Here is a 51805-nt window from a genome sequence, read left to right as displayed (position 1 = left end):
TCCCCGTCTCTGTGGAACTAAACGTTTAAGTGATTAAGAATCTATGCAGCTGTTTCATTGCTAGAACCTTCCATGTTAGTTTGCCTAAACGATCCCCGTTCCCTCTGCCATACTGTACATACACCAGGCCGTTTGGCTGAAGGCATTTTGTCAAGGTGACAATGGAAGGGTCGAACCTTTAACTGAACATTTACGGTGTGTGATGTATATTATTTTTTAAGAATCCCCCCACTCCTCCCCACACCAGTCCCTTTTTATGGAGTGTTTATCGAGCGTTCGCCACCCTCGCTGGTAGGCCGTAACCTTTTTTTTGTACAGCGTTTGTATATTTTGATCCGAAGGAATAGTAGCTCTAAATATTTGCTTCTGATCACCACAGTGGCCTAAATACAGTAGTAACGAGAAAAGAACCGTGCTGTTGCAATGTCTTGTTCAACTTGTCTGTATCCTAATTTCTTTGAAAAGTATTGTTCTTGTTAACACCCCTTCTGCGTTGCCCCCCCCCCCCCCCCCCCCCCTTTCTTTTTTTGGCCATTTACCTGATATGTTTTCCGCATCATTTAAAATTGTATCACTGTATCATCTTTTTCTCCATAATTCTTTTCCTTCATTGTTTATTAAGAACAATTAAAACACGTGGTCATTAAGACAGTGCTGGGTTATTTTTCTGTAATGTGTAGGGAACTGGGGACCGCTGTTACTGGAAGATAATCGATGATAATATTCGTACCACAGAGACTTATTTGTCGTATACCAAAGCAATTTGCAAACACCAGCCATTTTTTTATTTATTATTATTCGTTAACGAACAGCTTGTATTTTTAGCCACTTACTGTAGTGGAATGTCTGAATAACAAATTAGTTCCTGTCATCATTTCTATAATAGCAGCTATAACCAGTCTTTGCCTCATCGGCCTCTTTTTATCTCGCGTTTCTGTGTCGGAAAACTTACTTTAACTTAGTTACAGCTTTACGTTTCAGTGTTAAAGTGTGGACACTGGAGACACCTTCCAAAAATGTCTCCAAATAATAAGAATTTCTTAATTGCAAGCTTTTATTTATTGATTGATTTTTATTTTAATCCTTTTATGTGCAGCACCGGTCACGTGTCCCTGTATATGTTGTTTCTGTAGAAGTTTGACCAAACATTCAACAGTGCTTTGGTCAATGAAAAACTATATTTGTTTCTGTATACGACAATGAGGACAATGAAAGTGCTGATGTCAATAATTTAATAATTCTTTCTCACACACACAGCTAAAATAACTTCACAAGTCTGTAAAATAAATAATGTCATTCCTGAAATATAAAGTGCTTCTTTGTGCAAACCTCCAACATGAGGCACAAAGTGGTACTGTGGTTAATATTGTCCGTAGAGCTAAACATAACCTTACGGAGAAAACAAAACAAAACAAGAAGAAGCAAATAAACACAAAACGCTGTCCACTCGGGTCAGGTCTTAAAGAATATTGAAATGGCACGTACAATAGGGGAAAATGTAGCTGACTAGCCTTAATTCTGTATTAGCAACATTAGCATAACTAGTTTGTGTGGTGCAGAATTCTGATCATTTTCTTTACAAAAATTTACATTTTTAGTTGTGACACCGTTTATATGTAAACGGAAAAAAGTGTGTGGAATGCTAGTTAGCACTCGGGTACAAAAAGACTCCTGGTAACATAAAATGATCTCAAAGTGTGGAATTTTGCCAAATTCCATGAGAATACCCAAAATTTTGAACTTTGAATTTAAAAATAAAAACACCTAAAGGGAAAATTCAGGTAAACACTGCTGAATCGCTAACTATTAAAATGTTTAGTATGTGTTGGCATAAATGTTTGCTAGTCATTATAACCAAAAACCCACCTCAATTATCAATAAATACTTGTAGAAAAAACTGATTTTAACCCATTTTTATGCATTCCCAATCTAATGGACCACTATGATGATAAAAATGGTAAAAAAAAATTAGCTGACAAAATGCAATGGAATAGCTTGGATGTAACACACGCAATGAGTTCTACATTCTGACCAATGGTATCTAAAATATAATATATATATATATATATATATATTTATATTTTAGATACAGGCAGGCTGAAGGTAAAGTACTTGATTTGATTTCCTCCCGAGAACGGGGAAAGTCTCAAAATACAAAAGGTATTTATAAATCATTTATCTACATTAGAAAGAAATAATTAACCTATATGGAAATTCAGAGTATTGTCAAAAATGATGCACTATTTGACTGTCTCAAGCACCAAATGATGAACTTGTTAAGTGGCAGCATGATACATGCTCAGAATGGTGTTTTAAATGACAGCATGGACTGCACCTTTGCTAACATCTTGACTTGCCTGGTTGGAGCTCCATCTTTAATGAGCCAGTTTCATTAAAGCACTGCAATAATGGTGACTATCGAGCAGAATAAGAGTCCAAAAGTGACCAAAACGGTCGTTATAACAGGACTATTCTCTGACTCACTAATATCACTTCAGTTATGCACCGTTATAGTCTGTTTACAGTTAGAACAAGCCTGATTGCTTGCATCAGGCAAACCCACTGCATGTTCAGTGGTAGCTATGAGCAGCGTGTCCAGTGTGATCTCTGTACACTTGGCAATAAAACGAATGAACGGCCGAACGTCACCCTCGTTAGCGGTGTCCAAGGCGGCGTAATACTCCGCCCTCTGCTCTTTCCGGATGGTGATTGGTGGGTAATTTGCCTGCATCAGCACTAGGTTCATCAGAAGCCTTGACGTCCTTCCGTTCCCGTCCACGAATGGGTGTACATAGACGAGTTTGTAGTGCGCCAGAGCAGCGAATTCCACAGGATGAAGGTGCAGAGCTTCATCTGAATTAAGCCAATGTACTAGCTCCTGCATGTGCCGCTCCACATCGTTCGGATGCGGTGGAATGTGGTGGCCTACAAACACTTGGCTAGCTCTGAATCGCCCCCCTTCCACAGGATCAGTGTATCCCAGCACTCGCCGATGGATCTCCAGGATATCGTTGACTTTGACGGCTCCAGGGCGCGACAGTAGCGTGGTGTTGATGTACTTCATGGCAGCGTCAACACCAATAGCTTCGTTCTGCTCGTGCAGGCTCTTCCCCGGCACGGCGTAGCGCGTTTCAATGATGTGCCGGATCTCAGACAGGGTCAGCGTGTTGCCCTCGATGGCCACTGTATGGTAAATGTGGTGGTAATAAGTCTCCTCCAGGATCCGACGAAGAGCAGAATTGCCTTTTGGGATGGCCATAAGACGTTGCACTTTGGCGTCTATGATGCCAAAGTGACGCTGGTCAATTTCCTCCACTAGGGGGAGTGTGCGATCACGGCTCACCAGCGCTCTCTGGTGGCAGGGTGAAATGGCGAGCGCTTTGCTGTACAGGTGGTCGGCCTGGACCACGTCCTTCTCCTCCTCTAGGATGGTGCCTAGCTCAGTGAGGGCGTCCACAAAGTCTGGGTTCATGTTCAGCGCGTGGACGAGAAGTTTGTGCGCCTTCTCCTTTTTCCCCTGTTTCTTCATCTCCAGGGCCTGCTGAAGAGCTGCCTTTGCCTCCGACTGTGATTCTGTGAACAGAAATCCGTGAGATTAATTTAAAGATGATACAAAGCCAAGCGCTTGTGCGTTTTCCACCACGGCTGGTCCGAGTCCAAGAACTGCTGATGTAAAATGGCAGTAGTGTCATTTTGTCATAATGACAACAACTGAAGCGACTTGAGCAGGTTATTCCTTCAGCAACATTAAAATAAGATATAAAGATTACTGTTGAATAATTTTGCAAAATTAAAAATACCACAACTAACAAATGCAAAAACCTACAGTTCAAACATGTGCCTCCTTTAAAATGTAAAGAATATGCTCTTGTATATAATTGTCTATCTGATTGATCAAATTAATTAACCAGAAACATTGCGTCGAGTATTGGAATACCGTAATTTTTGCCTTTTTTCATCTCGCATACACAGGATTCATTTCACACAGGACTTTCTCCACCCTACCTTTGCTGGGCTTGAGCTTCTGAGGTAGTAGCTGAAGCGCAGTGTAGGGTACGGTGAGGCTGGTCGAGTGCCCCACAGCACGATGGGTGTTGCCCCAAAGATGGCAGCGCAAGAGGGAGATGCCTTTCAGTTTGGCGCAACAATTCTCCTCCACACCCACCAGAGGCAGCAGCAGGACCAACACCGAGCTCAACAGGATGAAGAGAACAGGCCCCCAGCCCCATAGCAGAGGACTAGCGCTGACGTGACGCAACACCGTTATCGCTGCCATCAGTCTAGATGTCCTGCTTTACCGAGCCTCATGTTCAGCATTCTGTGAAGGAAAGCAGGATCTGGGGTTAGTGTTTCTGAACACCTGACTCAAATCACCTGAGTCTGATTGTTCCTGATTTGACGGTTATGGATTGGGATCCGATGTTAGAATTGTATCAGAAACAAAAACATACCATAAATGATTGTTACCCTGAAACAGAGATTGTTAGATTTGGAAGAAAATTCCATGCAAATCAAATACCAGCGTAACCAATATCACTCACGAGACATATTGCGTCATCAACTGGGTGACTGTGGACCAAATACAGATCCAGCAAAGTATTTGAGCAGATTGAAGCAAAGATTTATTAAAACATACTGTAGTAAAACCGATCAACATACACTATGGCCAAAAGTTTCTGGACACCTGACCATGAAACAAATTTGTGCTTTTAGAAGATCCTATTTCAGATTTTGTCCACCTTTACTGTTATAATAACCTCCATTCTTCTGGGAAGGCTTTCCACTATATTTTGGAGCGTGGCTGTGGGGATTTGTGTTCATTCAGCCACAAGACTGACATTAGTGAGGTCAGACCCTGATCTCTGGTGAGGAGGCTCCAGTGCTCCCAAAGGTGTTCAGTGGAGTTGAAGTCAGGGTTCTATGCAGAACACCTCGATTTCTTCCACTCCAATCTTGGACAAACCAGGTCTTCATGGAGCATGCTGGAACAGATTTGGGTCTCTTACTTCCAGTGAAGGGAAACTATACTGCTACAGAGTACAAAGACCTAACCCAAACAATTGTGTGCTTCCACGACGGTGGCAACAGTTTGGGGAAGAACCACGATATGGATGTGAAGGTCAAGTGTTCGCAAACTTGTGGCGATAACGTAAACGATTTCGCCGAAGCCAGCTGTTCAGGAAAGGGAAGCGTTTTCAGACTTTCACACACCAGTATCAGTAAAGGAAACAGAATGTTTCAGGATGACTGAACAAGACAGGAACATGTACAGATGTCTCATCTGTTCAGACTCTTAACTATGAAGATATGATGTAATCGTTATATAAACGTGTCAGTAGTGTTTCTCTAAAGTCCTGTGGTGTACACAATTCTCCTGAGTGAAAAGAAAAAAGAAACACAACCAGAAACCACAGTATGAAACCACTGCCGGGGTTATAATGGTTACAGACAGTGTATTTATGTGAATCAGCTGAAGAGACATATGTCTGATGCAACACATTCAGCTACAGTCTAACAGTAGCAGGAGGAGATGTATAATTATAACCGCTATATAATTTTAACACCTTAAATTAAGTAATAAGCTATTTGACAATGTATATGTAACCCAGTTATAGTTCAAACCCGCACTAACAGTACACACTAATCTCATCCCCACCTGTGGAAGCAGACTACTCACAAATACTACTGAATACAACAGTACACACGGCCTGACCTTACTTATCCGTTAATTCCTAACAGATCGATATTGTAATCAGGAAATAAGAGTTCATTTCCGCGTAGCGTCACCTGCTTACCTTTCCATCAAGGAAACAACAAGGCTTTTCTGCAAAATGTGAATAAAGTCTGTGAGTTTCTACTCGTTTAATCCTCAGCTACGTCTGTAACACTGCTGGTCCACTTCCGGGAATGTGACGTAGCTTTGAACTCCAACGCGGTTCTGAATGATGCGTTGGAACGTGGAACGTGCTCGATGATTGGCTGATTCCAGGTTTTGCGCGCGCCTAAACAGCAACACGTTGACCCGATCGTAGGGTTTTCTGATTGGATAAAAACGATTCTGCTGTTCTATTGGATACGGAATGCTCAAATACACGCCTTTTATGAATAATAGATTAAATTATTGAATATATATATATATATATATATATATATATATATATATATATATATATATATATATATATATATATATATTAAATGCTTGAAATGACCTAGATATTTATAGTACACACACACACACACACACACACACACACACATATATATATATATATATATATATATATATATATATATATATATATATATATATATATATATATATATATATAATTTTTTTTTTTAAAGTATTTATTAAAAAAAGAAAATAAAAAAGTCGGTTGTGCTTAATGCAGTCAATAACATGACCACTACAGGGCGCCATAATTCAGTGTTTTTTAAAAGCAGTTGACTTTTTAAAAAAACATTCACCCACCTTATTATTACACATATACAACCATATTTTACTCTATAGACACTATACAGGTGCATCTCTAATACATAAAGTGAATTATTTCAAGCCTTTTTTTTGTTTTGTTTTAATGTTGATGATTACTGCTTACAGCTCATGGAAATCAAAAATCCAGTATCTCAAAATATTAGAATAAAGAATGTATAATACAGAAATGTTGACGTTATGAAAGACGTAGTAAAGTTCCCCCTTTTTTTTAATTAGGGGAAAAAATAAACTTTTCCATGATATTCTTTTTTTTTTTTTTTTTTTTTTTAATGCACCTGCAGTAACACTGTTTGTGGTGCTTGTATGAGGTATTTTAGAATTTCATGACTGAACATGTTCATCTGGCATTATTTTTACTCTGATAAAGGGGTGGTGTTGGGGATATCCTGTGCTCTTAGGCCTGGCTCCATTTAAAACATTTCTTGGACTATCTCCCAGGGTTTTGTACATGACCTTTCATTTCAACGCTTGTGATGGTTATAACAGACCCACAGAGTCCCATGCAATGTGAACCGGATGTTCAAGAGACTATTACTCCTACCACATACTGCTGTTCAAAGATATCAGAACATTTTAGATAACCACAGTATTTGACTTGGGAAGACTTAATAGCTAGATTTTATAGTCTAACATGCAACAATACATAGTATACAGTGGTGGCTCAACAGTTTAGGCTCTGGGTTACTGATCAGAAGGATCTTGGGTTCAAGCTAGATCAGAAGGATCGAGAGTTATTATTAATTTAGATAGATTAATTTATTGATCATTTATTCATAATTTACATAATTATATAATTTACAATTATTAATTTATTGAAGAACAACACATCATACTTTTTATCCATTTATACTTACTTTTTGTGGAACAGTTATTTAGTTTATGCATCTTCATTAACTGCAATGTGCTTCCGGGGTTCTCTTTGTTTTTTAAGGATGTACTGTTTGGGTTCACTAATGTACAAAAAGCTCAATTTAACGAATACTTTATTATTAATCTATTATTGCTCCTTGCAGAAATTTCACATTCACAGCAGTAAATTCACTCGTCGAAATCCCTTATTCATTGTTTTTTTTGTTTTTTTTTTTAGAAGAGAGGTCCAACAGTACATCCAAAAAATATTTCATCATTTAAGAATCTTAACGCTCTTAAGACAATAAACTTCTTTCACCTTTTTAATTTATTTGAGTAAAGTTTTCTGGGTTTTTTTTTCCTTATGTCTATGCATATGTGTATAAATGATGCTTCGCTTTCATTATCATTTCACTGTATGTAATTTTTACATTTTGCTATGTAATTGTATTTTTGATACATTGTCATTTATAATAATAATAATAATAGTAATAGTAATAATAATAATAATAATAATAATAATATAAATAAATTTTAAATCTCGCGAGGCACACTCACTTCACGTTTGATCTCGGTTCTGGGGGAAGGAGCTGTGTTCATGTATCTGGCTGTTGTGAGTTTAAAACGTGAGTAATCTGATCAGTTCTTTATGGGAACTTCCCTGGTACATCACAGGTTGTGTAATGTTGTATACTATGCTTCAGGGGTGCACAGGTGAAGATTACATTTCCTGTTTGAGAGTGTCGCTGATCTGTGTTAGACAGGTAATTGTTTGGTTGTTTTATCCCGACGTGTAATCTAAAATGTAGGTTTTATAGACATTGTTAGTTGAATTGTAGGGTAATCAGTGGGGTGTTCTGGCAATGCGCATGCGCAAAACGTTTCCACACTGGATTTATGGCATATCTGAAGACTTGCCCATAATTCTGTGGTACCTTGCCTTTATACGAATTCGGATGTGAAATGTAAGTAAAAATCAATATATCTTGAATTAAATAATTTTCTTAAATTAAAATGGTGACAAAAAATAGTATTTTATAGTAAAAAAAAAAAAAAAAAAAAAAAAGAGTCTTTACCGATATAATACTTTTGTGATTGTGATGTAAGCACCACCACAGACATCTGAAGCTGACAAGATGTGCTACCCCTCTTTCTACATCCTTAATTCAGGTGGTGGTTCCTTCTGATAGGTGTTTAGAGCTGACAAGACATGCTACCCTGTTTGTGATTTGTATCGTTTCATTGGTATGAGTGTTGTATTTTAATTCAATATTGTATTTTTATGGGCTCATGTGATTATTAAGGAAATTTAATAATTGAACTAGCAACAATAGGAGGTTAGCAACAATATTCCTTGTTGGATTATTGGTGGGTTAAATTGTGTGTCTTACTATGCTGTCAAATAAAAAAATAATTTTTGTGTACTCTGGCTTTAAGTTCATTTGAGATGCCCTAGGTGGGGAAAAGTTTAGGTTTGGCCTCTCCTACCAATAAAAATAGGAGTGGCATAGTCATACACGTGCAGTGTGTTAGTTTTGTGGTACATTTATTTATATTTACATTTATTCATTCAGCAGACGCTTTTATCCAAAGAGACTTACAAATGAAGAAATACAAGCAACGCAATATATCAAGTGGAGAGCAATACAAGTAGTGCTACCATACAAGATATAATTTATAATTTATAATTTATAATTGAGTTCTAGAAAACCAAAGTAGGGATGCACCGATACCGATACCAGTACTCGGGTGTTCTCCCGATACTGGGCTCATGTACTCGTACTTGTAAAACTACCCCGATACAACCGCACCGATACCACTTTATGACAATGTGACATAGCCTAACCTCTCGGAGCAATGTCAGCAATTTGGAGATATTTTAAGATAAGTGATGATGATAAAAGCAGAGCAGACTGCAAACTATGCTCTGCTAAATTGTCAAGAGGAGGGGTAAAAAATAGTTCATTAAACACAAGCAATTTGATTAAACATCTAAAGAACAAAAATAACGCCGAATGCAAAGAGTTTGCTAATGCTAGCAGTGGGAAACAGCAACAACCAACTTTGCAGCAAACGCTGGAGAAGCGAGAGACAATGTCCAGAGCCAACGCACGGGCAGTAAAAATAACAGAAGCTCCTACACAGTTCATTGCTCTTGATGACCAACTGTTGTCAGTTGTAGATAATACAGGATTTCATCGTCTTCTTTGTGTACTTGAGCCGAAGTATGAGATTCCCAGCCATCACAACATTACAGATTACCAAAGCTGCATGACTTGGTGAAAAAGCACATCAGGAACCTGTTACAGGACATTTCGGCCTTCAGCTTCACCACTGATATTTGGACTAGCAGTGTCAGCCCAATGTCTCTTATAAGTTTGACAGCACAGTGGATTGATGAGGATTTTACTCCCCAGAGAGTCGTTTTACAAGTAATGCAGTTTAGGGTTTCGCACACTGGCCACGCCATAGCAGGTGCATTTGATGACGTGCTTGATGACGTGGGGAATTCCGAAAAGTTGTGTTCACGTTGTGTTGCGGGATGATGCCAACAACATGATCAAGGCTATGAGTGATGCTGGACTACCTAGCTTGCCATGTGCCATTCACACCCTCCAGCTGGCTGTTAACAAGGGTGTTTTGGCTCAGAAAAGTGTTGCTGATGCGGTGGCAGTCGGACATTTCAAACATTCCACCTTAGCCTACTCCCAGCTGGAAGACATTCAGATGCATCTCAACATGCCTATAAGGAGACTCCAGAAAGACGTTCAGACCCGCTGGAATAGCACGTACTACATGGTACATTCTCTCATCGAGCAGAAGCGGGCTCTGGGAATATTTGGGTCTGAATATTAGCTCCCCAACAATCTCACCGGTCACCAGGGCACACTTCTAGAAAAGACTCTATCTATTCTTGCTCCATTTGAGGAGTTAACCCGAAAAATTAGCTCCTCTGATGCTTTGGCATCAGATGTGATTCCTGCTGTGACCGTGCTTCAGAGACTTTTGACCAAAGAAACAGACGAGGACCATGGCATCAAAACAATGAAGGGAACCCTAGCTACAGCCGTCACGAGACTCTTCACTGACACGGAAAAAAACCCACTCTACTGCACTGCAACTGTACTCGAACCGAGGTAAAGTGTGTGTGGGTGTGTGTGTGTGTGTTTACTGAGCATGTGAGAAAGAGAATGATGAAAACAAAACTGCCATTATGACTGACCTAAAACATTTTACTATTTAACTTTTACATAATCAAATTACTTTAGTGATTTAAAGGCAGTATACTGACATTCATTCTGACAAAGCTTGTCTGTTACAAGCTAAATTATAATTTTCTCTGATTTAGGTTAAAGATTATTTTTTTCCTCAAACATCAACACTGCTACAGAGTCTAAAGAGATGGTGATGCAGGAGCTGCAGAAGGTGTCTGGAGGAGTGGCAGACAAGCATGATTATCTGGGGGAACCACCTGCCAGAAAGCTATGCAAGGCCCAGGCCAGCAGCACTCCGGACAGTGTGTTTGATGAGATAGCACCTGCACAAGCATCAACATCTCTGAGCAGTGCACCAATGGGTGCTGCCATTCAGTATGAATCAAGACATACCTTGGAGAGACCACAACTTCTCGGGAAGACAATCCACTGCAGTACTTGGGGGTTAACAAAGTGCGGTTTCCCACTCTTTCCCAGATGTCATGCAGATACCTCTCAGCACCATGCAGTAGTGTGGAAAGTGAAAGGCTGTTTAGCTCAGTATCACGTATTGTAGATGAAAACAGAAACAGGCTCAAAGCTGATAATGCAGAGAAGCTCCTTTTTATCAAAAGTAACCTGCCTCTCACTTTTCCAAAAAAGCCTTAGTCCTCACAGACAGCACTAACATATCATGGCATATCACTGCAGTTGTTCTATTATGTTGGGTGGTACTGAAATCCACTGAATGTGTTACAGGTTACATTTATGTGAAATGGGCAGCAATGCCATGTTTGTTCAGAAAAACAAGTTGAATGTTAAAATGTCAGCAACAGCAAGTTGTATACTTAATTTGTTACAGTCAGAAAGTGAAAAACATCTGATGAAAATAAAACAATGTAAGAACTGTAGTGGTATAATTTTGAAGTACTCATATCGGTACTTGGTATCAGCAAGTACCCAAATGTAAGGTCTGAAAAAAAGGGGTATCGGTGCATCCCTAAACCAAATTGTGCAGAGTAGAGGTGTAAGAGACAGAGTTAATTTGTTTTCTTTTTCTTTTTTTTAAAGATAATGTGGAGGTTGGCACAATACACAATAGGTTAGTTACGTGCTCACGGAAGAGGTGGGTCTTTAGCTGGTTTCTGAAAATAGTGACAGATTCTGTGGTCCGGATTGAGGTTGGAATTTCATTCCACCACTGAGGGACAGATAGTGTGAAGGTTCTGGAAAGGAACCTTGAGCCACGCTGAGTAGGTTTGAGATCAAAAGATGAATATGAGACGATAGATCAGAATTTCCGCTTTCATTTCCTCATATTTACATCTAGAATACAGGACAATGAGAATCACAAATGAAGGCCAGAAGCCAAAAGTCAAACCAGTTGTAGCAGTTGTAACAGAGAAAACAATGCTTAGAAATGTGCATGGGAAAATGGCAAAACTTAGGAAAGGTTAACAGGTGAATGAACTGGTTATAATGAATGAAATCAGGAAAAACAGGTAACAGGTACATTCATTAACCAGGTGTGTGGGAGTAAAGCTTGTAATACACATTAATGCTCTCTCTCTGTCAGCGGTCACAGATTGACTTGCCAATATTTCCCCACTCTTTCCTGCAAAAACATTCATCCATCAACACATCTCCTCTGCACAGCCTGCTTCAGGTCACCCCCACAGATTTTTAATTGGATTCAGGTCAGGCTCTGGCTACATCATTCAAAAACCTTGACTTCTTTTGGTTAAGCCATTCCTTTGTTGATTTGGATGTCTGCTTTGGCTCACTGTCATGCTGAAAGGTGAAATTCCTTTTTATCTTCAGCTTACTAGCAGACATCTGAAGGTTTTGCCCTAAAATCAGCTGGTATTTGTAGCTATTCATGATTTCCTCCACCTTGATAAAAGCCCCAGTTCTGCCTGAAGAAAAGCTGCCACCACCATGGTTCAACATGGGTATGGTGCTCTTTTGGTGATGTGCTTTTTGGAATTATGGAATTATTAAACTTTTGGAATTGTAATAACACATAACACATTTTGCCACATGGTTTGGGGTGATTTTGCAATGTTATTAAAGACCTCCTCAACCACCACCAGTCTGTAGCATCCACCTGGATGATGCGATGGCATAGTGCACCAGAATGCCCACCACACACCAGCTATTGGTGGAGAGGAGAGTGATGTAGCCAATTCAGGGATGGAGATTATTAGGGGGCAATTATAAGTTCCAATGGGGGAATTTCACCAGGACATCGCTAATAACAAGTAATAATAAGTGCTTCAGACGTAAGAGATCTAATATTTAACAGTCCTAGCTTCAGATCTAATGTGCTGGGTGTGCATTCAGTATGATCTTATTTTATGCTAATTGGGTTGCTAAAACAAACTTTTCTGAGTATTTCTAAATCTTTGTTTAGCTCGGGGAACAGACACATTCTCAATATAGTGGAACCTGAGTGAGGACTCAGTGCAGCAATCAGACAATCAGTTTAGCATGCTTATCTGCTCCTTCTTGTTTGTCACTGATTAACCAGGCTTGTTCTGAAACTATGTGCTATGCTGCATAGTACATCAAACTACACCTATTATAAAGCTCACATTGTTTTTGAAGCACCACCTGGACATCCAGCAGTTCAATGAGCATACTACTGCGTCTGGGGTTTGTCCTGACTTGCCTTGTGATTTTTTGTAAAGCACTTGGATCCAGCTCTCTGCCTCAACTTGATGATTATTTTAATAAATAACTAAAGATCAACAAGTGAGCCTATTTGCAAGACAGTTGAAATATTTTAGTAGATCATTTAAAGTCTACTGCCTTATTCATAAGTCATTCAATGTCTTCTTGGCTATGTTAAAATAACCAGATTTTTTGCAAGCTCAGAGACAAATGTAACTGAAATCCAATCACTCAAACAGTGGAGCAGAGTATGGCAGGAAACACAGTTTAGAGTCTATCCTGGGCCTGTCCCAAAACTACCAGTATTCAATGTTTCAAATGGATTGTAGCTTACTGATTAGGGGTGTAATAGAAAGCCACTGTCTATATCTGCACTTTTTTGGTATTTAGATTTAAACCTAAAGTGGGCGCTGCCTAAACTCGAAGTTAAAAAAAATAATATATATATATATATATATATATATATATATATATATATATATATATATATATATATATATATATATATAAAATTAAATATGGACCAAATGACTCTGCTTCATACTGGTTTAAAGTCCCATAGTTAGAAATGGGATTGTAGGGATTGGCAGTGCTGGCAGAATGATTTGTTAATTTTGGCTCTGACTGTTCATCGACAACCTGTTTTAAAACTGTTTAAAAAAAAACAAACACTTACATTAATGAATGTCACCCTTTATTTGTCCCGAAAGCTTCATATTGTGACTGCTTGCCCACATAAACATTTTCCCGTTTTTTTCTTGATGCTTTTAGCGTATAGGGGTTTATAAGCAGGTAAAATGGTTGTACTGACAACACAGGGAAAAGATCAGTTAACTTATAAAGGACATTAGGTCCTGTAGGCAATAGTTAACAAAGGGAAGTTGATTGTGTTAATTTTGTTTTATTTTCTAAGACACAGGTGAGAATCATCACAAGCTACCTGCTGATGCGACCTGCATCCTCTCTGTCCACAGTTGCCACATATCCCCACATAGAGCCTGGAACCACTGTTTATAACAGTGTCACTCATAAACTCATATGTAAATTAAGCAACCTTGGTACTAGACACTTCGCTCTGTTCATAGATTATGGATTTTTTTTTTACTAACAGACTGCAACATGCAAACTCCTTCTCCACCAGTATCTTAAACACAGGTGTACTGCAGGGCCGTATGCTCATTCCAGCCCTATTCACCCTTTTCACTTTTCACTGCACCCCAATTGATTCTTCCAACTATACAGTAAACCTTGCTGATGAAAACAGCATAGTGGGACTCATATCAGGAAACGAGGAGGAGGTTCAACATCTAGTTTAGTGGTGTATGGACATTAATTTGGTCCTGAACACCACAAAAACCAAAGAGATGATTGTAGATTTCAGGCGATCCAGGAAGATCACACATCCCCCTTTGCATACAAACGGAGAGGAGGTGGAGAGTGTTAATGACATCAGGTTCCTTGGAGTCTGCATAACAAAAAATCTTGCATAGTCTGTCAACACCTCCAACCTGGTAAAGAAAGCAAAACAAAGGCTGTTCTTCTTGTGGAAACTTAAGCAGCTTACACAGCTTTTAGTAAACTTTTACCGCAGCATCACAGAGAGCATACTCAATGCTAGCTGCACTGGTGAAATCCAAAATGATTGGTTTCAGACAGTTCAAACAGCACAGCAGATTGTAGGCTCTGAGCTCCTGAACCTGGATATTTTGTATGCTAGCCGACTACACACAAAGGCTAGCGGCATCATCCACCCACCCAGGACACCCAAGACCAATGTCCCTTTGCCATCTGGGAGGAATTAAAGGGTCATGAAGTCCTACACAAATAGATTCAAATCCAGTCTCCTCCCCAGAGGTTGCTTGAAGTAAACATAGCAAAAAAAACGGATGCTAAATGCGTTCCTGCATCTCAATCACGGATGAAATCATGGATCCTTCTGTGTACTCCCTCTAGCTCGATACACATATGGACTGGGACTCTCAAACACAGACTCTGATGACACAAAATATATTAAAAACATGCATATTTTGCACATTTAGCTTTGGAAAACAACTGCTTTATATCAAACACATTATTTGCGGCATCTAAGAGAATGGATAACGAATCCAGTTGTTTGTATTGCCTGTCTTGGGGAGTGTCTGCACAATTGTGTGACCAGCTCAGTAAGGTGCTCCTTTGTGTCACATTTGTCACTGTCACTTTGTTGACAAAATATAATGTAACGACAAAAAATACCTCTGTGGTTTTTTTTTTGCTTATGCAGTTAGACTGGTTGCCCTGGCTTCTAATGGTTTGTAGGAAAGTGCATCTTTCTTAATTGACACTTTGTGATTGTACCAAATATATACAGTACAGTCATTGGTGGAAGAAAGTCCTATGTTTTTATTTATGAGGGTGTAAATAACAGTTGTGTGGTCCTCACCAACATCTATAAAAGAAAACCCCAAATAACCTCAAGTGACAACAACAAAAACAACAAGTTTGCCAACAGTCTTCCCGGTTTATTTCCTGATTCGTACATGCTGTACCTGGCAAAAAATGAAGAGGATTCTGCTTTCTGTGTATAAAGTTGATCAAGTGCTGATCTTGTTATCTGTATTTCTCTGTACACCCACTTGTCTAATGAATATTTAAACCTGGACTCTAACTCTGTAGATTCAGCTTCTGGTTCCAACAGTTTTTTGTAGTCTCCCTCTTTGTTGATGAAGCATATGAAATTATGGTACCTCTTATAAAAGCTTTGCCTGTCTCCCACAAGATTAATGGGCAGACCTCTGGTGATTCCCACTTGTGTGTGTGGAGTTTGCATGTTCTCCACATGCTTCTGGGTTTCCTCCGGGTACTCTGGTTTCCTCCTGCAGTCCAAAGACATGCATTGTAGCCTGATTGACGTGTCCAAAGTGTCCGTAGTGTATGAATGAGTGTGTGAATGTGTGTGTTATTGTGCCCTGCGCTGGATTGGCACCCCGTTCAGGGTGTACCCCTGGGATAAGATCCAGGTTCCCCCACGAGCCTGTGTAGGATAAGAGGTACAGAAAATGGATGGATGTATGGATGGATGGACATCTGGTGACTCATTGGTTTCTAAGAAGTAATTCCATTGCACTTTCAGATAATCTAAGAATTTTGGATTGTTAAACAATGAGCTATAGAGCCTCCATGTTTCACATTAGGGGTCCCTAAAGGTGGTTCAAATCCTATGCTTAAGGGCGCGTGATTTGAAAAGGAAATTGGTCCAATATCACACAATGTAGTCCAATCCAATCCTAACCTAGAAGCAAAAAAATAATCAATCATTGAAAAAGACTTGTGGAGCCAAATACCTTTGGGATACACATGTCTCCACATGTCGAGGATGTTAAGATCATTACAGAGGTCTCTTAAGGTCTCTTAAGGCTCTGGACTTTCTGGTGTTTCTCACTAGAAGTGATGGGTTTCTTGTCGAGGTCAGCATTCATGACACAATTTTAATCTCCACTCAGGACTGTGAACGGGCTAAGGCAGGATGCCACATCTCTCAGCAGAGATGCAAAAAAATATTTTGGAAAGACTTATGGGCATAAACAGAACCTATTGTAACCAATTCTACATAAAGGTAGCCTGAAATGATCACATATCTGCCCTCTTTATTTTTAATCATTCTATCCAGTTTAAAAGGGAAATGTTTGTGAAGTAGTATAGCAACCCCTCTGCTATTAGATTTAAAAGATGAGAAAAATAATGGTAAATGGTCTGCACTTATATAGCACTTTTTAAATCTTAGATTAGCTGTTCCAAATTGCTTTACACTGTGTCTCATTCACACACCAATGGTAGCAGAGCTGCCATGCAAGGCACTAACTTGCCATTGGGAGCAACTTGGGGTTCAGTGTCTTGCCCAAGGACACTTTGACATGTGGAGTCATGTTTGCTGGGAATCAAACCGCCAACCCTACGATTAGTGGACAACCCACTCTACCACCTGATCCACAGCTGCCCAAATAAAATCCATCGCCCACCCAATCTCACTGAAATTTGGCATGCTCAATATTATTCAAATGAGTTTCTTGTAACAGAGCTACCTGAACCTTCCCAGGCAGTGCTTGTGGTAGATCTCCTCAGTGGTAGGTAGCTGGGTGCCAGTAATCCGTTGGGCAGCTTTCACCACCTGCTCTAGTGCTTTACGTTCTGCAGTTACCACACTGAGCAGTTTGTGAGTATGCCCTCAATGGTACAGCAGTAGAAGTCCATAACAATCCTGGGACACAGGTGAACTTTCTTAAGGCTCCATAGGAAATAAAGGCACTGCTGTGCCTTTTTGACAAGGGTGGAGATGTATAGGGACCAGGTGAGATCATCAGAGATGTGGATGCCAAGGAACTTGTAACCAGACACATGCTCCACTACCACTCTGTTGATGTGAATGGGTGTGTGTGCATGGTACCCACCCTGCCTGAAGTCCACAATGATCTCCTTGGTCTTGTGGGTGTTCAATTCCAGGTTATTGGCAGCACACCACATAGTCAAGCACTGTACCTCATACCTATAGGCTGACTCATTGTCGGTACCTACCACCGTGATGTCGTCTGCGAACTTGATTATGTTGTTGAAACCATAAACAGGAATACAGTCATAGGTGAATAGGGAGTACAGAAGAGGGCTCAGCACGCAGCCCTGAGGCTCGCTGGTGTTCAGAGTGATGATGGAGGAGGAGAGGTTATCTAATTTTGCAGACTGGGGTTTGTTAGTCAAAAAGTCCAGACACCAATTGCAGAGGGATGTGATGATACCAAGCTGGCAGAGCTTGGAGATCGTCTTGCAGTGTCCTGGCTTGATCGGCTTGATTTCTGCTTTTTTTCTTTATTTGAAATTGCCACATTCTCTCCATTATGAAGAGCAGGCATATTGCTATTCTTTCTATTAACTCCCATCTTTCTTATCATACCGCATATATCTGAGGTCTGAGTTTCAGTTCCTATTGTATTGCAAAATTTTGCTTTGCTGTTCCTATAGTTTTCCTGAATATAGCTTGTGCTCTCTTATAATTAATTAGATCTGTGAATGAACAAGTTGTTTTCGCCTTCCTAGATGCACTGTTTCTGTTTCTAACAGCTGTTCCACACTCATCATTCCACCATGGAACTGCTTTCTGTTTACTAACTTTTGCCACCTTACCAATGCTTTATACCTTACTCTGCTGTATTATGTATTATACTGCTTATACTTGAGTTGCATTCCTCTACTTCACCTTCTAATTCAGACACTTCAATTAATCTATTACTGCAAATTGTGCTAAACTTATCCCAGTACACATTTCTCTACTTCCATCTAGGCATACACTCTTCTTCACTCAATTGAACTTCCAAACCTAGTGTGCAATCCCCCACACTTTCCTCCCCCAGTCCAAAGACATGCATGGTAGGAGGATTGGCATGTCCAAAGTGTCCGTAGTGTATGAATGGGTGTGTGAATGTGTGTGCACAGAAGGAGCCTCCCCTGGCGCACCCTGGGCAACGTTCAGTATCATACTGCTGAGTGGCTAATCCTTCCAGCACAATGGTTTCCCTATGAAGTTGAACCTCGACACGCAAAGAAGAAGAAGTGTGCAATCAGTTAGATAATGATCACTACCTAATGTAGACTAATTTATAACTCTCCATGTTCCCTTTCTTGCTACATCCTCAGAACATAAAGTAAGGTCAAGCACAGATTCTATTTCCTCTTACTACAGCCAGTCTAGTACAGCTACCACCATTTAGACAAACTAATCGAAGTTCATCCATCACTTCCTCAATTATATTACCATTAACATCAGTGAAAGCACTCCCCCAAAGAGTATTATGGGCATTAAAATCACCACACCAAAGTATCTTATTATCATTAAAACTCCCAATATTTTCAAGTGTTTCTTTTCTTAGTTTATTACATGGATTATAAAAATTTATAACATTAATACTCCTATTATCATACCATATTTCCACAGATATCACCTCTACTTCATTATTATGAATTTCTCTGAAGTTCAAGCCTTGTTTTATAAAAGAAGCTACTTTCCCTTCATTTCCTGATTTCCTATCCTTCCGTATTCATATATAACAAAATATCCATGTATAACAAAATCAAGATGTGGCTTGAGCCATGTCTCCTGTATACATATAATGTCTGGTTTCTGCTGTAAATCCTGAATGATTTTTTTAAAACTCTTGTCCATTTGCTAGAAGACCTCCTGCATTCCATTGTAGTATGCCTAATCCTTTCATAAACATTCCCTATATGTTCCTTGTGTTCCAGCTATTCTGCCTTTGAGTGCTTACTATTCTGGAGTTGTCTTAAATGTCTTTCAAAAAACTCTTGAGGTTTATATTTCAAATTAGCATGCTTTTGCACTGCTGCCTGATGTGAAGCTGCACTTTAAAGGTTCCAATTAGAACCAAAATGGGGTTTTCAGTCTGATACCATAGGAGAACCCTTTTAAGTTGCACAAAGAACCTTTTACTCTCAAGTTCTTCAGAGAACCACAAATGGTTCTCCATAGCAGTGCCACAAAGAACCAAGTTATCATAAGTTCTCTAAAAACCCTTAGTGCTTTAAGGAACCAAAGTAAGGTTCTTAAGAGTGATGCCAGGTGAACCTTTTACCACAAAGAACTTGTTTCTCCATGAATTTGCAGCAAACACACAGCAATTCCATTATGAATTGATCTGGTCTGCTTAAATAGTGCACTAATCACCCCAAAACTTAACATTACATGAAATTATGTCAGCTTAACAATATGATCAATATGTTTTGACAATGTCAGTGTCAATATGTTTTAACTTAATATAACAAGTATAATCTCTTTATAAAGCACTCTACTGCTTTTTTTTTAAAAAAAATTACAGTCAGATTATTGTATCTTATTAGATATCTTGGCACTCATTCGACCAAATTGCAATATTTCATTAAAAATCGGATTTTTGTTAAGAAATACACTATATTGCCAATGTTTATGGACAACTGACACTCAAATTCTGACCAAAAAATTCAAAGCGAACAATTGTAAAGGATGTTGTGATGTAAACAGGGTGAGATGGATGTAATTGTAATGGGTTTGGAAAATACTCCAAAAATTTAACATATAGAATTACACAAAAAGGAGATGTGTACCTGGTGTGACTGTCTGTTTGTGTGAGTGCTTTCCCTTTTGGTTGTCGTGATGTCATTGATTTGTGTAATTTCCTGTTTTGGCTCCTCCTCTTACCTTTTGCGTTATGGTTGTATGGGAGAGAGAGGAGAGGGAGAGAATAAACAAAGAAGTTGACCCAGTTGCCGTCCGCCAGTTTGTTTCTGGATTAAATAAAAACACAACGCAGACTACAACCAGTTATACGGTTAAAGCTTGATTGTCAGGCTGACAATAAAGAATCAGGCAGACAAATTCAAAAGGTAAAGAAGAACTTGTGGTCAAAAACAGGCATGGGTAAGGTGATCAGCAAACAGGGTAGACAGGGAACTGGCAGAACACAAAAACTGAGAAACTAGGAACAACATAAATAAACTGGAAACGAGAACACAAAATGAAGGCTTGGTAACACACTGGTAGCAAAACACAGAAACTGTACTTCGCCGTGAACAAAGACACGCAAGGGTTTAAATATACAATGAAATCAAAGGTAAAACATAAACAGCTGTAAATAATGATGACACATGAGGGAGACAACCAATAACAAGACAGGGTCAGAGACATGACATAAAACATAACAAAATGTGATATCCTTCTGTGGAAAAAGTAAATACCTTGGCCACAGAAGATAGTGTATTGCCCCCTTTAGCAAAAATCACTTCTTGTAGGCGTTTTGCATAATTGCATAATTGTCCAACAGGCTCGCTAGGTTTCATCAGTGAAGACTGCATGTGTTGTTACAAACTATAAACCAATATGAAGACCAGAGAGCTGTCTATGGGAGAAAAGCAAGCCATTTTGAAGCTGAGAAAACAGGGAAAATCTATCAGAGCCATTGCATAAGCATAGAGAATAGCCAGTACAACAACTTGGGATGTCCTGGAACCATGATTAACCTCTAACAAAGTCCACTGTGTGGAGAAAGAATCCATACTCATGATCCAAAACATAGTGGCTCATCAGTCAAGCATGGTGGAGGAGGTGTCATGGGTTGGGCTTGCATGGCTGTTTCTGGAATGGGCTCACAAATTTTTTTGATGATGTAACTCATGATGCATAGCAGCAGAATGAATTAAGAAATCTACAGAAACAATCTGTCTTGCAATTTACAGAGAACAACATCTAATCTAATTGCGAGGAACTTCATCAAGCAGAAAGATAATGACCCAAAAAGCACTACCACCACAACAAAGGACTTAATCAGGGGGGAAAAGGGGAAGGTTTTAAACTGGCCAAGTCAGTCACCAGACCTTAACCCAGTTGGGCAGAATTTCACCTTGTGAAGAGGAGACTGAAGGGAGAAAACCACCCAAACCAAACAACAACTGAAAGAATCTGCAGTAAAAGCCTGGAAAAGCAACACAAAAGCAAAATGCAAAAGTTTGGTGATGTCAGTGTTGCAGTTATTGCCATGCAACCAAACAAGAGATATGCAGCAAAATATTAAGTGTTACATAATTTAAGACTACCTGCTCCTATACTTTTGCTCACCTAAAAATTGGTGGTCTGCCAACAAAGGTGTCATGTTTTAAGTTGTTTAACACATCTAGGTGTAGATATCAGGAAATGAAAGCTGAAATTGTTATCGATTATCTCATATTCATCTTTTGATCTCAACCCCAAATGTCTTCAATGTATAGTGAAAATAATGCTTGATGCTTGATCTTACAGAGACCAGCAATGCACTGCTTGCAGATGATAAGCTCCCATCTAGCTTATCATCTGCAAACAGTGGGATTTCTTATGATCTTAAAAACCTTTTGATCTGAAGGTGTATGATTAAATGTTTGAAATCAGTGTTGTAGACAAAAATATAATCGTGCCGACATATTCATTCCTTTCATTAGAAAAAAATTAATACATTTTTTTGAACGGATGACTTGGAGGGAAATATTCAGAAAAGAAGCCGATAAGTCTACAGCATAGGTGTGAACTCCTTTAATACTGTTTAAAAAGCGTCTCACGGTTGAGAAAATGCCAAGAATACATTTCTGGAAATTCTAGGCAAAAAGGTGTACTTTGAAGATGCTAAAATATAAAATTAGTTTGATTTATTTTGGATTTTTTTATCACAACATAATTCCCATAGTTCCATTTGTGTTACTCCAGAGTTTTCATGACTTTATTATTATTCTAAAATGTGGGAAAAAAGCTACTTTGTGCCAATGTCTATTGTTACCCTCTGTCTTTTAGGTTTATTTTTTGTTTTAACAAGATGAATACAGGAAATCGAGTTTGCTCTATTTATTGCATAATGTACAGAAGAATCTTCCACTTCCAGAAAATTTGAATTCCTCAGAACGAAACTGCACACTCACTATGAGAAACAGCAGGGAAGAACTGAAAGAGTCATAATTAAAAACACATTCACTACACATGCCTACGTGTGTGAGAGCGACAGAGAGAGAAAGAGAGACACAGAGACTGACATGATTACTAATGCACATAATTAATGCTAAGCCTACATCTATATCTAGCCATAAGCAAAACCTTATTCTCAGTGACCAAAAGGTTTTTTGGTAACCAAAAACGTTTCTTATAAATATAATAAAAGCTACAGTTGAGTGCTGGACTGTGGAAGAGAGACGTGGAAGGGTGTGTTACTTATACTGCAGGCACTGAGTGATAAGAAAATATCTTTTACATTTGGCTTAAAGCCATTTTTAATGTGGCACTTTCAGTTCTTAACTTTCAAAACAGGATTCTGACCATTGTTTACAGCATTTAAAGGAAGCAGCAGAAGTCTGCAACAAATCTTAGAAATTGATAAATATTTTCTAACAGGATACATTTGACATAAATCAGTTTATTTTAGACTCTGTTTTAGACTATTTAATCTTTTCACTCTATTTTATATTCCATTTCAAAAGCGTGATATATTCTGTTTAAAAAGTGTGATCTATTTAATTAGAAAAGGAAACTATAATATGACATGACCTGATAAAATACATATTCTTAATTGGAATATTCTAATAGGTTTATTTCCCTTATGTATTTATGTGTCCAGTATGACGTATAGCATGTTCAGTATTATCCACATATTATCTGACCTACATATTTCCTATGTCCTATGAGAAGATCACTCTAAACCAAATGAAAGATTATTAAACTTTATATATATACAGTATCTCACAAAAGTGAGTACACCCCTCACATTTTTGTAAATATTTGATTATATCTTTTCATGTGACAACACTGAAGAAATGACACTTTGCTCCAATGTAAAGTAGTGAGTGTACAGCTTGTGTAACAGTGTAAATTTGCTGTCCCCTCAAAATAACTCAACACACAGCCATTAATGTCTAATCCGCTGGCAACAAAAGTGAGTACACAAATTGGGCCCAATTATCCATTTTCCCTCCCCGGTGTTATGTGACTTGTTAGTGTTACAAGGTCTCAGGTGTGAATGGGGAGCAGGTGTGTTAAATTTGGTGTGATCGCTCTCACACTCCCTCATAGGGGTCACTGGAAGTTCAACATGACACCTCATGGCAAAGAGCTCTCTGACGAACTGAAAAAAAGAATTGTTGCTCTACATAAAGATGGCCTAGGCTATAAGAAGATTGCCAAGACCCTGACACTAAGCTGCAGCACGGTGGCCAAGACCATACAGCGGTTTAACAGGACAGGTTCCACTCAGAACAGGCCTCGCCATGGTCGACCAAAGAATTTGAGTGCACGTGCTCAGCGTCATATCCAGAGGTTGTCTTTGGGAAATAGACGTATGAGTGCTGCCAGCATTGCTGCAGAGGTTGAAGGGGTGGTGGGTCAGCCTGTCAGTACTCAGGCCATACACCGCACATTGCATCAAATTGGTCTGCATGGCTGTCGTCCCAGAAGGAAACTTCTTCTAAAGATGATGCACAAGAAAGCCCGCAAACAGTTTGCTGAAGACTAAGGACATGGATTACTGGAAGTTGAGATAAACTGGAAGATAAACTTATTTGGCTCAGATGGTGTCAAGCGTGTGTGGCGGAAACCAGGTGAGGAGTACAAAGACAAGTGTGTCTTGCCTACAGTCAAGCATGGTGGTGGGAGTGTCATGGTCTGGGGCTGCATGAGTGCTGCCGGCAAAATAATAATCAAATATTTACAAAAATGTGAGGGGTGTACTCACTTTTGTAAGATACTGTGTATATGTATATATGTGTGTGTGTGTGTGTGTGTATATATATATATATATATATATATATATATATATATATATATATATATATATATATACATTACTAATTTCAAGCTTTATTTTTTATTCTATTGAGAGATCATTTTACTTCTTTCTAGAAACAAATGCTTAACATTACCTCAATTATTTGACAATTAAACCATTTGCAGCTTGAAATTAGCAGCAAATGTCTATAAGTAAGTTTAATAAACTTGTATTTGTTTTATTGTAATCTTACTGTAGATAAGAATTCATTCATAGATGCATTTGTCTGCTTGAGGTGTTGTGCTTTTACTGTACATTGTTATGTTCAGCATGTTTGGGCATATTGGTGCAAAAAATAGCACCGCCAGGTTCCTCTGTTTTGATCCTCTGGTGATACTCTGATCATACTATTATAAATGAGGCACCTGGTGTAATTCTATAGAGCCAAAAGAATTAAATGCATTTTTTGTTCTGTTACAGATCTGTTTTTATAAAGACAGAGGCTAACACTGTTTGGGATTTCTCTTTTAAAATCTTTTGGAAGGAGAGTTTGTGACACTTGTAATGATTTGAGAATGAGGCAGACTTGGAACTGAAAAGGGCTTTATTCTCAACTTTCTTCTCCCTGTTCAGCCTTTAAATGATCAACACACATGCACACCCACACACGACTATGTGCTGGCCATACTGTTTGGATTAAATCAGTTGTTGTTTACTTTTGTCAAACATCTAGATTTAACAATAAGAAGTAGTAAATTGATCTAAAATAAATTTAGATAAATGAAATAATGTAACAGGTAAAAGCCTGAATTGTCATTTATCTCATACCTTACAGCCTTTTCTCGTGTTTGCACACAGAGCGTAAATGGAATGTCTTTTGGCTCAGAGGAAGCACAGTTTTGGTCTGTTGCCAGATCTTTTGTGTAAATCTCTTTAGGAGGAGGGGACGAGTGCGAGTTGTGCAACAGTTCAGTTTCAATTTTGCAGAATCTGCGTACACACTACACACTTCTGACTGACTTTTTTGTCTGAGGTAAGAAACTTTGAGCTTAGTTTGAATTGCATTCATAGTATAAGAAAGCAACAGAGTAAAGATGTGCAAAGTTATTTTACTCCTGTAAATGATTTTATTAAGCATTTTTCAATCACAAATGATTTGATCTAATGCATACTGCAGTCATGCATATATAAAATAAATAAACATCTACCTTCTTATCTAACACTTAACACTGTGTAAGAACTGGCATGAATGAGAGTGAGTCAGATGATTTGGAAAAGCAATATGAGACATGTGATATTTAATACCTTTTCATTTCACTTTCCTTAATTAGAATCGCCAAGATGTCCTTCAATGCTACAGACTCTGACATTTCTATAGACTATTCCAACAATGATTTGTTTACTACTGAGCAAAATAAACTGAATGCGTACCTAAATTCAATCAGAATGCTATACATAATTGGATATTTCATCATCTGCACCCTTGGTCTGGTTCTCAACCTTTTAGTCATTATTGCAAGCAGCTATTACCACCGCAAATCTGACTCTGCCAGGTGGGTATTGGGATTAGCCGGGACCCACTTGATCTGCTCAGCATTCTTACCATTGCAGCTCCTCTACAGCTGGTACCACTTCAACTGGCACTATGGAACAGCTCTGTGCAAAGTCTCATCCTATGTATTTTATGCCAGCCTGTTCTCCACAGCAGGTATACTGACTCTATGGAGTGTCACTAACGGGAAAGAGATAAATAAATGCGCTATATTCAAGCATTCATCGCCAGTCGTGATCATGATTCTATGCTCCTGGGCATTTGCAGCAGTCCTAAGCATTCCATCTTTGTACTCCCGAGAGCTTCGATTGACATTCTTGGGGGAGCAGTGCATCGATGACTACGATTTGGATGATGGGAAAACGACAAAAGTTGGCAAAACAAAACAAACCATTGTAGTTTGTTATAGGTTACTACTTGGGATTTTGATCCCTGCATTTCTGATTAGCATCTCTTACGGCTGTAAGAAAAATGAAACGAGAATCACATGTTTGGTAAAAGTGGCTTACTTTGTGTGCTGGACTCCCCTGCTAATCATGGGGCTCCTACAGCTTGCTAATCATGTTAATGATACTGGATTATCTGTAGCTACTGTGCTGGCTGCAGCTCACTGCTGTGTCAACCCAGTGATCTATCTTTTGCTGAGTCATGATTTTAAAAAATGGATGAAACAAGAACAATAATTTGGCCTTTGAAGCAACAGTTATATGTAGTGCTTAGAGGACTACTGATACTGTATGCTGTCAGTTTTTTTCTGTTATTCCATATTCACGTATTCTGTATTCATGCGTATGTATACACAGTAAAAAGGATTTAAAGTATATTCCTTATTTGTTTTATCAATATGAAACTTATAATTATTTTATCTTATAGTTATTCTTATTCATTATTTTATCATGAATGAAGCTGACATGAATGTAGCTTTGTTCTTAACTTTAGATGATTAACATGTCAGACTCACTTTATACAAAATGTAATCGTGTATCATTTTATACTTTTATATCATTTTGCACTTTTCACTTGTATGTATTTTTTTTTAAATAATACTTTTATAAGAAGCATTTATGCTTCTATGGCATGTAAATGTTCTTTATGGTGCATGAGCTAAATAAATGAGCTAACTGGTGATAAACAGAGAATCTTTACCTTCCTGTGATGTAAGATCTGGTCTAGTGTTTATGCCAAAATATGCTTACTGTAGTAGCTGGATAGTACACGAAATTAATTAATTAATGAATTAAGTAGCAACATTTTCATAATACTATCAATAATTTACTGTTACATTCTGGCTCTGTTTTAAATGTTTGATTAATCTCTCACATACTCCTCTGGCAGCTGGCTATTCCCTTTTGGTGCAATGCAATTTATAGTTTGTTTCCTTGATTCCATTCTTTGTTTGCATTTTTAGTTCATGATCTGATGAAGTGAGGAGTGCTCCATTGCCAGAGCTTATTTCTTGTAATTGTCCTCATCTACAAATAAATCGTCAGGCTGGTGCCAACATGTCTGAACCTGGAAAGAACTGCTCTCTGAGGACAAAGGACTTTTACTGAAATGAACAATTGAACTCTCTCCCACCGAATTAGCATCTTCATCCAAGATAGCGCATCACACTGAGTGGAGACTGGAAGATCACACCTCACTATTGTTCTTCTATATTGCTCCCTTCACTCTCCCTCCCTCCCTCCCTCCCTCTCTCTCTCTCTCTCTCTCTCTCTCTCTCCAAACACCCTTCTCTCTCTCTGCATTGCGATCACCTTGAACTCACCCAAGGTCTATATGCATTAGATAGTATGTTTAATGTTAGTATGAAGTTGGCTATACATGTTTCGTAACATTCAAAAGGTCTCCGTGCATCTGGAAAAATGGTCTCATTACCTCAGCAGCACTTCAAATCACTATTAAGATCTAGAAATGTAGAAGAATATTGCATGCCATTGAAGGCATACCCTCCCCAGGTCCCTCACACAATTCACGTCCTGTATGTAAATAAGGAACTTCCTTCCACAGACATCGAAGACCCACTCACTCAATCACAAATGCCAATTGACCCCCTGAATAATTGGTCCAAATTCCAATTATAATCACAAACAACACCATTTGGTGGACCTACAGAGTATCTGAGTATTTAGGGAGAGCTGGCCAAAGATTCAGGGAATCTGTGGACAGATCTCCCGCACAATTGTTGCGTGACATTTCATTGCCAGGTAAACATCTCTAATTCTCTTGTTTGTGATGTGATGTTTATGTATTAATAATTACTGCTTGTTATCTTTGCAATTGGATTATGAATTATTAATGAAATTACCTGGTTAATAAATTGTTACATTTTAATTTTTCTGATCTACCCTGAAATTATTGTCTCTAGTAGATTACATTAAGTCCATGTTACCGCAAATCTGCGACCAGGTTAATACAGGTTAAAATCCAGGTTTAGGTGGAGCATAGGGGCATGACAACTGAGATTTTAGAGTCCAGGCTAACAACTTGGCTTAGTTAAGTGTACATAAGTAGAAAGTATGCTTTCGCTAGGAACAACGTACAGCAGACGTGATGCAAATTTCGTCATCAGCAGAGTACGAGCGTACCGTACATGCACCGCCCAATTTTTATAAATCTGGCTAAACGCTGCCTATCTCTCACTGTCTTCTGTGTCCAGCTCTCCACTGGATATTGGAGCTCGCATCGTGACTCCATCATGGAGCAGTATCCCAATATGGCATTGAAGGAGGATCCCATCTACATCTTTCCACTTGTCACCATAATCCTGTCTCTAAATTTGTTATCTCAATAATAATTCTTTCAAGTGGGAGTGAGATGTAAAATTCGAAAGCTGACTTTATGTCTGTGACATGGCTTACTGCATACCTGGTAGGACCTGGAACCATTTTACTTGTATTTGTATTGCTAAATCTACCCCTTTGCTCAGGTGGTGAGGGAGACCATGACAATTTTCCATTTTTTGGAAAGAAATGTGTCCGGTCTGGGTAGCTGAGCAACAGACCCCCCCCCCCCCCCCCCCCCTTATGTAATTAGGAAAATTAATGAAATATGATAATTAAAAAATGAACGATACCTATGTTTTTTTTACTGTTTGAAGAGGGTCTGGGGTCATATAGACCCTGAAAGGAAATTCTCATACTATGAACTGCTCTCAAATACCTCAAATGATCTCAAATGATGAATGTAATCATTTAATTACCTCTTTGAATAAGCTGATCAACTGCTATCCTTGATTATATTATTATGTACAGTGAGGGAAAAAAGTATTTGATCCCCTGCTGATTTTGTCCGCTTGCCCACTGACAAAGAAATGATCAGTCTATAACTTTAATGGTAGATTTACTTGAACAGTGAGAGACAGAATAACAACAAGAAAATCCAGAAAAACGCATGTCAAAAATGTTATAAATTGATTTACATTTTAATGAGGGAAATAAGTATTTGACCCCTTTGCAAAACATGACTTAGTACTTGGTTTAAAAACCCTTGTTGGCAATCACAGAGGTCAGACGTTTCTTGTAGTTGGCCACCAGGTTTGCACACATCTCAGGAGGGATTTTGTCCCACTCCTCTTTGCAGATCTTCTCCAAATCATTAAGGTTTCGAGGCTGACGTTTGGCAACTTGAACCTTCAGCTCCCTCCACAGATTTTCTATGGGATTAAGGTCTGGAGACTGGCTAGGCCACTCCAGGACCTTAATGAGCTTCTTCTTGAGCCACTCCTTTGTTGCCTTTTCCGTGTATTTTGGGTCATTGTCATGCTGGAATACCCATCCACGACCCATTTTCAATGCCCTGGCTGAGGGAAGGAGGTTTATACCCAAGGTTTGACGGTACATGGCCCCGTCCATCGTCCCTTTGATGCGGTGAAGTTGTCCTGTCCCCTTAGCAGAGAAACACCCCCAAAGCATAATGTTTCCACCTCCATGTTTGATGGTGGGGATGGTGTTCCAGGGGTCATAGGCAGCATTCCTCCTCCTCCAAACACGGCGAGTTGAGTTGATTCCAAAGAGCTCCATTTTGGTCTCATCTGACCACAACATTTTCTCCCAGTTGTCCTCTGAATCATTCAGATGTTCATTGGAAAACTTCAGACGGGCATGTATATGTGCTTTCTTCAGCAGGGAGACCTTGCGAGCGCTGCAGGATTTCAGTCCTTCATGGCGTAGTGTGTTACCAATTGTTTTCTTGGTGACTATGGTCCCAGCTGCCTTGAGATCATTGACAAGATCCTCCCGTGTAGTTCTGGGCTGATTCCTCACTGTTCTCATGATCATTGCAACTCCACGAGGTGAGATCTTTCATGGAGCCCCAGGCCGAAAGAGATTGACAGTTCTTTTGTGTTTCTTCCATTTGCGAATAATCGCACCAACTGTTGTCACCTTCTCACCAAGCTGCTTGGCAATGGTCTTGTAGCCCATTCCAGACTTGTGTAGGTCTACAATCTTGTCCTTGACATCCTTTAAGTCTTGGTCTTGGTCATCCTTTGGTCTTGGCCATAGTGGAGAGTTTGGAATCTGATTGATTGATTGCTTCTGTGGACAGGTGTCTTTTATACAGGTAACGAGCTGAGATTAGGAACACTCCCTTTAAGAGTGTGCTCCTAATCTCAGCTCGTTACCTGTATAAAAGACACCTCGGAGTCAGAAATCTTTCTGATTGAGAGGGGGGCAAATACTTATTTCCCTCATTAAAATGCAAATCAATTTATAACATTTTTGACATGCGTTTTTCTGGATTTTCTTGTTGTTATTCTGTCTCTCACTGTTCAAATAAACCTACCATTAAAATTATAGACTGATCATTTCTTTGTCAGTGGGCAAACGTACAAAATCAACTCTATTAATGTAGGAGACACAGAGCAGTAACTCAGAGACAGCAGCAGGTGGCGATAGAGAGTAATTACTTGGTTCAGAAGCAAAGCTAAATGACAGATTGACCAGTGTAATATAAAGTTCCCTTAAGGTCTGCTCAAAGCAGATTATTCTTAAGAATTGTACATACAATGTACATCAGAAATACTGTTGGAAACATATTACAGTGTATGTTACAGTGTATGTTTTTTCATACTTGCGGTATTTTTCTTTAATCATAAATGTAAATTATCAGTCATTACTTTTCATACTATCAATAATCACTTAAATACATTAGCCTATATAAAATTTCAGTGTAAATTGGACATTTATTGCATCCATAATTTTGTGATGGTTTTTTTGTGTGTGACTTATTAATAGCCTAATTGACTGAACAAATGGCTCACCTGCCTAGATTACTGACAGAACCACAATAGGTCCTCTTTGCTTGATAGTTTCTATATGAATTGAAGTGTGTTGGGCTGTTGAATGTATGGCATTTTTGTTATGCCATAGACAACTTATTGTTTACATTTTACTGTTATTGTTGCAGACCTCTAACTTTATGCAACATTTGCATATGGACCAAAAATGAAAATGTTTGAGTATTCCTGGCCATAGAGCATCTAATTTTAAAACAACCTTTTAACTGTCCTGTGCTGTTGACATGCTGGGTTTGTCCAAAGTAAAACCCCATGGTGGCCCCAAAAGCGAAACTGCTGTGGGCCCTGCATGGGTTGCATGGGGACCATATGGGATTAGTGTGTGTTTGCCCTGCCCACACTGCCCCACAGTAAACCCACACCTACCCATGGTGGGCCCACATGGGAATGTTTGCCAGGAGCGGGGGGGGGGGGGGGGGGGGGGGGGGGGGGGGGGGGGGGGATTGGGGGGGGGTGTCTCTGCAGGTCAGAGTAATGGGCATGTTGAAAGGTATAACCGTGCTGAAAGCTAGGGTGCGAAGAAGTTTTGCATTTCGCAAAACAGAGTCTAAGATTGGTGAATTCTGACCTGCGAATTTGTATCACGTGAAGGTGTGTGACCACTAGAAGATTGCCACGTCATGGCGTGACCGCTTCAGAAAAGCAAGCACAGATTATAGCAGTGTTGAACCATCCTGTTTTACATAATACAGCTTTAAAAGAATATAAAATTAACATCAAAAGAGAAGTTGCCTAAAAATATTTAAAAAGTTACATGTAGTAATTGAATATGTTTAATATTGAATATGTTTACATATAATTGAATATGTCAGTGCTAATGCTATAGCTAATAAACTATGTACATAGTTACAACCCCAACTCAAAAAAGTTGGTATGCGGTGTAAAATGTAAATAAATGTAAGTAAAAACAGGATGAAATGATTTGCAAATCTCATAAACCCACTTTTTTTTTGCAGATGGGTGAACCTCTGCCCATCTTTACATCTGAAAATCTCTGCGTCTCTAAGATACTCTTTTTTATACCCAGTCATGTTACTGACCTGTTGCCAATTACCCTCCAGCTGTTTCTTTAGTAACACTTACTTTTCTGGAGTACCGGGAAGAAATCCCTGCAGCATGGGGAGCACATGCAAACTGCACATACACAGCACCACGGCAGGAATCAAACCCCCAACACATGAGGTGTGAGGTGAAAGTGCTAACCACTAAGCCACCGTTCAACAACATTTTCTTTTTTATTTACATTTATTTACATTTTCCACAGCGTCACAACTTTTTTGGAATTGGGGTTTTAGTTTACCTGGTTAGTGAGTGTGTAGTAAAAAAAAAAAAAGAAAGCACTTTTTCATTTACTGAATTTGAATTACTTTGTTAAAAAAAAACAATATCTGTCCAGGGTTAGATCATACTGGTCACTGGAAGTTCAACATGGCACCTCGTGGCAAAGAACTATGTGAGGATCTAAAAAAAAGAATTGTTGTTCTACATAAAGATGGCCTAGGCTATAAAAATATTGTCAAGACGCTGACACTGAGCTGCAGCACGATGGCGAAGACCATACAGCGGTTTAACAGGACAGGTTCCACTCAGAACAGGCCTTGCCATGGTCGACCAAAGAAGTTGAGTGCACATGCTCAGCGCCATATCCAGAGATCGTCTTTGGGAAATAGACGTATGAGAGCTGCCAGCATTGCTGCAGAGGTTGAAGGGGTGGTGGGTCAGCCTGTCAGTGCTCAGACCATACGCCGCACACTGCATCGAATTGATCTGCATGGCTGTCGTCCCAGAAGGAAGCCTCTTCTAAAGATGATGCATAAGAAAGCAGTTCACTGAAGACAAGCAGACTAAGGACATGGATTACTGGAACCATGTCCTGTGGACTGATGAGACCAAGATAAACTTATTTGGTTCAGATGGTGTCAAGCGTGTGTGGCGGCAACCAGGTGAGGAGTAGAAAGACAAGTGTGTCTTGCCTACAGTCAAGCATGGTGGTGGGAGTGTCATGGTCTGGGGCTGCATGAGTGCTGACGGCACTGGGGAGCTACAGTTCATTAAGGGAACCATGAATGCCAACATGTACTGTGACATATTAAAGCAGAGCATGATCCCCTCCCTTCACAGACTGGGCCACAGGGCAGTATTCCAGCATGATAACGACCCCAAACACACCTCCAAGATGACCAATGTCTTGCAGAAGAAGCTGAGGGTGAAGGTGATGGACTGGCCAAACATGTCTCCAGACCTAAACCGTATTAAGCTTCTGTGGGGCATCCTCAAACGGAAGGTGGAGGAGCACAAGGTCTCTAACATCCACCAGCTCCGTATTGTCGTCATGGAAGAGTGGAAGAGGATTCCAGTGGCAACCTGTGAAGCTCTGGTGAACTCCATACCCAAGAGGTTAAAGGCAGTGCTGGAAAATAATGGTGGACACACAAAATATTGACACTTTGGGTCCAATTTCTACATTTTCACTTAGGGGTGTACTCACTTTTGTTGCCAGCAGATTAGACATTAATGGCTGTGTGTTAAGTTATTTTGAGGGGACAGCAAACTTACACTGTTATACAAGCTGTACACTCACTACTTTACATTGTAGCAAAGTGTCATTTCTTCAGTGTTGTCACATGAAAAGATACAATCAAATATTTACAAAAATGTGATTGGTGTACTCACTTTTGTGAGATACTGTATATAGACAGCTATATTTTTTTCATTATTTTATGTAAGTTAAGAAATTATATGGTTATTTCTGTATTTAGTTGCTTTTCTAAAATACACATTACTACTCCAGTAAATCACTTCAATAAGCTCAGGATAAATGGAAAGGAACATTTAAGCAGGGAAAAAAGGTTTTTTTTAAAGGTCACACTTTAATCATTGTGAAACTTTAAACAAACAGTGACCCCTAACAACCAGGATGTGAAGCAAATCTCAACAGAACATAAACATCACATCTTCTTCTGCCCTGGGAGAATCTGCACCAGCAAAATATAGTATGTGCCAGCGTTCATAATACTCTCTGGGTGATTCCTACTGATTTTGCTTAGTCTGAACAGCGGAGAAGGTTCAGATTCTGATACATTGTGTACTCTGCTTTCAGGGACCTACACAGTTCATGGAAATTTCCAGCAACAGCACTACTTTGTCTCTCCATGAAGCCATGGACAGTCCGTGCTGTTGTTCTCAGATGGAGTATTTTATCTGCTATAGTGGCCTCAGTGATGTATGCTGCAGAATGCATGGTTTACATCTTTAAGAAACAACTCATTGTTCAACACTTCAGTGTCACGTGCTAATTCACTAAGATGAAAGAGTTGGCTGACCCTAGATGGCACTATGCTAACAGGCTCAGGGATAAAGCGAGTTATTTTTCCCCATGCTCAGGAGTCAGGGTCCGGTACAAAGCAATGCCTGGGGCTAGCACGCCACTAGCTTCTACAGTGTTTGGTAGCACTGTCTCTGTGGTGGTCTATCAGAAAGGGCATCCCTGTCTGCTGAGCTGAATGAAATGAATTGTCTGCTCACTGGTTCAGGTTGCTTATGGGGGATGTCCCTGCCTATGTCCAGTTCTTTCATCCTTGTTCATCATTCGTCCAATTTTTCCTATTTCCTCCATTCTGTGCTCTGCAACAACAGCTTTATTGTCCCACTCCCTGGGTTTGGTGACAGCTCTGCCAGGACTGTTTTTTAGCTCCATTTACTTATTGACTGCTTTAGCCAAAGCCTCTCTCGGTTGAATTCAGACATGTTTTGAACTGTACAGGTGTCACTTAAACATCAGTATACAGAGCATCAGCATACAGATTTTGTTCATTTCTAGTTCCATTTTCAGTGTATAGATTTCAAACATGGCTGACTTTAACTCAGCCTTGGCCTGTTTCTTACTAATGCTCACTACACTTAACTTGTCCATCTGCACTGACGGTTCATTTTGAGACTGAGCGAGCTCTGTAGTAGTGTGGCTATATCTTGAATTGGGGGTGCCACAGCCGATCTTAAGTGCTCATTCTTGAGCTTTTCAAGCTGTGTGTCAAGGTCTAGATTTTCAGCTTTCAACCTTTTAATTTCTGCTACATGGTTGTCAATAATACATTGCAAGTCTTCTTTCTCTGCAGACAACCTACCAGCTTCAGCTTTCAACTGGTCCTTTTCACAGTGCAGATCAGCCAGTTCATTCTTTAGGTCATGGGTCCTCATATCACTGTCCCTGATCTGTTCATTGGCCAGGGATATCCTGTCTATAGCTTGAGTTAACTGAGTGGCCCAATTTAGTGCTAGACTAGAGAGAAGTTTGACTAACAGGGTACCCTTAAAGGCCTGGCCCGCTGCTTCAGCTGTTAGCTGTGCTGTTTTGTGGCTGATTTCATCATAGTCTAAGCCCTTGATTGTTTCTATGTAGCCTGGATTAAAAGCACTGGTTAGGCCTAGAAACAGCTATTCAGATATGGTTAAATCAGCCATCCTTGAGAGATACTTTAATACATTTAGCAAATAATCTGCCTCTTATGTTTACCACAAAAATGTTGACAGTTAAAAGTCACTGGGACAATGGAGGTCACGCACAGACTAGTGGTAACAAGTTTTACACAGAAACTCTTTGCTATACTTTGGTAGCAACTGGTTATAATTAATAATTCCAATGCCTGCTAACACAACCATTTCCTAAGACAGGAAACTTTATCAAATCTAATATTTTTGAGGTTTCCTGCTAAAGCTTACGCTTGCAATCTTTTGATGTATTCCTTTGTGTTGATAAACAGAAGGCTCGTTTCAATCTTATTGTTATTCCTCACAAGGGGCACCAATTACATAGTGATTTGTACCCAAGGCATAGTGAGTTTCGGTCACACGTCATTTAAGGTAGGTGTATGAGTGTGTTAGATGACCCCTGACCCCTTAGCACTAGCTAAGGATTTTCACCTTAACAGTATGAGAACAATACAAAAGGACTGTTCAATATATTTGAATAATTGTGAATTAGGGAGAGGTTGCCAACTAACTTATTTGAAAGATTTGTGAGATTCTGGATAGCTAATAGAGCCTCTAACCATCAATACAAGGAAGACACAGTTGTAATAAAATTAATTTTATTAACTCTAGACATGCAAGAGTAAATATCAAAACTCCTAAAATATACTAATAAATGAATATGCACTGCTAATGAATAATAAAATAATGACTAAACAAAGATGCCAAATGAACACATGAAAAACAATACATGAAGTGAACACAGAATGGATAAATGCAATGCTGTTTGGCTGAATGTAGCAATGGAAGAGAATTATATGGTAGCAAACATTTTATGGGGAAACCACTTAAAGGCTCTGGCAAATGATTATAAATAAATGCTTGTTTATCATTAACAAATAATGTACATATTATCGTTATATGCTGGCCCCAGATAAATGTTATCTAAGCAAATTAGACAAACATACCACACAGTCGGCCGATCAGTCATCCACTGGTGATGCGGATTGCATGCAGTGGGAAAGCCACAGAGCCATGCTCCAATAGTCATTGGCACACTGTGCTGGAAAATGCTGAACTCCTATCAGGCCAGAAAGGTCCTTAGCGTCTGGACCATGCAGTTGGGTCAGATGAAGAAGTCGTCACAAGATCCTTTGCAGGCTGGGCTGTGTCACTGAGAAGCCGTGTGGGTCAGGCAATATCTACCGAAGCGGGCATCCTTACAGTCTGGAACACACAGCTGAGGGGGCCTTGAAGGGAAGGTTGTGCTCACATATGCTTAACCTTAAACGTACGTTGCCTCTCTCCTTGTCATGTCAGAGATTCAGGACGGTTGTTTCTGTTAATGTCTTTTTCCAGATCAAGGTAGAAACTCAGGTTAGAACAAGGTGGTACCAATCAGGGAGATACATTTATCCCTTTCTGATATGGAGGAAATTGTAATTTGGCACCTTTCTATTACAGCAACGTGATTGGCTATTGATCCCAGAAGGCTATTAGCTACTGACCCCAGTGTAGCCCACCCTAGTGTGAAACTCATAATTTACCCAGAGGTAGCATATATAGAAAAAAGCAGTGGGCCTAAAACAGAACCCTGTGGAACACCAAATTTAACCTTGGTATGCGTGGAGAAGTCGCCATTTACAGCTACAAACTGATACCGATCGATCAAATAAGACCTGAGCCAGGAGAGGACCGTTCCCTTAATGCCAACAATGTTTTCTAATCTGTCAAGGAGAATAATATGATCTATAGTATCAAAAGCTGCACTAAGGTCAAGTAACACAAGCAAAGAGACACAACCCTGATCAGAGGCCAGTAGTAGGTCATTTACTACTTTAAATAACGCTGTCCCTGTGCTATGATGAGGTCTAAACCCTGAGTGATACATTTCATGAATGTTGTTCCTATGCAGGTACGAGCATACAGTGAGGGAAAAAAGTATTTGATCCCCTGCTGATTTTGTACGTTTGCCCACTGACAAAGAAATGATCAGTCTATAATTTTAATGGTAGTTGTATTTGAACAGTGAGAGACAGAATAACAACAAAAAAATCCAGAAAAACGCATGTCAAAAATTTTATAAATTAATTTGCATTTTAATGAGGGAAAAAAGTATTTGACCCCCTCTCAATCAGAAAGATTTCTGGCTCCCAGGTGTCTTTTATACAGGTAACGAGCTGAGATTATTAGCACACTCTTAAAGGAAGTGCTCCTAATATCAGTTTGTTACCTGTATAAAAGACACCTGTCCACAGAAGCAATCAATCAATCAGATTCCAAACTCTCCATCATGGCCAAGACCAAAGAGCTCTCCAAGGATGTCAGGGACAAGATTGTAGACCTACACAAGTCTGGAATGGGCTACAAGACCATTGCCAAGCAGCTTGGTGAGAAGGGGACAACAGTTGGTGCGATTATTCGCAAATGGAAGAAACACAAAAGAACTGTCAATCTCCCTCGGCCTGGGGCTCCATGCAAGATCTCACCTCGTGGAGTTGCATTGATCATGAGAACAGTGAGGAATCAGCCCAGAACTACACGGGAGGATCTTGTCAATGATCTCAAGGCAGCTGGGACCATAGTCACCAAGAAAACAATTGGTAACACACTACGCCATGAAGGACTGAAATCCTGCAGCGCTCGCAAGGTCCGCTGCTCAAGAAAGCACATATACATTACATGCCCGTCTGAAGTTTGCCAATGAACATCTGAATGATTCAGAGGACAACTGGGTGAAAGTGTTGAGGTCAGATGAGACCAAAATGGAGCTCTTTGGCATCAACTCAACTCGCCGTGTTTGGAGGAGGAGGAATGCTGCCTATGACCCCAAGAACACCATCCTCACCGTCAAACATGGAGGTGGAAACATTATGCTTTGGGGTGTTTTTCTGCTAAGGGGACAGGACAACTTCACCGCATCAAAGGGACGATGGACGGGGCCATGTACCGTAAAATCTTGGGTGAAAACCTCCTTCCCTCAGCCAGGGCATTGAAAATGGGTCGTGGATGGGTATTCCAGCATGACAATGACCCAAAACACACGGCCAAGGCAACAAAGGAGTGGCTCAAGAAGCACATTAAGGTCCTGGAGTGGCCTAGCCAGTCTCCAGACCTTAATCCCATAGAAAATCTGTGGAGGGAGCTGAAGGTTCGAGTTGCCAAATGTCAGCCTCGAAACCTTAATGATTTGGAGAAGATCTGTAAAGAGGAGTGGGACAAAATCCCTCCTGAGATGTGTGCAAACCTGGTGGCCAACCACAACAAACGTCTGACCTCTGTGATTGCCAACAAGGGTTTTTAAACCAAGTACTAAGTCATGTTTTGCAGAGGGGTCAAATACTTATTTCCCTCATTAAAATGCAAATCAATTTATAACATTTTTGACATGCGTTTTTCTGGATTTTTTTGTTGTTATTCTGTCTCTCACTGTTCAAATAAATCTACCATTAAAATTATAGACTGATCATTTCTTTGTCAGTGGGCAAATGTACAAAATCAGCAGGGGATCAAATACTTTTTTCCCTCACTGTATCTGCTTTGCTACAACCTTTTCTAAGATCTTGGAGATGAAGGGGAGATGTGATATCGGTCTATAGCTGGACAGTTGAGAGGGGTCAAGGTCAGGTTTTTTAATCGGGGGTTTGATAACTGCTAGTTTAAGTGATTTAGGTACATAGCCAGTGCTAAGGGAAGAATTGATTATATTTAGAAGTGGTTCAATTAAACCAGGAAAAATCTGTTTAAAGAAACATGTAGGTAAGGGATCTAGTATACAAGTTGATGATTTCGCTGCAGAGATTGATGAACTAGTTCGGTCTCTCTAAGGGGAGTAAAACATTGTTGACCTGATATTGCTATATTATCATCTACAAGGTTAGTTATGAAACTGTCTGGTTTTAATTTAATAACCTGAATTTCACATCTAATATTTTCAACTTTAGCAATGAAAAAAATTCCTGAAATCATCACTACTTATATAGTAGTGATGATTTCAGGAATTTTTTTAATGATTTTTTTCATGATTGTGTGCCTGTTTCTGTGGTGGTTTTATTCCTAGTCAATTTTGCTACTGTGTTGAATCTAGGATTGTTTTTGTTTTCTTCTCTTATGGTGGAGAGTTAGACTGATCAATCAGCGCTAAGAGATTGTCTATAGTTCAGTAGGCCCTCCTTCCATGCTGTTTGAAATACTATTTGGTTTGACACCATTTACGTTCTAATTGTCGAGTGGTCTGTTTTAAGGTACATGTTTGATCGTTGTACCAGGGTGCTAGCTTTTTCTCTGTAGTTATTTTTCTTTTGAGTGGAGCCACTCTATCGAGCTTTGACTCTAAGCATTCAGTCACCTGATTGAGTTCTTTGGGATCAGACGATCCAAATCTAATTGATGTCTCTGAGAGTTTATTGATGAAACTCGGTGCAGTAGCTGACATGAATGTACATTTTACGCAGTAGCGTGGCAAGGTGCAAATATTATGATCAATACGCAATTTAAACTAGGTGAGATTATGGTATGAGACAATTTCAGACTGTGGAAGTGTTACTATATTTTCTATATTTAATTCATATGTTAATATCAGGTCAAGAGTGTGACCACCATTATGAGTGGGTCCTATTACGTGCTGATTGACCCCTACTGAATCTAAAATGGACACAACCACTGTTCTCAGATGGTCTTCCAGGTTATCAAAATGAATATTAAAATCACCAACGATTAATGCTTTATCTAGGGAAACAACCAGGTTTGTAATAAAATCTGCAAATTCACTAAGGAATTCAGTAGGCCTATATGGCCCTGTGGGTTTATTAGAGGAATTGATTTATTTTTTGTATCTACATATGTTCTATATATATATGATCCAATATTTAATAGCTTCAGATCAAAGGTGCTAGATGTGCATTCAGTATGATCTAATTTTATGTTAGTCAGGTTACTAAAACAAGCTTTCTGAAATTGTCTATGTATTTGTTTAGCTCGGGGAACAGACACGATAGGATGGACTACAAATGCTTAATTATTATTTGAACATTGATTATGATAAATGTTGTTGATGTTGGAAGTTCACATGGTGTCACATGGTGTGTAGAGACATCTCGGACAACTCGGAGATGTTGTCTGACAGGAGATCCGCTCCGAGGTTGCTGGGGTGCAAACCATCAGCATGGAACAACCTAGGAAGCTCCCAGAACAGATTCCAGTTATTAACAAAGAGCAGATTCTGTTCGTTACACCATGATATTAACCACTCATTTAAGGTGAAGAGTCTACTGAAACTTTCAAGACCACATCTGTTTGTGGGGAGAGTTCCAGGCACGATGATCTTCGTCATCCGCGATCTGCTTTGTATCGTCTTGATCAGGCAGTCGAAGTTCCTCTTCAGGATTTCATGCCGCAGCCTGATGTCGTTCATCCCCGTGTGCAGCAATATGGATCTGATGCGCTTGTCTTTCTTCAGGATCGTGGGTACCTGTGCAGAGACATCAGATATGATGTTCAATTTGGTTTAAGCATGAATGCCAGAGTGGCTCTCTCATATGTAATATGTGTATTCCTCCTCAGGCTGGCAAGGGCAGTGGAGAGGGTTTGCTTGCTCAGTTCCTGGGCCCTGGGCCTTACCAGTTAGCATTGAGATGAAAAGTGAGCAACAGCCAGCAAGCAGTCATACAGCATCTCCTAGAAACAGCTCTGCCAACAGAAGAGCTTCTCCATTGGTGATAACCTCATATATTCATGCGTGGCAGGCTTTGTGTGAAAGACTCATAGGCCTTCATGTGTGAGAAGCTCATAGCCTTTCTTTCTGCTTACTCTGCTTATGTCAGCATTAAACTAATAAGCTTTTACTACACTATGTGTCTGTGTGACGACTTCTTCTTCGAGCTCAGTACTGAGTAGGTGACAGCAGCGTAGGTCCAAGAATTTAATTCTGAGGCCGGTATCAGCGAAATCTTATCACTTCTAAATGAGGAGTTTTACACCAGAAAAATCAGCCAACTTTCCTAGTCTTTAGGCATACAAAGCAGAATTTAGTATCTGCTGCTCTAAAACAAGATGTAAAAAGGAAATATATTGTCCATTATTGTCTAGAATTGATACAGAAGTGAAATTGGGGGATGATGTAGATGTGGAGAAAAACAAGACTACATTGTGAAAGGGTATTTGCAGAAGTCGTTTCATAAGAGGTAGCACCTGACTGTTAACTTCATATAACAGTCCACACAGTACAGCTGTCAAAGACCAGCATGACACCCAGTCTGAATTCATTAGGGTAAGTGCTTCCTATTACTATTTTTACTGAAATAAATATATAAGCATATCTACAAGGGATTTTAGTCAGAATTGGTTTCCTTATTTACTGTTACTTTAAACAAAAAAAAGTTTTATTACAGTTTTCCGACAACTGCTAGTTAATAAAATAATATTTCCAGTTAACATTCCTCAGTTCACACTGGATTGAAGTTTATCTTTTTGATTGACAGTGTGACAGAATATGAGCAGTTGGTTAAGAATTGTGTCAGATTGATTTGTCAGACAATTTCCTCCTGGCACAATTACATAGTATCCAAGTCAAAAATGGGCAAGGATGGTTACTTTTTTAATATTATTAAAACATTTTTACTAATAATTTATTATTGAATTTTTATTAGGGATGAATAAAGTTTATCTTAATAGATGGCAGACTTTTAAACAGCAGTCAGTAACGTATGAACCACTTGGGGGCGTGCTCTTGTAGGAATATAATTAACAGCGGGGTGGTGTGATACAGACTGATGTGAAGCTGGGTTGCTGATGTTGTTTTATTTATTTAGAATTTTATTAAAGAATGACATTCCATTATAACAGCTGTAAACAATTATTATATCACCAGCCTCTTGTTCTTTCCTGTCTCTAAAATGTAATAAGACAAAAATGAAGCTGGTTGCGTTACCGAGAACTTCCCAGAGTTAGAAAACATTCACTGACACTGGGGACTACTTCCTAAAACACTAAATAAAAGCCTCCTTACAGAAAACGTCACCATTTCAACAATTACTCACAATTTTAATCCGTTTATGTGGAGTGTCATCATACAAGTCCCTGTGTAAGTTGTTTTTATAGAAATTATCAAGTATTAGAAGGATAAAGTATTTCTTAATCCATTTATTATTTATTATTCAGTTTAGATTATGTGGCGCATCTGCATACAAGTCCCTATAGAAACTATAATGTATTAGCATGAGCGCATTAAAATAAAACTTGTGATTTGAATTACAGCCAGAACTACAGTTAAAGATGCTGTTATAGAAAATTAATCAACACCTTCTAAATAATCAGTATCTGAATAATCAGCACCTGGAACATAAAGCATATAAAGTATCTGGGATGTGGCAAATTCAACTCCTTTTGAAGGTTTTGATGTTTATGTTAAACTGTGCTTTATGTTTACTAAAAGTAGATTTTGTGAAATCAGTTAAAGATCCTCAATCAGTAACTGAGATGGAAACTTGTGACTGAATTAAAGACTAATTGTAATGATAAGTGTAATTATAAAATAATAATAAGTTGCAGAAGACCAAGCCCTAATTGTACCTAACTCCTGCTGTAATAAGTGCATGAAGCTAAAGCAGTATTCTTGTTTCCACAGGGGGAAAGTGGGATGAGCTTTTACAATTTTATCATGGACACGACCAATTTCATGCTTGATTATGTATCTACGGACTATGCAAACTACACGGATGATAACCAAACGTACATGGATATGTCTCACAATGTACATGAATTTTGCTCTGGAGAGATTCTGTGCATGTTGCTGCTGGTTGTGAATGTGATCATCATTGTACTGGGGGTTGTGGGAAATGGTGTGGTGATCTGGATCGCAGGTTTAAAGATGAAGAAAACGGTCAACACCACCTGGTACCTCAGCCTGGCCATTTCTGACTTCATATTCTGTGCCACCTTGCCCTTCAACACCTTTTACCTAGCCACATCTGACTGGATCTTTGGACTTTTCATGTGCAGGTTCACCTCCTTCGTGATGTTCCTCAACATGTTCAGCAGCATCTTTCTTCTCGTCATCATCAGTGTGGATCGCTGCATGACTGTCATGTTCCCTGTTTGGGCACAGAATCAGCGTACCATAAGGAAGGCTTCATTGATAGTCCTTCTTGCATGGGTTTTATCAGTGTCCTTGAGTATCCCGTCCACTATTTTCCGTGACATTCAGCACCACCTAGGCAGAACCCGGTGCCACAATAATTACTTTAGCCAGGACAGCCACAAATCTATAGCCATCTGCCGGTTTATTTTTGGGTTCATTATACCTTTCCTGGTCATCATTGTCTGCTACTCAGTCATTATATTCAAGCTGAGAAGCAACCAGATGGCGAAGTCCACAAAGCCGTTCAAAATCATGACTGCTCTCATCGGGACTTTCTTCATCTGCTGGCTGCCATACCACACATTTGTGCTGGTTGAACTGAACCAGAGCCTCCCCAATGACATCATAGCCTTCGGGCTCAAGATCGGAACCGCAGTTGCTTCAGCTAACAGTTTCCTCAACCCAGTTCTCTATGTCTTCATGGGCAATAATTTCAGGCAGAAGTTTAGGAACTCCATCTTGTCTAAGATTGAGAATGCAATTGGAGAAGAAAGGCCAAGTTCATGTACGAGGTCGAAGAGGCCAAGCCAAGTTCCTGTCTGAGGTCGAAAAAAAGGCCTCTCAAGTCAAATTCCTGTCTGAGGTCGAAGAGACATCCTCTCAAGCCAAGATCCTGTCCGAGGTCAAAAAAGAGCCTCTCAAGTCAAGTTTCTGTCCAAGGTCGAAGAGACGGCTTCCCAGGTCAAGTTTCTGAATCCGATGTCACGACCAACCAAGTTATGCTCACGCCAGAGTCTGTTGACACGACCAACCAAATTATGTTCACGCCAGAGTCTGTTGACACGACCGATCAAGTTCTCCTCATGCCTGAAGTCGACATCACGACCAACCAAGTTATGCTCACACCAGGGTTTGTTGATATGACCAACCAAGATCTCCTTATGCCTGAAACTGACGTCACAACCAACCAAGCTATGCTCACACCAGAGTGTGTTGACATGACCAAACAAAATCTCTTCATGCCTGAAACCAACATCACAACCAACCAGGTTCTGCCCACACCTGAAGCCGACGTCAGGACCAACCAGGTTCTGCTTACGCCTGAAGCCGATGCCAGGACCAACCAGGTTCTGCTCATGCCTGAAGCTGATGTCACGATCAACCAGTTCTGCTCACGCCTGAAGCCGACATCATGAACAACCAAGGTCTGCTCACGCCCAAGTCTGCTGACACAGCCAACCAAGTTCAGCCTGCAGAGTCGATGGGGGATGATGCTCCGCTTTCCTGCTCCGCTGAGGATGCCGCTCAGTCTCCCGGTTCAGCTGAAAATATTTTGCCCAGAGGGCCAGGACCGCCAGGGGAGGGTTCTGTCATATCACATCAAACCAATGACTACAATTCCCATCCTGCACTGCGGCCTACAAACATGGCCGTCATGGACCACAATTCCACAACGCCTTCATTCTAATCACGAACTCCTGCATCCAATTTACACGCACAATCACAACACACATATAACAAACTGTTCAAACACTTAGCCTTTGTGAAGTATTATGCTCAATTGCTTAATCTCTGTCATTATTCCAAGCCTCTGTTGACCTCGATTCTCTGCCTTGCCTAGTTTAGCCTGTTTGCCTGATTGTTTGACCTTTGCCTGCCTATGTACATTGATTTCTGCCTGATCCTTTACCTCTTGTTGTTTGATTAATCTGCCTTACCTGCACTTGCTTCTGTCTCAACCTCCATTATGTGACAACATGATTATATGCATTCATAGAAATGGGTTAACAGGACAAATTGCATTTTTTTCTTGCTCTCTCTCTCTCTCTCTCTCTCTCTCTGTGTGTGTGTGTGTGTATATATATATGTATGCATATGTATATATATGTATATGTGTATATGTATGTATGTATGTATGTATGTATATGTGTATATATATATATATATATATATATATATATATATATATATATATATATATATATATATATATATATATATATATATATATATATACACACAGTGGGGGAAAGAAGTATTTGATCCCCTGCTGATTTTGTACGTTTGCCCACTGACAAAGAAATGATCAGTCTATAATTTTAATGGTAGATTTATTTGAACAGTGAGAGACAGAATAACAACAAGAAAATCCAGAAAAACTCATGTCAAAAATGTTATAAATTGATTTGCATTTTAATGAGGGAAATAAGTATTTGACCCCCTCTCAATCAGAAAGATTTCTGGCTCCCAGGTGTCTTTTATACAGGTAACGAGCTGAGATTAGGAGCACACTTTTAAAGGGAGTGCTCCTAATCTCAGCTTGTTACCTGTATAAAAGACACCTGTCCACAGAAGTAATCAATCAATCAGATTCCAAACTCTCCACCATGGCCAAGACCAAAGAGCTCTCCAATGATGTCAGGGACAAGATTGTAGACCTACACAAATCTGGAATGGGCTACAAGAGCATTGCCAAGCAGCTTGGTGAGAAGGTGACAACAGTTGGTGCGATTATTCACAAATGGAAGAAAACAAAAGAACTGTCAATCTCCCTCGGCCTGGGGCTCCATGCAAGATCTCACCTCGTGGAGTTGCAATGATCATGAGAACAGTGTGGAATCAGCCCAGAACTGAACAGGAGGATCTTGTCAATGATCTCAGGGCATCTGGGACCATAGTCACCAAGAAAACAATTGGTAACACACTACGCCGTGAAGGACTGAAATGCTGCAGCGCCCGCAAGGTCCACTGCTCAAGAAAGCACATATACATGCCCTGAATACATGCCATCTGAAGTTTGCCAATGAACATCTGAATGATTCAGAGGACAACTGGGTGAAAGTGTTGTGGTCAGATGAGACCAAAATGGAGCTCTTTGACATCAACTCAACTCGCCGTGTTTGGAGGAGGAGGAATGCTGTCTATGACCCCAAGAACACCATTCCCACCGTCAAACATGGAGGTGGAAACATTATGCTTTGGGGGTGTTTTTCTGCTAAGGGGACAGGACAACTTCACCGCATCAAAGGGACGATGGACAGGGCCATGTACCATCAAATCTTGGGTGAAAACCTCCTTCCCTCAGCCAGGGCATTGAAAATGGGTCGCGGATGGGTATTCCAGCATGACAATGACCCAAAACACACGGCCAAGGCAACAAAGGAGTGACTCAAGAAGAAGCACATTAAGGTCCTGGAGTGGCCTAGCCAGTCTCCAGACCTTAATCCCATAGAAAATCTGTGGAGGGAGCTGAAGGTTCGAGTTGTCAAACATCAGTCTCGAAACCTTAATGACTTGGAGAAGCTCTGCAAAGAGGAGTGGGACAAAATCCCTCCTGAGATGTGTGCAAACCTGGTGGCCAACTACAAGAACCGTCTGACCTCTGTGATTGCCAACAAGGGTTTTGCCACCAAGTACTAAGTCATGTTTTGCAGAGGGGTCAAATACCTATTTCCCTCCTTAAAATGCAAATCAATTTATAACATTTTTGATATGCGTTTTTCTGGTTTATATTATATTATATTTTCTGGTCTATTTTTTATATGCATTTTTTGGTTATTATTCTGTCTCTCACTGTTCAAATAAATCTACCATTAAAATTATAGACCCATCATTTCTTTGTCAGTGGGCAAACGTACAAAATCAGCAGCGGATCAAATACTTTCTTCCCTCACTGTATATATATATATATATATATATATATATATATATATATATATATATATATATATATATACAGGGCTGCACAATTAATCGAATATCGATCGCGATTACGATTTTGAATGCCCACGATTAAATGAACATGATCAACTTCTCCACTCAGATCAAGCGCTTCCTTACTACAGCCAATCACATAGCGCGGAGCAGGATGACGTCATTTTGTAGTACCAAAAGCCCGAAACGGAGTTAGGATTTTAGCCCTCTAGCGGCTAGCTTCGCTTCGAGCTCCAGCGCTTGTGCGAGGGGAAATCATGACACTAGCATGATGCTAAATGGCACTACAGAGGTTGTCGGGGCCATTAAACGTCATCACGCAGAACGGGAAAAAAACTTTGCAGATAAACTCAGGGCTCTACAGTGCGACCATTTCACTCGCATTCGCGACTGAAAAGTAGTTTGTGCGAATGTGAATAAATATTTATTCGCACCGGTGCGAGTGACCTGTTCGGAGTTGTAGAATACAATCGGAATAAAAACTACAGGAAGTCCAAAATGCATCTACACCGAGTCACTTTCACACTGCTTTTCATCTCCTCAGTCAACCGAACAAGTGTGTAAATGCTGCAGAGAAGCCATTTTGATGAAGAGAGTCACTATACATTCACTATACACTATACTATACATTGAGTTTCTCTCAACTCTCCGAGCTCACAATCGCCATCTTTTATTGACCCCGCAATAAACCCCGCAACTTCCACCTGCTCGTGTAGACACAGCGGCTTCACGCGGAGTAAATTAATAATAATGCTAACGCCACAAGGTGGGTTTAATTCAAACTTCTTTATTAAATAATCAAGAGTAAGAACTGTTCAGTCTGTACACATACAGTACACTGCCGCTCTCCTTCACTAACTCTAATTCACTTCATTTAAACTCACGGTTGCCAGATATCACTAGAAAAGTCAACATCAGTGTCCATGTTTTGATGTATCCCCCCCAAAACACACTATTATCAGCAGACATGGACACTGTACTGGGAAACCCATCTAAAACTGATAAACAAACAAAAATAAAACTACTAAAATGTAAAAAACAGAAAATGTGCTTAGTCATAAATAAATTATTTAATATAAAAAATAGATATTATAATAACTTCATAAAATATAAATAAAATGAGAAATGAAATAATGTTTAATTACTGTGGGTTGCATTTAATATCAATCTGACATTTTAAGCTTAGTTCGCTATTTCCTTAGAAAGCTATTAGCCTTTTTCCTAATATGGATCATTTTTGTGTTAGCCTACTTGTAATTAGGACTCTCTGTTGTTTTTAAGATATTTAAAAATAAATATTTTATGCTTGTTTATTTATCAATTAACCAACAGTATTTCTCATTGCTATTATTTTAACTCAGTTAACAGTGACCACGAGCAGAGAGCTTACATTTAACTGTTTATGACCTCCTGATTAAAACTTTGATTGATACCAAAACAAGATTGGCATCTGGATTGTATCGGCTGTAATAATCCTGATCGGTGCATCAGTAATGAACACCATTAAACTAAAGCGCTTTGCATCTGATGGGTAAATGAACTCACCCGAGCACATCCTATATGAGATTATTCAGATATATACACAATACACACAGAGCGGTTCGAGAACTGACTCCAGCCCAGAACCATGACAGTGGAGAAATGTCTAATAGTTTAGCTTTAAATGTATTTAAGAGGAGCAGACACTGAACATTGATGTTTATTGTATTTGTTTACAAGGCAAACAGGTTAACGGTTGTTTTTTGCATACAGCCTGTAAAATTAACTGAAAATATTACATTTAGTTTATCAGAAGGTAAATTAATGCATCATGGCTCACACTATGTTCCTAAATTCTGTCATAATTGACCAGCTCAAGTTTTCTCATGCCTACTTGTGTTATATTGTGGCATGAGAAAATTAAATAAATGTGAAAGTGCAATAAAAATATGTTGTCACTAAAATCAATTAATAATCGTGATAAATAATAGAGATCTCAATATTGATCTCAATAATGGAGATTATCATTTTGGCCATAATCGTGCAGCCCTAATATATATATATATATATATATATATATATATATATATATATATATATATATATATATATATATATATATATAAAATGACATTTGACACAAATTAAGGAAAAGCATAAGCCAGAAATTTAATAACTTTGCCAGCACGGTATCTCAGTGTGAATATTTAACTACTGATTGCTTGTTAATTACTTGTTAAGTTGGGGGGAAAAGATAAGCCTGCAGGGAAAGCTGTTTAGATTAAGCTGCCTGCATCCTCCATCATTATATGTAAAGGAAGTTTAGCTATTTAGGTTAGGTTACTTGTATTAGTGTATTTATTAAATATGCATTAGACATTACCTCCATGGCAGCTGGCAGTAATATGCTAAATATAGTGAAACTTTATATTAAGAACATAGGAACAAGATCGGCAGTTCAAGAAAGCAAATAAGCCATGTATCTTTAAAACAGACGACACAGACGTACGCTGTTCTTAGAGCTCGACCCGAACGACCCATCAACAATTAATTTAATTTTCGCTTCCTTTAGAAGAACTTTATTAAATTCGCCAGTTTCGACTAAGACCTGGAGGTGCCATACTTTACGTTTAAGTTACTCTAGTTGGGGAATTCCCTCATTACATCATTTGTGTAGAAGGGATTCCTCCAAGGGGGAATTCATCAGACCAGTCGGAATGATGAATGGAATGGAGTCTCGAAGGCGGGGTGCGTAATGAGCTTGGCCGCCTTTCTTCTGGTCCTTTCACTACTAGAGTCAGGAAGCTTTCCAGGAACTTGCTCATGCAGATGTTGATTTCAGAGAACTTCCACAGATTTTACTTGAAGAGAACTCCTGGAAGATGTTGGTTGAATATTGTTGATGGTTGGTATTATTCCTGCAGTATTCTCTTAGTCCTCTAGAATATATGCAGTGTCCTTTGCACTCAGTGTAAACATTGTGAGAAGGACAGAGTGAACTGGGTGAGAGAACAAAGGGCCTCGCCTGTGTTGATTGTCCTTAGGGGCCTGTCTGGGTGAGTCAACCCCTTTTTCCCAAATTTATCAGCTGAGGGTCAGGACTTTCATCCTGTAGGCCAGCCATCAGATCTCAGCCAGTGGTCTAGATCAATGAGTTTAAGAAAGGTTTCCTAATCTGTGAGGGTTTCTAGATTGTTCACAGTATAGTGAGAACCCCGCAGTCAGCCACGAGCTGTAATTAACTTGGTGCCTCAAAGTCAAAGGTGGCTCATGATTCAAACTTTATGTGATGGGTGATTTTTTGCTGCTTATGCATTGAGGTCCTACAGCCCATAAAGGAAATTTGGTGGAAAAATATCTTAATTTAAATGGAGAGTAAAATTAATGAAAGGTGTTACACAAGCCTGTAAGGGGGATAGAGAGAAAACACTTTGCCAAAATGGACATAAGAGGATTTCAACTCGTGAGCCTTCCAAACAGGAGGACTTTAACAAGTGCTTTTTTGAATCATTTCATTTCATCACCTGTCATGTAATGATTTTTGTAAAGCCAGTACTAGATGTTGATAGATACTAAATAAATTGTGATGCACCACAATATCATAAATGAATTGTGATTAAAGCAGTGCAAGAGAAAGAGTAAATCCGTTCAAAACACCGAAAAGTTCAGTGTCAATCTCTCTTGAGTAGGGACAGAAGACTACAGATTCATTCCCAGTACTAAATACTGATGAGCACCGAGTACTCTTCATACACTTTTATAAATTTTACCTGACTGCTTCAGAGGGGGACAATGTCTTCAGTCGATGCAATTCAAATAAAATGCAGCAATTACAACTAAAAATCGCAAGATTCAAACAAGGAAAAAAAACATGCGATACAGCTAACACAAAAGTACAAAAGGGACTTCTGAACCCGGAAAACAAGTGGGTATATCAAGGGTATACGCTAATATTGATCCTTTGAAGTCATTATATGCAAAAGAGAGAGAGATAGAGAGAGAGAGAGAGAGAGAGAGAGAGAGAGAGAGAGAGAGAGAGAGAGAGAGAGAGAGAGAGTATGTAGAGATATGTTGGTTAGCTGAAATGACTGATTAGTACTGCATTAAAACAACCAAAAACATTCTTCCTATGTGTCCCCAGCACTGCAACCACAGTGACCCACTGTTTAAGTGAGGGTGCGGAAGCATAAACTGTGTGGTTAACAACTCAT

At 39.4% G+C, this 51805-nt stretch overlaps 3 protein-coding genes across 4 annotated transcripts in view; 2 read left to right on the top strand and 1 right to left on the bottom strand.

The window, feature by feature from the left end:
• Positions 1–1215: 1215 nt before the first annotated feature.
• Positions 1216–5928, bottom strand: ficd (FIC domain protein adenylyltransferase). The gene is made up of 3 exons (XM_017452106.3): positions 5796–5928; positions 4006–4318; positions 1216–3573 (listed from the first exon to the last, which is right to left on the bottom strand). The coding sequence occupies exons 2-3, from the start codon at positions 4274–4276 to the stop codon at positions 2495–2497; spliced, it is 1350 nt and encodes a 449-aa protein (XP_017307595.1). The 5' UTR covers positions 4277–4318; positions 5796–5928; the 3' UTR covers positions 1216–2494.
• A 36067-nt stretch (positions 5929–41995) lies between these two features.
• Positions 41996–45628, top strand: LOC108255349 (chemerin-like receptor 1). The gene is made up of 2 exons (XM_017451269.3): positions 41996–42092; positions 43449–45628. The coding sequence occupies exon 2, from the start codon at positions 43461–43463 to the stop codon at positions 44502–44504; it is 1044 nt and encodes a 347-aa protein (XP_017306758.1). The 5' UTR covers positions 41996–42092; positions 43449–43460; the 3' UTR covers positions 44505–45628.
• Positions 45629–49761: 4133 nt separating this feature from the next.
• Positions 49762–51805, top strand: part of LOC108255316 (chemerin-like receptor 1) — a 5346-nt gene continuing 3302 nt past the window's right edge. For both annotated transcript variants that reach the window (XM_017451205.3, XM_017451204.3), the window contains exon 1: positions 49762–51805. This exon is cut by the window's right edge and continues 115 nt beyond it. The gene's annotated coding sequence lies outside the window, so the exon portion shown is untranslated.

This window comes from Ictalurus punctatus, chromosome 22 (genome assembly GCF_001660625.3).
Source record: "Ictalurus punctatus breed USDA103 chromosome 22, Coco_2.0, whole genome shotgun sequence".
Taxonomy (NCBI): domain Eukaryota; kingdom Metazoa; phylum Chordata; class Actinopteri; order Siluriformes; family Ictaluridae; genus Ictalurus; species Ictalurus punctatus.
This window is presented reverse-complemented; position numbering and strand designations above follow the sequence as displayed.

Excerpts from the sequence above, each read along its gene's own strand:
- ficd (XM_017452106.3), bottom strand. The coding sequence starts at position 4,276 with ATGGCAGCGATAACGGTGTTGCGTCACGTCAGCGCTAGTCCTCTGCTA. Across the intron at positions 3,574-4,005 it reads GAAGCTCAAGCCCAGCAAAG|AATCACAGTCGGAGGCAAAG; the intron begins GTAGGGTGGAGA and ends TTCTGTTCACAG.
- LOC108255349 (XM_017451269.3), top strand. The coding sequence starts at position 43,461 with ATGAGCTTTTACAATTTTATCATGGACACGACCAATTTCATGCTTGAT.